General features: G+C 50.6%; 1 protein-coding gene and 2 non-coding genes across 3 annotated transcripts; 1 reads left to right on the top strand and 2 right to left on the bottom strand.

Annotated features, from left to right (window-relative positions):
* The first annotated feature begins 25,114 nt into the window (after positions 1-25,114).
* Positions 25,115-25,186, top strand: TRNAG-GCC (transfer RNA glycine (anticodon GCC)). The gene has a single exon. It is a non-coding gene; the product is annotated as a tRNA-Gly (tRNA).
* A 5,250-nt stretch (positions 25,187-30,436) lies between these two features.
* ZC3HC1 (zinc finger C3HC-type containing 1) lies at positions 30,437-69,912 on the bottom strand. Its single transcript, XM_060246027.1, has 10 exons — positions 69,748-69,912; positions 65,200-65,311; positions 61,475-61,625; positions 59,002-59,085; positions 56,450-56,577; positions 51,310-51,467; positions 41,128-41,371; positions 37,020-37,238; positions 32,372-32,581; positions 30,437-31,455 (listed from the first exon to the last, which is right to left on the bottom strand). Exons 1-10 carry the CDS (start codon positions 69,897-69,899, stop codon positions 31,381-31,383), a joined length of 1,533 nt encoding a protein of 510 aa, XP_060102010.1. The 5' UTR covers positions 69,900-69,912; the 3' UTR covers positions 30,437-31,380.
* On the bottom strand, positions 37,863-37,935 carry TRNAM-CAU (transfer RNA methionine (anticodon CAU)). The gene has a single exon. It is a non-coding gene; the product is annotated as a tRNA-Met (tRNA).
* Positions 69,913-70,820: the final 908 nt, after the last annotated feature.

Below are 70,820 nucleotides of genomic sequence, written 5' to 3'. Positions count from 1 at the left end.
TTGGGGGGGGACGATGGCTCAGTGGTAGAGCATCTGCTTGGGAAGCAGAAGGTCCCAGGTTCAATCCCCGGCATCTCCACTAAAAAAGGGTCCAGGCAAATAGGTGTGAAAAACCTCAGCTTGAGACCCTGGAGAGCCATGAAGAGGGCTATAGCTCAGTGGTAGAGCCTCTGCTTGGTAAGCAGAAGGTCCCCAGTTCAATCCCCAGAATCTCCAACTCAAAAGGGTCCAGGCAAGTAGGTGTGAAAAACCTCAGCTTGAGACCCTGGAGAGCCGCTGCCAGTCTGAGTAGACAAGACTGACTTTGATGGACCGAGGGTCTGATTCAGTAGAAGGCAGCTTCGTATGTTCATATGTTCTTCTCTCCTTTTTGGTAGAAAAAGTCCAGCAGGAACTCATTTGCGTATTAGGCCACACCCCCTGACAGCACCATCGTTTCACCTAGGGCAGGGGTGGCCAATGGTAGCTCTCCAGATGTCTTTTTGCCTACAACTCCCATCAGCCCCAGCTAGCATGGCCAATGGCTGGGGCTGATGGGAGTTGTAGGCCAAAAAAAAAAAAACACCCATCTTTAGAGCTACCGTGGGCCACCCCTGACCTAGGGCTTTTTGGTAGAAAAAGCCCAGCAAGAATTCATTTGCATATTAGGCCACACACCCCTGATGCAAAGCCAGTCGCAACTGCGTTCCTGCGCATTCCTGCTCAAAAAAAGCCCTGCTTCTCCCTACTTTATCCTCACAACAGCCCTCTGTAGGCCACACCGAGAGATTATAGTGACCGGCTGCCCAAGGAAACCTTGCGAATTTCACTGCTGAGTCGAGATCTGAACTCAGGCCCGACCCACCAGGAGACTCTCCCGCTCCACCTTCCTGGAATGGGAGCTGCAGGAGGGAAGAAGCTGTTGTGGACCGAGGAGACCTTCCGCGTTGGTGTTCTACTTCTTGCCTTGACCTAGAAGCCTGGCCCTGCCATGACCGCTGTGGGCAACGCCCAGTTCTGCAGAGGCGTCTAATTACGGTGAGTTGCTCGACGTCTGCCGCCGCCGGTTGCGTCCTGTGTGAGGCAAGGAGGGCAGGGATGTCCTGTTGTGCCACTTCTTGGTTCGGGCTCGGTAAGGCTTTAGTGCGAAACGATGGCATCAAAGGGGCACCCCTCCTGTTAGGGTTGCCATCCTCCAGGTGGGGCCTGGAGATCCCCTGGAATGACAGCTCATGTCCAGACTACAGAGATCAGCTTCCCTGGAGGCAGGCCTCAGATTCAGCGGGAGCTCACAGGAGCACAGCTCCTGAACCTTTCTGAGGGTTCCCCCTCTTCCTCCTCTCCTACCTGGCCCATTGAATAGTACAGGGGTGGCCAAACTTGCTTAACATAAGAGCCAAATAGAATAAATGTCGGATGTTTGAGAGCTGCAAGACATGAACATCAGATGTTGGAAGGAAGGAAGGAAGGAAGGAAGGAAGGAAGGAAGGAAGGAAGGAAGGAAGGAAGGAAGGAGTCAACAGTGCGATGCGGTGGCTAAAAAGGCAAATGCAATTTTGGGCTGTATAAACAGAGGTATAGTGTCCAGATCACGTGCTATGATGGTATCGCTATACTCTACTCTGGTAAGACCTCACCTGGAGTATTGTGTTCAGTTTTGGGCACCACATTTTAAGAAGGATCTAGACAAGCTGGAACGGGTCCAGAGGAGGGCAACAAAGATGGTGAGGGGTCTTGAGACCAAGTCCTGTGAGAAAAGGTTGAAGGAGCTGGGGATGCTTAGCCTGGAGAGGAGGTGGCTGAGAGGTGATCTGATCACCATCTTCAAGTACTTGAAGGGCTGTCATATAGAAGATGGTGTGGAATTGTTTACTGTGGCCGCAGAAGGTAGGACCAGAACCAATGGGTTGAAATTAAATCAGAAGAGTTTCTTGCTCAACATTAGGAAGAACTTCCTGACTATTAGAGCGATTCCTCAGTGGAACAGGCTTCCTCGGGAGGTGGTGGGCTCTGCTTCCTTGGAGGTTTTTCAACAGAGGCTAGATGGCCATCTGACAGCAATGAGGATCCTGTGAATTTAGGGGGAGGTGTTTGTAGTTTCCTGCATTGTGCAGGGGGTTGGACTAGATGACCCTGGAGGTCCCTTCCAACTCTATGACTCAGGAAGGAAGGAAGGAAGGAAGGAAGGAAGGAAGGAAGGAAGGAAGGAAGGAAGGAAGGAAGGAAGGAATATAGATGTGGAGGAAGGAGTGAAAGGTGGAAAGAAAGCAACTTTAAGTTTAAACACATTCTCCAAGCCAACAGCTAGCTTGGCTTGGAGAAGGGATTTAAAGAGAGAAATGCCTTCTCCAAGTCAGCTGACAGGGCAGTGGGGGCTTTGAGAGCCACACATGTGTGAAAGAGCCACATGTGGCTCCTGAGGCACAGTTTGGCCACCCCTGGAATAGCAGGTGCAGCTACATAACAATCCCTGGATTAAGAGAGTGGGCAGCCAGCCAGCGGGAGCTTTGCCACGCCTCCAGCAGCCCTCATTAACCCCTGAAGGAGCCCACACCACCCTTTTCCCACTTTTTATGTGATTTTGAGTGGCGGGTGGCTTGCTGGCCTTTTGACTGGGGGGGGGAGGGTAGCCCAGGAGAGCCCCAGGCGAGCGAGGCCCACTTGGACTGGCTGGACCTTGAGGCAGCCCAAGCAAGCCTCACTCACCCGGGCTCTCCTTTCTTGCATCGGGTTGCTTTTGGCTGGGGGTGGGGCAGCATATGCTAATGAATTATGCTAATGAGCTCTGCCACTTGTTTTTCTGCAAAATGAGCCCTGCCTGGAGGAAACAACTGCTTTGGATAGTGGTTTCAGCCTGTGGCATTATACTCCACTGAGGTCCCTGTCCTCCCCAAACCGTGCCCCCCCCCAGACTCCTCCCTAGCGTTGTAAGGATGCCAGCATCCAGGTGGGATAGGGTTGCCAGGTCCAATTCAAGAAATATCTGGGGACTTTGGCGATGGAGCCAGGAGACTTTGGGGGGTGGAGCCAGGAGGCATTGGGGTGGAGCCAGGAGGCATTGGGGTGGAGCCAGGAGACTTTGGGGTGGAGCCAGAAGACTTTGGGGGTGGAGCCAGGAGGCATTTGGGGTGGAACTAGGAGACTTTGGGGGGGTGGAGCCAGGCGACATTGGGAGTGGAGCCAGGAGACTTTGGGGGTGGAGCCAGGAGACTTTGGGAGTAAAACCAGGAGGCATCGGGGGTGGAGCCAGGAGACTTTGGGAGTGGTACCAGGAGGCATTGGGGTTGGAGCCCTGAGACTTTGGGGTGGAGCCAGGAGACTTTGGGGGTGGAGCCAGGCAACATTGGGAATGGAACAAGGAGGCATTGGGAGTGGAGCCAGGAGACATTGGGGGGTGAAGCCAGGAGACTTTGGGGGTGAAGCCAGGAGGCATTGGGGTGGAGCCAGGAGCAAGGGTGTGACAAGCATAATTGAACTCCAAGGGAGTTCTGGCCATCACATTTTAAAGGGACTGCACACCTTTTAAATGCCTTCCCTCCATTGGAAATAATGAAGGATAGGGGTACCTTCTTTGAATTGGACCTCCTACTCTATGGTGCCAATGTGGGCCGGTGGGTTGGGACTCTGCAGGGTGGGAGAACACCCCCCCCCCCGCAAACTGGGGGCTTGGCAGCCCTATCCCAGCAGACATTTCCCTCCCCCCCTCCCCACTTTCTGATGACCCTGAAGCAGGAGGAGGGCCTCCAAACCGGGGGATCCCCTGCCTCCACCGAGGGATTGGCAACTCTACACGCCCTGCTCAAATGTAGGTTTTTTTGAAAATATAAGGGATCATTATACAGTATTACGCCTTTACTTAACTAACTGTGTCTGTATAAAATCCAGAAACCCTGGCTCAGAGAGCCAGTTTGGTGTGGTGGTTAAGTTCACGGAGTCTAATCTGCGAGAACCGGGTTTGATTCCCCACTCTTCCACATACAGCTGCTGGTGTGATCTTGGGTCAGCCACAAGTTCTTAGTACAGCCGTTCTCTCAAGAGCAGTTCTGGAAAGAGCTCTCTTAGCCCTACCTACCCCACAGGGTGTCTGTTGCGGGGAGGGGAAGGGGAAGGAGATTGTAAACTGTGTTTATACGAAGGGCAGGGTATAAATCCAGTCTCCTCCTTCTCGGGTCAGTCATAGCTCTCAGAGCTGTTATGCTCAAGAGCAGTTAACCGCATTATTATTGGCAACAGTGAGATTAGTGTTAGCTGCATGTTGGAAAAGGAGTATGCTACATTCTATACAAGCCTGGAGATCAAGACTATGGGATTATTTCCTTTTGGGTAAGCTTTATGCATTTCGTTCTAATACGCAGTCAAGAGAAGTTTATTGCCCTTTGGTTTGCAATAATTTCTTATCTGACTAAAAGCGATGTTCTCCCTCAAGACAATTTTTTCAAATCATGATCTTAGTTACTTTTGACTTGCCTGATGTATAGAAGCACAGAGTAGTTATGTCTTTCGCAGTTCAAAACAATGTAAGCTGGTTTGAAATACTGACTGTACATATCTGCTTTACAACCACCACACTGTATTTCCAATTTATCTTGCATTTGCTTCTCTGCTTCTGGAGAGATCTTGCTGTCCCCTATACGGAAATACTGCTGTCTCTCTGTGGTTTGATTTGGTAATAACAACAATAATAGCAATAATAATAACATCTTTTTTAAAAAAAGAGCAGTTCTTGGAGGGCTCTCTCAGCCCCACCTGCCTCTCAAACAGTTCTTTAGCTTCTGGCACACACATTTTTCTCTTAGCTCAGGAAAGCTGGCCCCAGAGCAAACTAATTTATGCAGTAGCTCTAAGGCTGCCCACCCCCCCGGTCGTTCCCAACCCACCAGGCCAATGTGGGAACCTCCCCATATGTCATCGGCACGATGACGTCACCCGGAAGTGACGTCATCGCACTGGCGACATCGTGTGCTGGCCCCTCTAGGCATTTCTTGGGAAACTCTATGGTTTCCCCAGATGCTCTAGTCATTTGGGAAAGAAACCTCTATGGCACAATAGGTACCATAGAGTTTTTCCATCCCAAATGGCCAGAGCGTCCGGGAAAACCATAGAGTTTTCCGAGAAACACCTAGAGTGCTCACACAAGGCGTCGCCGGCGCGATGATGTCACACCGGAGGAGGCAGGGGACTTGGCAGCCTTAAGCAGCTCACAACTTTAATGCCAGTAGCTCAAAAAGTAGATTGTATCATAGAGTTTTACCTCCCAAATGGCTAGAGCGTCTGGGAAAACCAGAGTTTTCCCAGAAATGCCTAGAGCGGCCCGTGTGTGTGCCACCATTTTGATTACTTCACTTCCGGGTGACGTCATTTCGTTGCGCCCGCAAATCTCCCCCGCTGGGACTTGAAGAGGGCTTGGTGACCCTACTAGAGATCCAGCCAGCCCAAGCAGGTCTCGCTCACCTGGGTCTCTCCTGAGCTGCACCCCCCCCCCCCATACACACAGTCAAAAGGCCAGCAAGCCACCCGCTCCCCAAACTCACATCAGAAGTGAAGAAAGGGTGGTTTGGGCCTCTCCAGGGTTTAATGAGGGCTGCTGGGGGTGTGGCAAAGCCCCTGGTGTCTGGCTGGCTGCCCGCTCTCCTAATCCAGGGATTGTTATGCAGCTGCACCTCCTATTCAATGGACAAGGTAGGTGGGGAGGAAGAGGGGGAACTCTCAGAAAGGTTCAGGAGCTGGGCTCTGGTGAGCTCTGCTGAATTGGAGGCTTGCTGAGACTCTTCCACTCCCCCCTCCCCAAAGTCTGCAGAAATTTTCCAACACGTTCTGTAGTTGACAACCCTGCTTTCCAGGCTGCAGTCCAAAATCTCCATGAATTTTGCAGCCCAGAGCTGGCAGCCCTAGCTAATCCATATTTTTTTGAGGGGGGGGGGGCAGTTGAAGCAGTTGGCTTTCAGTTTCTTTGATTTACCGTCAGAAAACATGGCATTCCACCTGGCCAGAAAAACACTTTATGACAGAAACACATGATTGGTGTCTTCATAAATTTATTACCGGCCTCACCCAATCAAAAGGCTTTTTCAAAAGTGTACAGCAGCGACGGATCCTCAAAAACGCATCTCTGCTAAGGAACAACGGCAAAAAAGCACAAGAGAAAAGCACATCTCCCTTGGGACCCGCCCCAAGCTTAGAGAGACTTCTATGTACAGGTGAAACAGGTGTGCGACCTTGGCTGACTTGAAAGAGTTGCATGCTGGGAAAGGAAACTCCTGCCGTCCCCAGCTCTGCTTTCAAAGAAGCCGTCATGTACAGAACACGTAGCTGCCCCCATCAGCTTGGAAACAACTTGGACGTGTTTTCCTTTCCTTTTTTTTTTAAAAAACTCACCCAACCCTCAAAGGCTGGTGGTGGTTACCTGCATTTAGAAACGAGACTTTCAAGTGTGTGTACAACAAAACACAACTGCGTATATAAATGGCTTGCATTTTTCGAGCCTGTGTGTGCATTCCTGGCTGCAGCTACAACGCCTCTTCCCCCATCCGAGGCTGATTCATTGTCAATTAGCAAAGGGGCCGTGGAACGTTCACAGGCCGGGATTCCGTCCAGCCCAGCGGTGGCTTTAATTGTTCTGGCCTGCAGGTCTATCCTTTATGGTGGCATAAAATGAACACCTCAGGTTCTGACGATGACATGTCAAAACATGCATGTCACACCTCGTGCAAACAATCATAACACAAGAACATAAGAGAAGCCATGTTGGATCAGGCCAATGGCCCCTCCAGTCCAACACTCTGTGCCACATAACAACAAGAGAGAAGCCATGTTGGATCAGGCCAATGGCCCCTCCAGTCCAACACTCTGTGCCACATAACAACAAGAGAGAAGCCATGTTGGATCAGGCCAATGGCCCCTCCAGTCCAACACTCTGTGTCACAGAAGAACATAAGAGAAGCCATGTTGGATCAGGCCAATGGCCCATCCAGTCCAGCACTCTGTGCCACATAACAACAAGAGAGAAGCCATGTTGGATCAGGCCAATGGCCCCTCCAGTCCAACACTCTATGCCACATAACAACAAGAGAGAAGCCATGTTGGATCAGGCCAATGGCCCCTCCAGTCCAACACTCTGTGTCACAGAAGAACATAAGAGAAGCCATGTTGGATCAGGCCAATGGCCCATCCAGTCCAGCACTCTGTGTCACATAAGAACATAAGAGAAGCCATGCTGGATCAGGCCAATGGCCCATCCAGTCCAACACTCTGTGTCACGTAAGAACATAAGAGAAGCCATGTTGGATGAGGCCAATGGCCTCTCCAGTCCAACACTCTGAGTCACATAAGAACATAAGAGAAGCCATGTTGGATCAGGCCAATGGCCCCTCCAGTCCAACACTCTGTGTCACATAAGAACATAAGAGAAGCCATGCTGGATCAGGCCAATGGCCCATCCAGTCCAAGACTCTGTGTCACATAAGAACATAAGAGAAGCCATGTTGGATGAGGCCAATGGCCTCTCCAGTCCAACACTCTGAGTCACATAAGAACATAAGAGAAGCCATGTTGGATCAGGCCAAGACTCTGTGTCACATAAGAACATAAGAGAAGCCATGTTGGATCAGACCCATGGCCCATCCAGTCCAACACTCTGTGTCACATAACAACATAAGAGAAGCCATGTTGGATCAGGCCAATGGCCCCTCCAGTCTAACACTCTGTGTCACATAAGAACATAAGAGAAGCCAGATCAGGCCAATGGCCCCTTCAGTCCAACACTCTGAGTCACGTAAGAGAAGCCATGTTGGATCAGGCCAATGGCCTCTCCAGTCCAACACTCTGTGTCACATAAGAGAAGCCATGTTGGATCAGGCCAATGGCCTCTCCAGTCTAACACTCTGAGTCACATAAGAACATAAGAGAAGCCATGTTGGATCAGACCAATGGCCCCTCCAGTCCAACACTCTGTGTCGCATAAGAACATAAGAGAAGCCAGGTTTGGATCAGGCCAATGGCCTCTCCAGTCCAACACTCTGTGTCACATAAGAACATAAGAGAAGCCATGTTGGATCAGACCAATGGCCTCTCCAGTCCAACACTCTGTGTCGCATAAGAACATAAGAGAAGCCAGATTTGGATCAGGCCAATGGCCTCTCCAGTCCAACACTCTGTGTCGCATAAGAACATAAGAGAAGCCAGGTTTGGATCAGACCAATGGCCCCTCCAGTCCAACACTCTGTGTCGCATAAGAACATAAGAGAAGCCATGTTGGATCAGGCCAATGGCCTCTCCAGTCCAACACTCTGTGTCACATAAGAGAAGCCATGTTGGATCAGGCCAATGGCCTCTCCAGTCTAACACTCTGTGTCGCATAAGAACATAAGAGAAGCCAGGTTTGGATCAGGCCAGTGGCCCCTCCAGTCCAACACTCTGTGTCGCATAAGAACATAAGAGAAGCCAGGTTTGGATCAGGCCAATGGCCCCTCCAGTCCAACATTCTGTGTCACACAGTGGCCAAAAAAACAGGCGCCATCAGGAGGTCCATCAGGGGGGCCAGGACACTAAAAGCCCTTCCACTGTTGCCCCCACAAGCACCAAGAATACAGAGCATCCCTGCCCCAGACAGAGTTCCAACAATACGCTGTGGCTAACAGCCACCGATGGACCTCTGCTCCATATGCTTATCCAGTCCCCTCTTGAAGCTGTCTACGCTTGTATCTTCTTCAAGCAGAACTACAAAAGGCTTCATCAAAGTGACAGAAAACTTCTGTAACTTTGAAGACTTCTGTAATTTTGACTTAGATGCATTGCTGCGACGACAATGAGGCCTCCCTCCATCATTCAGCCTTTGCCAAAAGGGACTGTGGCAGCTCGATCTCTGCATGAACCTGCTGATTCTGCCTCACAAGCAGAGAGTGGTCTTTGCTTGCAGAGGGTCAAAGGTCCTCCACAGAGTTGCCAACCCCCAGGTGGGGGCAGGGGATCCTCCGACTTGGAGGCATTCCCTTGCTTCAGGGTCATCAGAAAGTGAGGGGGGGGGAAATGTCTGCTGAGCACTCCATTCTTCCCTATAGAGACTGATTCCCATAGGGTATAATGGAGAACTGATATGTGGCTATCTGGGACTCTTGAGGGGCTGTTTTTTGAGATAGAGGCACGAAATTTGCAGCGTAGCATCCGGTGCCTCTCCTCAAAACGCCCTCCAAGTTTCAACACGTTTGGACCAGGAGGTCCAATTTTATGAGGCCCCAAAGAAGGTGCCCCTACCCTTCATTATTTCCAAAGGAAGGAAGGCATCTAAAAGGTGTGCGGTCCCTTTCACTGTGATGGCCAGGACTCCCTTTGGAATGACACTTGTCAGAACCTTCCTCCTGGCTCCACCCCCAATGTCTCCTGGCTCCACCTCCAAAATCTTCTGGCTCCACCCCCAAAGTCCTCAGATATTTCTTGAATTGGACCGGGCAACCCTAATTGGGGACCTCTGCTCTAATACTATCAGGCGGAGATGAGGATACGAGGGGGGGGGGATCCTTCCATCCTCTCGACCAGGCCTTGAATTCAGCAGGAACTCAGAGGAGCCCAGCTCCTGAACCGTTCTGATGGCCCGCCTCCTCCGCATCTCCCTTGTCCACTGAATAGTAGGTGCAGCTGCATAACAATCCCTGGATTAGAAGAGTGGGCAGCCAGCCAGCCCTCAGGGGCTTTGCCACGCCCCCAGCAGCCCTCATTAACCCCTGGAGAAGCCCACGCCACCCTTTCTCCACTTCTTATGTGATTTTGGGTGGCGGGAGGCTTGCTGGCCTTTTGACTGGGAAAGGAGGCGGCCAAGGAGAGCCCCAAGCGAGCGAGACCTGCTTGGGCTGGCAGGATTTCTAGCCAACCCAAGCAGGCCTCGCTCGCCCGGGGCTCTCCTTTCTTGCATCGGGTTGTTTTTGGCTGGTGGGGGGTGGGTGGGGGGGTGGCATATGCTAACAAGTTACGCTAATGAGCCCCACCACGCATTTTTCTACAAAACGACACCCCTGTTCTCAACTATACTGTCTACTTCTTAAGAGCCGAATGCCGGGGGCAGGGCCAGATTAAACCCTGTGGAGGCCCCTAGGCAATCAAAATTTGTGGGGGTGGGGGGCGTCGCAACTTATCTCAGAGTCAGAGCGCCCGCCCCACTGCCTGTGGCCCCCCGCTGCAGCCTGCGGCTCCTTCTCAAAAGACCCTTTGGCAATGCTGTGGGGGAGAGGCGGAGAGAGGCAAACTTAATGTCGACTTGCCAGCAGCGGCTGCACCAGGCAAGTCGGGCAAAGAGCGGCTCAGTTGCTGGCTGCGTGCGCAGACTGGGAGGGCTGCAAGCAGGGGGAAAACCGGAAGGGGGGGTAGACAAGCCTGGGGGCCCCTAAAGGCATGGGGACCCATAGGCCAGTGCCTACATGGCCTAATTGCTAATCCGGCCGTGGCCAGGGGCTGATGTGCAGGGATGTTGTTGTTGTTCCATTGCACAGTCGAATCTAGGGTTGCCAATCCCCAGGTGGGGGCAGGGGATCCCCTGGTTTGGAGGCCCTCCCCCCGCTTCAGGGTCATCAGAAAGCGGGGGGAGGGGAGGGAAATGTCTGCTGGGAACTCTGTTATTCCCTGTGGAGATTTATTCCTACAGAAAATCATGGAGAATCGATCCGCGGGTATCTGGGACTCTGGGGGGGCTGTTTTTTGGGATAGAGGCACCAAATTTTCAGTATAGCATCTAGTGCCTCTCCCCAAAATACCCCCCAAGTTTCAAAAAGATTGGACCACGGAGTCCAACTCTATGAGCCCCAAAAGAAGGTGCCCCTATCCTTCATTATTTCCTATGGAAGGAAGGCATTGAAAAGGTGTGCCGTCCCTTTAAATGCGATGGCCAGAACTCCCTTTGGAGTTCAGTGATGCTTGTCACAGCCTTGATCTTGGCTCCACCCCTAATGTCTCCTGGCTCCACCCCCAAAGTCCCCAGATATTTCTTGAATTGGACTTGGCAACCCTAGTCGAGTCCGACTCTTTGCGATCCCCTGAACAAAATCACATCAGGCCCTCCTGTCTTCTACCATCCTCCAAAATCTGCTCAAATTTGTTTTAGTTCCATCAGTAACGCTGTCCAGCCATCTCAACTTTTGCCGTCCCCTTCTTCTTTGGCCTTCTGTCTTTCCCAGCATCAGGGTCTTCTGACTCTTCAGGGAACAGTCTGGGTTGATTTCCCTTAGGACTGACTGACTGGATCTTCTTGCAGTCCAAGGGACTCTCAAGAGTCTTCTCCAGGGAGTGCTCCCTTCTCATTTGGTGGCCAAAGTATTTGAGCTTCAGCTTCAGCATCTGACCTCCCAGGGAACAGTCAGGGTTGATTTCCCTTTGGACTGACTGATTGGATCTTCTTGCAGTCCAAGGGACTCTCCAGAGTCTTCTCCAGGGAGTGCTCCCTTCTCATTTGGTGGCCAAAGTATTTGAGCTTCAGCTTCAGCATCTGACCTTCCAGGGAACAGTCAGGGTTGATTTCCCTTAGGACTGACTGATTGGATCTTCTTGCAGTCCAAGGGACTCTCCAGAGTCTTCTCCAGGGAGTGCTCCCTTCTCATTTGGTGCCCAAGGTATTTGAGCTTAAGCTTCCGCATCTGACCTGCCAGTTAACAGTCTGGGTTGATTTCCCTTAGGACTGACTGATTGGATCTTCTTGCAGTCCAAGGGACTCTCAAGAGTCTTCTCCAGGGAGTGCTCCCTTCTCCTTTGGTGCCCAAGGTATTTGAGCTTAAGCTTCCGCATCTGACCTGCCAGTGAACAGTCTGGTTGATTTCCCTTAGGACTGACTGACTGGATCTTCTTGCAGTCCTAGGGACTCTCAAGAGTCTTCTCCAGAGAGTGCTCCCTTCTCATTTGGTGGCCAAAGTATTTGAGCTTCAGCTTCAGCATCTGACCTTCCAGGGAACAGTCAGGGTTGATTTCCCTTAGGACTGACCGATTGGATCTTCTTGCAGTCCAAGGGGCTCTCAAGAGCAGACCCATCGCGCCCTATGGGGCCCTGAAGACCCAGCCTCCTTGTGGATTTTACGGGCCCCCTCCCCAAGCCTTGGCTGCCCCCTCCCCCTTGGTACCCCTCCCCGCCATCGCCTCAGCACATGAAGCAGGTAGCGGCACCAGCAAGCTCTCCCCTTAAGCGCTCTGAGCAGAGCTGGGTGGGTGGGAAGATGGGCTGATTCTGAAAGTTGGGTGGTTAGGTGGACAGCCAGCCCCACCCCCTGCTCCCAGCAGCCCTTCGTCCGGCCGTGAAGAGCTGGGGGCTCATTGTGCTGCCTTGTTTTTCACCGCCATGAGCCTGAACGGTCAGCTCTTGGGTGGGTGGGAGGAGCGGCCCCTCGATTGCACAGGCTGCAAGGGCAGCTGGAGTCCTTTCGGCGTGGGGAGGGCGGGAGGAGGGTGGCCAGGACACGGGGTAGGCATTTGCGAGTTCCCTGCATTGAGTAGGGGGTTGGACTAGATGACCCTGGAGGTCCCTTCCAACTCTAGGATTCTGTCTCCCCCAGCCAGCGTGTACAAGCCGGGCGCGTTCCCTGCGGCTCCCGGTTGGGGAAGAGCACAGGGAAGTGGGAAGGGAGTGCAGAGATACAAATCAGCTTTCTTTTGAACTTCAGAATTGGAAGTCGAGGTCGAAGGGGAATCGGAGCCTCCATGCAATTTAAATCACACTGGAGGGGGGAGGGAGAGGGGTGGCCTTCATAGGGTTGCCAATCCCCAGGTGGGGGCAGGGGATCCCTCGGTTTGGAGGGCCCCCCCCCCCGCTTCAGGGTCATCAGAAAGCGGGGGAGGGGAGGGAAATGCGTGCTGGGAACTCTGTTATTCCCTATGGAGACTTATTCCTATAGGAAATAATGGAGAATTGATCCGTGGGTATCTGGGGCTCTAGGTGAGGGGGGGGGGGCTGTGTTTTGAGGTAGAGGCACCAGAATTTCAGCATAGCCTCCAACGCCTCTCCCCAAAATACCCCCCAAGTTTCAGAAAGATTGGATTAGGGAGTCCAATTCTAGGAGCTCCCAAAGAAGGTGCCCCTGTCCTTCATTCTTTCCAAGGGAGGGAAGGCGTTTAAAAGGTGTGCGGTCCCTTTAAATGTGATGGCCAGAACTCCCTTTAGAGTTCAATTGTGCTTGTCCCAACCTTGCTCCTGGCTCCACCCCAATGCCTCCTGGCTCCACCTCCCAATGTCTCCTGGCTCCACTCCCAATGCCTCCTTGTTTCATTCCCAATGTCGCCTGGCTCCACCCCCCAAAGTCTCCTAGTTCCACCCCAAATGCCTCCTGGCTCCACCCCAAAGTCTCCTGGCTCCACCCCCAAAGTCTCCTGGCTCCACCCCAAAGTCTCCTGGCTCCACCCCAATGCCTCCTGGTTCCACTCCCAAAGTCTCCTGGCTCCACCCCCAAAGTCTCCTGGCTCCACCCCCAAAGTCCCCAGATATTTCTTGGACTGGACTTGGCAACCCTAGCCCTTCAGCCTCCCCAGCTTCTTGCCCTCACCCCCACGGCCCCCCTCCTACGCCCCCCCCCCACGTGACTCTTAGCTACGGAGCTGCTCAAGAGTCTTCTCCAGCACCACATCTCGAAAGCATCGATTGTGCTGCGCTCGGCCTTCCTTACGGTCCGGCTCTCACAGCCATGTGCAGGGACGGGGTGGGGGGTGGGCATAGAAACAGCTCTGCGACATGGAAGAGAAAATGAAGGCTCCATATCAGGATGGGGAGAGAAGGCAGCCAGAAAAACAAGTCAGCTGCTCGGAGAGAGAGGAGGAATTGTTGCCCAGGCTCATCTGTATAAACAGGGGCTAATGAATCCCTCCGCCTAATTAAGAACATTGGCGCAGCCTAGGGAGAGGGAATCGCACGGAGCCCCCCCCCCCCACTGTTCTTTTTGTCTCGTGTTGGTCGAAAGCACTAAGCGTCCCCCACTTCTTGCCACAAAGGCTTTGGGAACACAGGCTGACCCTCAGCAGGCCCCAGGGGCCGGGGGTGCATCTCCATGTGTTTCACATCTATCTATGGGTGAACTAGACCCAGCCCATCCCTGACCTCCTCTCAAAGGAACACAGGCTCCTCTTCCTCCTCTTGCTCCCCCCACCCCCCAAAGACCCCATCTCAGGAGCTTTGCAAAAGTTCAGCCAATTAAGCTTGGTCAGGTTTTTTCTGATCTCTGCACGATTAACCCTCAGACTGCGGGAGAAACGCACAAACGCTCTGCCGTCCTTTCTCTCTCTCTCTCTGTTTATTTATTTGATTTATATCCCGCCCTCCCCGCTGAAGCAGGCTCAGGGCGGCTCACAGCATAAAACTACAATAGAACATTGAAAACAGTAAATATTAAAAATTACACATTCAACAACTAAAACAGAATATTAACTTTAGTGCTATTTCAGTGTCGACGGCATTTCTTCAGATTCCCTGAGATACAGGCGCCGGGTCACTTAAACGCCAGCCGGAAGAGAACGGTCTTGCAGGCCCTACGGAACAAGCAGCAGCCCTTTCAAGGACAACTCTGCGGGAGCTACGGCTAACCCAAGGCCATTCCAGCAGCTGCAAGTGGAGGAGGCGGGAATCAAACCCGGTTCTCCCAAATAAGAGAGCTCCGGCTGACCCAAGGCCATTCCAGCAGCTGCAAGTGGAGGAGGCGGGAATCAAACCCGGTTCTCCCAGATAAGAGAGCTCTGGCTGACCTAAGGCCATTCCAGCAGCTGCAAGTGGAGGAGTGGGGAATCAAACCCAGTTCACCGAGATAAGAGAGCTCTGGCTGACCCAAGGCCATTCCAGCAGCTGCAAGTGGAGGAGTGGGGAATCAAACCCGGTTCTCCCAGATAAGAGAGCTCTGGCTGACCCAAGGCCGTTCCAGCAGCTGCAAGTGGAGGAGTGGGGAATCAAATCTGGTTCTCCCAGATAAGAGAGCGATGGCTGACCCAAGGCCATCCCAGCAGGTGCAACTGGAGGAGTGGGAATCAAACCCGGTTCTCCCAGATAAGAGAGCTCTGGCTGACCCAAGGCCATTCCAGCAGCTGCAAGTGCTGAGCCACTTGTTGGGAAGGGCGGGATATAAATAATAAAATAAATAAAAATAAATAAATAAAGTGGAGGACTGGGGAATCAAACCTGGTTCTCCCAGATAAGAGAGCTCTGGCTGACCCAAGGCCATGCCAGCAGCTGCAAGCGGAGGAGTGGGGAATCAAACCCAGTTCTCCCAGATAAGAGACCTCTGGCTGACTCAAGGCCATTCCAGCAGCTGCGAGTGGAGGAGTGGGGAATCAAACCCGGTTCTCCCAGATAAGAGAGCTCTGGCTGACCCAAGGCCATTCCAGCAGGTGCAAGTGGAGGAGTGGGGAATCAAACCCGGTTCTCTCAGATAAGAGAGCTCTGGCTGACCCAAGGCCATTCCAGCAGGTGCAAGTGGAGGAGTGGGGAATCAAACCCGGTTCTCCCAGATAAGAGAGCTCTGGCTGACCCAAGGCCGTTCCAGCAGCTGCAAGTGGAGGAGTGGGGAATCCAACCCAGTTCTCCCAGATAAGAGAGCTCTGGCTGACTCAAGGCCATTCCAGCAGGTGCAAGTGGAGGAGTGGGGAATCAAACCCGGTTCTCCCAGATAAGAGTCCGCACACTTAACCACTACACCAAACTGGCTCTTAAGGTGCTCTCAAGCTCAAAAAAGGTAGGGGACCCCTCCTCTAATGCCTCTACCACCCTGGATTCCTTCCAGCTGCATCCCTACCCCTCCAGCACCCCCTGTCTGTGGTCACACACCGCCTGTTCATCAGCTGCACGTGAGGAGACCGGCGTTTCCTCCATGCTCAGGATGACCCGCCCAACCATAGCCAGGGCCCAGGCCGGGATGGGCAAACCCGGCTGCAAAACGCCCTCCGCGAGCCCTGAGTGCAACCAGCCCTTTGGCATTTCCACCTGTCGGAATCCATGACACAAACGCCGATCTCCTCTCCCACGTGCTCAATGACCTGGAATCTGGTTGAGTCACTCCCCCCCCCCCCAAGGTGTGGCAACCGTAGATGACAGCAAAAAAGCCCTCTGGCGAAACAGCAGCAGCTTGTTTTCGTGGCTTTTCCGGTCTAGCGTGTGTCTCCAGCTCCGTCCCTCTCTGCGCGTCACCCTCTTCAAAAGAGGTCTGCGTTCCTTTCTTTCCTCATGTGATTGACATGACTAGTGAGCGACAGTCCCTAATACAGGAAGCTAGTCCTAATGACATCCTTTTCCTGGGCAGGATGAGTTTCCTCAGCCGGCCTCGCAAAAGTTCGCTCGAGTAACTAGTCCACACCATTTTATTTCTTCTGCTGACACCCTTGACTGCAGTTCCTCCTGTGCGTCATTTGTGGCCTCAAAGGACTGAAAGAGAACGACTCGCCTAAGGCGCACCAGCTGCGTTGAGGGCTGAAGTGAGAGTTGCACTTAACGACCTGAACAGACATGGCCTGCTCAAATTGTGAATGAATATCTATCTCTATCACACTTAACAGTGTGAGGACTTCTAGTGTCCTGGCCCCACTGATGGACTTCCTGATGGCACCTGGTTTATTTGGCCACTGTGTGACACAGAGTGTTGGACTGGAGGGGCCACTGGCCTGATCCAACATGGCTTCTCTTATGTTCTTATGTGACACAGAGTGTTGGACTGGATGGGCCACTGGTCTGATCCAACATGGCTTCTCTTATGTTCTTATGTGACACAGAGTGTTGGACTGGATGGGCCATTGGCCTGATCCAACATGGCTTCTCTTATGTTCTTATGTGACGCAGAATGTTGGACTGGATGGGCCATTGGCCTGATCCAACATGGCTTCTCTTATGTTCTTACGTGACACAGAGTGCTGGACTGGATGGGCCACTGGCCTGATCCAACATGGCTTCTCATGTTCTTATATGACACAGAGTGTTGGACTGGATGGGCCATTGGCCTGATCCAACGTGGCTTCTCTTATGTTCTTACGTGACACAGAGTGCTAGACTGGATGGGCCCTTGGCCTCATCAAACATGGCTTCTCTTATGTTCTTACGTGACACGGAGTGTTGGACTGGATGGGCCATTGGCCTGATCCAACATGGTTTCTCTTATGTTCTTACGTGACCCAAGATGTTGGACTGGACGGGCCCTTGGCCTGATCCAACATGGCTTCTCCAGAGTGTTGGACTGGATGGACCCTTGGCCTGATCCAACATGGCTTCTCTTATGTGACACAGAGTGCTGGACTGGATGGGCCTGATCCAACATGGCTTCTCTTATGTTCTTATGTGACACAGAGTGTTGGACTGGATGGGCCATTGGCTCAATCCAACATGGCTTCTCTTATGTTCTTACGTGACACAAGGTGTTGGATTGGCCTGATCCAACATGGCTTCTCTTATGTTCTTATGCGACACAGAGTGCTGGACTGGATGGGCCCTTGGCCTGATCCAACATGGCTTCTCTTCTGTTCTTATGTAACACAGAGTGTTGGACTGAATGGGCCACTTGCCTGATCCAACATGACTTCTCTTATGTTCTTATGTGACACAGAGTGTTGGACTGGATGGGCCCTTGGCCTGATCCAACATGGCTTCTCTTATGTTCTTATGTTCTATTGTGTTCAGTTTTGGACAACACAATTTAAGAAGGATACAGACAAGCTGGAACGTATCTAGAAAAGGGCAACGAAGATGGTGAGGGTTCTTGAGATCAAGTCCTGTAGGGAAAGGTTGAAGGAGATGGGTATGTTTAGCCTGGAGAGGAGACGATTGAGAGGTGATATGATTACCATCTTCAAGTACGTGAAGGGCTGTCATCTTCTAAAGGATGGTGCAGAGTTGTTTTCTGTTGTCCCAGAAACAATGGGTTGAAATTAAATCAGAAGAGTTTATGGCTCAACGTTAGGAAGAATGTCCTGGCAGTTAGAGCACTTCCTCAGTGGAACAGGCTTCCCTGGGAGATGGTGGGCTCTCCTTCCTTGGAGGTTTTCAAACAGAGACTAGATGGCCACCTGACAGCGATGCTGATTCTGTGAACTTAGGCAGATCATGAGAGGGAGGGCAGAAAGGGTTGCATCAGTGCTTAGTTCTCATGGTCCTTTCTTACCCGCCCCGGGAAATGCCGATTGACACTTTGGGGCCAAGGGCCCATCCAGTCCAGCAATTTTTCTCCAGCCCAGTTTGGCCAGGGATCCTGGAGGTTTTCCCCACCTTCTGGGCAAGAAGCAGGGATCACTGGGGATGTACATGCATGCAGGGGGGGGGGTGTATTTGTGAAGTTCCTGCATTGTGTAGGGGGTTGGACTAGATGACCCCTGGAGATCCCTTCCAACTGTGTGATTCTCCATCTCCAGCCTTCCCTCCATGATAGAACTTAAGGGTATGTATTAGCAGTGCCACCAACCTGCAGGTAGGGTTGCCTGGAGATCATCTGCTATTACAATTGACATCTGGACAACCCAGATCACCTCTTTGGAGGGTGGACTCTATGGCCTTGTACTCCCGTCCCTCACCAAACCCCACCCTCCAACCCAAAGCGGGCAGCCCTCCCATGTATGTTGGTTTCCCAGAATGTTTCCCCCATCCAGGCAAGAGCCAGCCCAGGAATTGCTTTGCTTCCACAAGGTGAGCGAGGGAAGCAGGGGTCGTTTTGTAGAAAAATAGGTGGTTGAGCTCATTCGCATAATTCATTCATCTGTGCCACGCCTCCCCACCAGCCACAAGCAACGTGATGCAACAAAGGAGGGAAAGGAAAGGTCCCCTGTGCAAGCACCAGTCTTTTCCGACTCTGGCGTGACATTGCTTTCATGACATTTTCACGGCAGACTTTCTACAGGGTGGTTTGCCCTTGCCTTCCCCAGTCTTTTACACTCCCCCCCCCCGCCAGCAAGCTGGGGACTCCTTTGACCGACCTTGGAAGGATGGAAGGCTGAATCAACCTTGGCTGGCTGCATCCTGCAACCTGCATCCAGCTTCTGCCGAAATCAAACTCAGGTCGTGAGCAGAGAGTTCAGACCACTGTACTGCAGTACTGCTGCTTTACCACTCTAAGAACATAAGAGAAGCCATATTGGATCAGGCCAACGGTCCATCCAGTCCAACACTCTGTGTCACATAAGAACATAAGAGAAGCGATGTTGGATCAGGCCAGTGGCCCATCCAGTCCAACACTCTGTGTCACATAAGAACATAAGAGAAGACATGTTGGATCAGGCCAGCAGCCCATCCAGTCCAACACTCTGTGTCACATAAGAACATAAGAGAAGCCATGTTGGATCAGGCCAACGGTCCATCCAGTCCAACACTCTGTGTCACATAAGAACATAAGAGAAGCCATGTTGGATCAGGCTGATGGCCCATCCAGTCCAACACTCTGTCACATAAGATCATAAGAGAAGCCATGTTGCATCAGGCCATGTTGGATCAGGCTGATGGCCCATCCAGTCCAACACTCTGTGTCACATAAGAACATAAGAGAAGCCATGTTGGATCAGACCAGTGCCCCATCCAGTCCAACACTCTGTGTCACATAAGAACATAAGAGAAGCCATGTTGGATCAGGCTGATGGCCCATCCAGTCCAACACTCTGTGTCACAGAAGAACAGAAGAGAAGCCATGTCGGATCAGGCAAATGGCCCATCCAGTCCAACACTCTGTGTCACAGAAGAACAGAAGAGAAGCCATGTTGGATCAGGCTGATGGCCCATCCAGTCCAACACTCTGTGTCACATAAGAACATAAGAGAAGCCATGTTGGATCAGGCTGATGGCCCATCCAGTCCAACACTCTGTGTCACATAAGAACATAAGAGAAGCCATGTTGGATCAGGCTGATGGCCCATCCAGTCCAACACTCTGTGTCACAGAAGAACAGAAGAGAAGCCATGTCGGATCAGGCAAATGGCCCATCCAGCCCAACACTCTGTCACAGAAGTACATAAGAGAAGCCATGTTGGATCAGACCATTGGCCTCCCCAGTCCAACACTCTGTGTCACATAAGAACATAAGAGAAGCCATGTTAGATCAGGCCAGTGTCCCATCCAGTCCAACACTCTGTCACATAAGATCATAAGAGAAGCCATGTTGGATCAGGCCAATGGCCCATCCAGCTCAACACTCTGTGTCACATAGGGGCCAAAAAAACCAGGTGCCATCAGGAGGTCCATCAGTGGGGCCAGAACTCCAGAAGCCCTCCCACTGTTGCCCCCCGCCCCATGCACCAAGAATACAGAGCATCACTGCCCCAGAAAGAGAGTTCCAACAATACACTGTGCCTAATAGCCACTGATGGACCTCTAGCTGTTCCCTCTAAGCTGCAGAGTCTCGTGAGCAAAAATTCTATTTTGTGAGCTACTGATATTAAAGTCGTGAGCTCCTGCATAAATGAGTGTGCTCTGGGATCATCCTTTCTGAGCGAAGACAAAAATGTGTGAGCCGGAGGCTAAAAACCTGTGAGGTAGCTCACGCTAACTCAGCTTAGAGGGAACATTGGGTCTGATTCAATGCCTGACCCACAGGTTGGGGCAGAAGTAGGGTTGCCAATCCCCAGGTGGGGGCAGGGGAACCCCCAGTTTGGAGGCCCTCCGACTGCTTCAGGATCATCAGAAAGAGGCAGGGGAAGGGGAATTTCTACTGGGCATGCCATTATTCCCTTTGGATTCCCATAGAGTGTAATGGAAAATTGGTCTGCGGTCATCCGGGAATCTTGTGTGTGTGTGTGGGGGGGGAGTCTGAAATAGAGGCACCAAATTTTCAGCATAGCATCTGATGCCTCTCCTCAAAACACCCGACAAGTTTCAAAAGGATTGGACCAATGGGGTCCAATTCTATAAGACCCAAAAGAAAGCTCCCCAATCCTTCATCATCACTATATAATGGTTTTAAAAATTGTAATATGTTTTTAAAAACTGAAAAATGTAAATGATGGTTTTATATGTTTTATTCGTTTAACCGTGTGGATATGATGTTGTGAGCCGCCCGGAGTCCGCTTGCGAAGAGGGCGGGATATAAGTCGAACGTAATAATTAAATAAATAAATTCCAAATGGAGAGAAGGCATGTAAAAGTTGTGCAGTCCCTTTAAATGTGATGCTCAGATGGGGTGTGAACTGGCAGAGACTGACCAAGAGAGAGATCTTGGGGTCGTGGTAGATAACTCACTGAAAATGTCAAGACAGTGTGCGTTTGCAATAAAAAAGGCCAACGCCATGCTAAGAATTATTAGGAAGGGAATTGAAAACTAATCAGCCAGTATCATAATGCCCCTGTATAAATCGATGGTGCGGTCTCATTTGGAATACTGTGTGCAATTCTGGTCACCGCACCTTAAAAAGAATATTATAGCATTGGAAAAAGTCCAGAAAAGGGCAACTAGAATGATTAAAGGTTTGGAACACTTTCCCTATGAAGAAAGGTTAGAACGCTTGGAGCTCTTTAGCTTGGAGAAACGTCGACTGAGGGGTGACATGATAGAGGTTTACAAGATAATGCATGGGATGGAGAAAGAAGTACTTTTCTCCCTTTCTCACAATACAGGAACTCATGGGCATTCGATTAAATTGCTGAGCAGAGAGGTTAAAACGGATAAAAGGAAGTCCTTCTTCACCCAAAGGGTGATTAACATGTGGAATTCACTGCCACAGGAGGTGGTGGCAGCTACAAGCATAGCCAGCTTCAAGAGGGGATTGGATAAAAATATGGAGCAGAGGTCCATCAGTGGCTTTTAGCCACAGTATATATGTGTGTGTGTGTGTGTGTATCACATATATTGGCCACTGTGTGACACAGAGTGTTGGACTGGATGGGCCATTGGCCTGATCCAACATGGCTTCTCTTATGTTCTCCCTTTGGAGTTCAATGATGCTTGCCACACCCGTGCTCCTGGCTCCACCCTCAAAATGTCCTGCGCCACCCCCAAAGTCCCCAGATATTTGACTTGGCAACCCTGGCTTGGGGAAGGCATTTCTCTCTTTAATTCACTCCTCCAAGCCAAGCCAGCCGGTGGCTTGGAGAATGCATTTAAAGTTGCTTTCTTTCCAACTCTCCCTCCTCCATCTTCCTCCCTTGCGGCTCTCAAACATGCTTGGCACAAGAAGAAGAGAGGGGCAGTCCCCTCCTGCCCCTTATCCAGCTGCCTGGATCCAACACCGGGGCCACCTCACCAAAGCCGGTTATCTTTGCAGGGAGTCCCACAGCTGGGCTCCCTGCGTTCTGCTTGATAAATACGGGGAGGAGGCCGGGGCACGCTGTTGTCAAGCAGAACAGCTGTTTGGCGTCAAAAACCTCCTAAGACGCTGCTGCCCTTGCAAGAGGCTTTATCTGCCGAGCCGGGGTCAAGGAAGGGTCCCTTCACTGGAGGCATGAGATATTCTGGTCTCAGAGTGCCACCCAAGCGGCAAGGGAGAAGCAGCCAGCCAGCCATGCCCTTGGCCCAGAGAGAGCCAGTTTGGTGTCGTGGTGAAGCGTGCGGACTCTTACCTGGGAGAACCCGGTTTGATTCCCCACTCCTCCACTCGCATCTGCTGGAACGGCCTTGGGTCAGCCATAGCTCTCGCAGAGCTGTCCTTGAAAGGGCAGCTGCTGTGAGTGCTCTCTCAGCCCCACACACCTCACAGGGTGTCTGTTGTGGAGGGGGGGGGAGTAAAGGAGATTGGCAGCAGCTCTGAAACTCTGAGATTCAGAGTATAGGGTGGGATATAAATCCAATATCATCTTCTTGTTCCTCATACACTGAAACCCAGGGAGTCAGCCCATCATGGAAGCGCTGGTATTGATGGGACCTGGGGATCCCCTGGAATTTCATTTCATTTCCAGACTACATAAATTTACTCTTTGAGAGGAAATAGATGCTTTGGAGGGTGGACTCTATGGAACTGTACCCCATTAAGGTCTCTGTCCTCCCCAGTTTCTGTCCCCACACCTCTAGCACAGGGGTGGCCAAACTGTGGCTTGGGAGGCGCACGAGGCTCTTTCGCACATATTGTGTGGCTCTTGAAGCCCCCACTGCCCTCATCGTCTGGCTTGAAGGCATTTCTCTCTTTCATTCACTCCCCCAAGCCAAGCCAGCTGGTGGTTGGAGAATGCATTTAAAGTTGATTTCTTTCCACCTCTCTCTCCCCATCTATTTTCCTTCCTTCCTTCCAAACATAAGAGGAGCCACGTTGGATCAGGCCAATGGCCCATCCAGTCCAACACTCTGTGTCACATAAGAACATAAGAGAAGCCCTGTTGGATCAGGCCAATGGCCCATCCAGTCCAACACTGTGTGTCACATAAGAACATAAGAGAAGCAATGTTGGATCAGGCCAGTGGCCCCTCCAGTCCAACACTCTGTGTCACATAAGAACATAAGAGAAGCCATGTTGGATCAGGCCAATGGCCCATCCAGTCCAACACTCTGCGTCACTTAAGAACATAAGAGAAGCCCTGTTGGATCAGGCCAGTGGCCCCTCCAGTCCAACACTCTGTGTCACATAAGAACATAAGAGAAGCCATGTTGGATCAGGCCAATGGCCCATCCAGTCCAACACTCTGCGTCACTTAAGAACATAAGAGAAGCCCTGTTGGATCAGGCCAATGGCCCATCCAGACCAACACTGTGTGTCACATAAGAACATAAGAGAAGCAATGTTGGATCAGGCCAGTGGCTCATCCAGTCCAACACTCTGTGTCACATAAGAACAGAAGAGAAGCCATGTTGGATCAGGCCAATGGCCCATCCAGTCCAACACTCTGGGTCACATAAGAAAAGCCATGTTGGATCAGGCCAGTGGCCCATCCAGTCCAACACTCGGTGTCACACAGTGGCCAAAACCCCCAAGTGACATCAAGAGGTCCACCGGTTGGGCTAGAAGCCCTTCCACTGTGGGCCCCCCAAGCACCAATAATACAGAGCATCACTTGCCCCAGACAGAGAGTTCCAATAATAGGCTGTGGCTAAGAGCCACGGATGGACCTCTGCTCCATATGCTTCTCCATTCTGCTCTTGAAGCTGTCTATACTTCTAGCAACCACCACCTCCTGTGGCAGTGAATTTCATATGTTAATCACCCTTTGGGTGAAGGACTTCCTTCCTTCCTTCCTTCCTTCCTTCCTTCCTTCCTTCCTTCCTTCCTTCCTTCCTTCCTTCCTTCCTTCCTTCCTCTCCCTTGAGGCTCTCAAACATCCGACATTTATTCGACGTGGCTCCTACATGAAGCAAGTTTGGCCACCCCAGCTCTAGCAGTTTCCTAGGCTGGATCTGGCAACGCTGCCTAGGGTTGCCAAGTCCCCTGCAGCCTCCAGCGGGGGGACTGTTTTTGCACGCACAGAGGTACCATAGAGTTTTCCCTCCCAAATGCCTAGAGCGTCTGGGAAAACCCCAGTTTCCCCTGGAAGCTCCTAGAGTGGTGCAGTGTTGCAGCGACGCCATTGCACCAGCGACATTGGCCCGGGAACTTGGCTGCTCTAACACTGCCCCATTCCCTGCTGGTTCCCAGGGGATACCTGGCAACCGTAGACAGCAAAAGGAGCAGGCCTGCTGGATGAGGCCAAAGGGCCATGTAGCAAATCTTCCAGCTCTCACAGAGGCTGCCCAGTCGCCTCCCGGAAGGCCACCAACAGGAAGTGAAGGCCACACACAGTGCTTTCCTTGCTTACCTCTCTGTAATTCTACGACGCACTGCCTCTGAGCCTGGAGGCTCCATTTATCTACGATGACTAAAAGCCATTGAATGATGAATTCTCCTGCTCATCTGTCTGGAGGGAGAGGCTGTGGCTAAGCGGCAGAACCTCTGCTCTATGAACGGAAGGTCCTAGGTTCAATTCCCGACGTCGCCAGTTAAAAGGACCAGGTAGGAGGCGATGGGAAAGACCTCAGCCTGAGACCCTGGAGAGCCATGAAGTGGGGCTGTGGCTCAGTGGTAGAGCCTCTGCTTGGCATGCAGAAGGTTCCAGGTTCAATTCCCGGCATCTCCAGTTAAAAGGGCCAGGTAGGAGACGATGGGAAAGACCTCAGCCTGAGACCCTGGAGAGCCATGAAGTGGGGCTGTGGCTCAGTGGTAGAGCCTCTGCTTGGCATGCAGAAGGTTCCAGGTTCAATTCCCGGCATCTCCAGTTGAAAGGATCAGACAGGAGGGGATGGGAAAGACCTCCACCTGAGACCCTGGAGAGCAATGAAGTGGGGCTGTGGCTCAGTGGTAGAGCATCTGCTTGCCATGCAGAAGGTCCCAGGTTCTATCCCCGGCATCTCCAGTTAAGAAGGACCAGGCAGGAGGTGATGGGAAAGACCTCAGGTTCTCAGGTCGGTGGTGGAAAACACCTGGAGACTTTGAAGGTAGAACTGGGAGAGGGCGGGGCTTAGGGAGGGGAGGGGCCTCAGCATGGTCCAGGGCCCTAGAGCCTGCCCTTCCAAGCAGCCATATTCTCCAAGAGGAGCTGATCTCTGCCAGCTGGAGATCAGTTGTAAAAGCAGGAGATCTCCAGGCCCCACATGGAGGTTACACAATAACAGCAGAACAACACTGTGTGTCAGTAATTACGCAAAGAACTACATTACCAATACTGTAAAGAGAAAGGTAGTCCCCTGTGCAAGCACCAGTCGTTTCTGACTCTGGGGTGACGTTGCTTTCACAACGTTTTCATGGCAGACTTTTTACGGGGTGGTTTGCCCTTGCCTTCCCCAGTCATCGACGCTTTCCCCCCGGCAAGCTTGGGACTCATTTGACCGACCTCGGAAGGATGGAAGGCTGAGTCAACCTGGAGCTGGCGACCTAAACCAGCTTCCGCTGGGACTGAACTCAGGTCGTGAGCAGAAGGCTCCGACTAAAGTACTGCAGCGTTTACCACTTTACTTCAACATTAATCTAAATGTGGTGAGCACTTTAAAGACTATGGAAGGCAAAGGTAGTCCCCTGTGCAAGCACCAGTCGTTTCCGACGCTGGGGTGACATCACATCACGACGTTTTCACAGCAGACTTTTTACAGGGTGGTTTGACATTGCTTTCCCCAGTCATCTACACTTTCCCCCCAGCAAGCTGCGTACTCATTTGACTGAACTAGAAAGGAGGGAAGAAGAAGAAGATGAATATATAGGATTTATATCCCGCCCTCCACACCAAAGAGTCTCAGAGAGGCTCACAATCTCCTTTACCTTCCCCCCTCCCCACAACAGGCACCCTGTGAGGTAGATGAAGATATTGGATTTATATCCCGCTCTCCACTCCGAAGAGTCTCAGAGTGGCTCACAGTCTCCTTTACCTTCCTCCCCCACAACAGACACCCTGTGAGGTGGATGGGGCTGAGAGGACTCTAACAGCAGCTGCCCTTTCAAGGACCACCTCTGCCAGAGCTCTGGCTGACCCAAGGCCATTCCAGCAGGTGCAAGTGGCGGAGTGGGGAATCAAACCCGGTTCTCCCAATTAAGAGTCCACACACTTAACCACTACACCAAACTGGCTCTCCACTGGGAAGGCTGAGTCAACCTCGAGCCGGCTACCTGAAAACCCAGCTTCCACCGGGGATCGAACTCAGGTCGCGACCAAAGCTTAGGACTGCAGTACTGCAGCTTTAACACTGCGTCATTCAATAAAGTCTCTGTAACTCCCTCTTCCAGCCCAACAAACTCAGTCATAAAAATCCCAACAATTCAACGTCTCTTAGGGAGTCAGATCTATAGTGAATCCAAATGAGGAATGAAGATATAATGTCGATGCTTACAAACATGGCAACGCGAAGGTGTGGCGACTTGTTCCCCAGTTTCATTCTTAGCATGTTTCGAGAGAAACTTCTTCCAGGCCACCATTCTTGGGTTGGAACCACCTAACATATGAACATATGAAGCTGCCTTCTACTGAATCAGACCCTCGGTCCATCAAAGTCAGTCTTGTCTACTCAGACTGGCAGCGGCTCTCCAGGGTGTCAAGCTGAGGTTTTTCACGCCTACTTGCCTGGACCCTTTTTTTTGTAGATGCCGGGGATTGAACCTGGGACCTTCTGCTTACCAAGCAGATGCTCTACCACTGAGCCACCGTCCCTCCCCAACTAGAACACATGAAGATATGAAGCTGCCTTCTACTGAATCAGACCCTGGGTCCATCAAAGTCAGTATTGTCTTCTCAGACTGGCAGCGACTCTCCAGGGTCTCAAGCTGAGGTTTTTCACACCTATTTGCCTGGACCCTTTTCAGTTGGAGATGCCAGGGATTGAACCTGGGACCTTCTGCTTACCAAGCAGTTGCTCTACCACTGCGCCACCGTCCCTCCCACTTCTCAACTATTCCGCATGCATGAGTCTCCTCAGCTGAGTCTTCTATTTCACATGCATGAGCAGTGTTCTCGCTAAGCTAAGTTAGCGTGAGCTAGCTCACAGATTCTTAGCCTCCAGCTCACACATTCCGGCCTTAGCTCAGGAGGGATGACCCAAGAACAAACTAATTTATGGAGTAGCTCGCAACTTTAATGCCAGTAGCTCACAAAGTAGAATTTTTGCTCACAAGACTCCATACCTTAGAGCAAGGGTGTCGAACTCATTTGTTAGGCGGACCGGATCTGACATAAATGAGATCTTGCCAGGCCACATGTGTACCTATTTAAGATGAGGTAACAGAGATGTAAACTTTATGAAGGACAAAGACATAAAGTAGTTCACAAAGTAGAATTTTTGCTCACAAGACTCTGCAGCTTAGAGGGAACATTGCGCGTGAAGCATGTGCATGAAACTGGTTGGCCCCTGTGTGAGACAGCAGGATGGACTAGATGGACCCTCCCTGGTCTGATCCAGCAGGGCTCTTCCGATGTTCTTATGAAGGTCTCGGCCTCTCTGCCCTGTTGTTGGCCCTCCAGAGGAAGTGGTTGGCCACTGTGTGAGAGAGTAGGCTGGACTAGAGGGACCCTCAGTAGTCTGATCCAGCAGGGCTCTTCTGATGTTCTTATGAAGGCCTCGGCCACTCTGCCCTGTTGTTGGCCCTCCAGAGGAACTGGTTGGCCCCTGTGTGAGACAGGAGGATGAACTAGATGGACCCTCACTGGTCTGATCCAGCAGGGCTCTTCTGATGTTCTTATACAAGCCTTGGCCTCTGTTCCCTGTTGTTGGCCCTCCAGAGGAACTGGCTGGCTACTGTGTGAGACAGGAGGCTGGACTAGATGGACACTCCCTGGTCTGATCCAGCAGGGCTCTTCTGATGTTCTTATGAAGGCCTCAGCCTCTCTGCCCTGTTGTTGGCCTTCCAGAGGAATTGGTTGGCCACTATGTGAGACAGAAAGCTCACTAGATGGACACTGGTCTGATCCAGCAGGGCTTTTCTGAGGTTAACATAAGAACATAAGAGAAGCCATGTTGGATCAGGCCAACGGCCCATCAAGTCCAACCCTCTGTGTCACACAGTGGCAAAGAAATGTTATATACACACATACACTGTGGCTAATAGCCACTGATGGACCTGTGCTCCATATTTTTATTTAAACCCCTCTTGAAGGTGGCTATACTTGTGGCCGCCACCACCTCCTGTGGCAGTGAATTCCACATGTTAATCACCCTTTGGGTGAAGAAGTACTTCCTTTTATCCGTTTTAACCTGTCTTCTCCAGGTTCTTCTCAGGGGAAGGCCTTGGCCTCTCTGCCCTGTTGTTGGCCCTTCAGATGAACTGGTTGGCCACTGTGAGAGACAGGAAGCTCACAAGATGGACCCTTACTGGTCTGATCCAGCAGGGCTTTTCTGAGGTTCTTCTCAGGGGAAGGCCTCGGCCTCTCTGCCCTCTTGTTGGCCCTCCAGAGGAACTGGCTGGCCACTGTGTGAGACTCAAAGGACCACTGGTCTGTTCCAGCAGGGCTCTTCTGAGGTTCTTCTCAGGGGAAGGCCTCGGCCTCTCTGCCCTGTTGTTGGCCCTTCAGAGGAACTGGTTGGCCACTGTGTGAGACAGAAAGCTCACTAGATAAATCCTCCCTGGTCTGACTCAGCAGGGCTCTTCTGAGGTTCTTCTCAGGAGGAGGCCTCGGCCTCTCTGCCCTGTTGTTCGCCCTTCAGAGGAACTGGTTGGCCACTGTGTGAGACAGGAAGCTCGCTAGATAAATCCTCCCTGGTCTGACTCAGCAGGGCTCTTCTGAGGTTCTTATCAGGGGAAGGCCTTGGCCTCTCTGCCCTGTTGTTAGCCCTCCAGAGGAACTGGCTGGCCACTGTGTGAGACTCAAAGGACCACTGGTCTGGGCCAGCAGGGCTCTTCTTAGGTTCTTAACCCTCAGCACAATGCAAGAAATCCACAGCTCCCTCGCCGCCCCTGCTGAATGCCCAGCGTATGTTAAGTGCCACCAAGTTGCTTTTGACTTATGGCGACCTTATGCATTAATATCCTCCAAAACGCCCCAACAGCAGCAGCCTTGCTCAGGTCTTGCGAACAGAGGGCCATGGGTTTCCTTGATGGAGACGATCCAACTCCTGTGGGGGTCTTCCTTTTTTCCTGCTTTCAACTTTTCCTAAGATGACTGTCTTTCCCAGAGAAAGCCAAAAAACATCCAGGATCCCTTGGCCAACACCTCAGAGAAGAAGACTGCAGATTTATACCCCACCCTTCTATCTGAATCAGAGTGGCTTACAATCTCCTATAGCTTTTTCCCCCACAACAGACACCCTGTGAGGTGGGTGGGGGTGAGAGAGCTCTGGCAGAAACTGCCCTTTCAAGGACAACTCCTGTGATAACTATGGCTGACCCAAGGCCATTCCAGCAGGTGCAAGTGGAGGAGTGGAGAATCAAACCCAGTTCTCCCAGATAAGAGACTACACACTTCACCAATACACCAAACTGGCTCTCAAGTAGAGGACCATAGATTTATACCCCACCCTTCTCTCTGAATTAGTCTCAGAGCAACTTACAATCTGCTTTATCTTCTTTCCCCACAACAGACACCCTGCGAGGTGGGTGGGGCTGAGAGAGCTCTGACAGAAGCTGCCCTTTCAAGGACAGCTCTGCGAGAACGATGGCTAACCCAAGGCCATTCCAGCAGCTGCAAGTGGAGGAGTGGGGAATAAAACCCAGTTCTCCCAGATAAGAGTCCACACACTTAACCACTACACCAAACTGGCTCTCTAAAGAAGAAAAAGATATTGAATTTATATCCCGCCCTCCACTCTGAATCTCACAGTGGAGTCTCTGAATCTCACTCTGAGTCTCAGAGCAGCTCACAATCTCCTTTATCTTCCTCCCTGCACAACAGGCACCCTGTGAGGTGGATGGGGCTGAGAGGACACTCACAGCAGCTGCCTTTTCAAGAACTATGGCTGATCCAAGGCCATTCCAGCAGCTGCAAGCGGAGGAGTGGGGAATCAAACCCGGTTCTCTGAGATAAGAGTCTGTACATGTAACCACTTCACCCAACTGGCTCTGGCAGCCAGCTGAAATTCTATTTTCTGTGGGACCTTCAACCTGCAGACTTCATAAGATCGGAGAAGTGAAAGTTTCCCAGAAGAGAATTCCCACCAATTCCGGGCCCAAGAACAACACCGAGAGGTTATAAAAATAAAAAGGCAGTGAAATGTTTTATTGACAGTTAATATCCAACGAGCAGTTAACACAGAAGTGGCGTAAGAGGGGGGGGGGGAGCTCGGTTTAGGCCAAACCATGAGCTATGCCAGTTGAAGTTTGCCAACTGGAACACCAGATGTGTCCTTTGGATCTTCAAAATGTCACTTGGGTTCAGGGGGGTAACCTTCACCTTCCATCCTGTTTACCTTCTCCTCTTTCCCCTGTCACATCCCTGGTGTATATTGTGCCTTCCCCCATCCCCACCAGCTACTTTTAAAGGGCCAAATTATACAAGCTCCAGCTCAAGAATTTCAGCATCGTACAGCTTAGCCCTTAATCGGAAAAGCAGATGTGTCAACTTAAGAGGAGGGCTGCGTTCAGAGGACCAAGGGATTTTAAATCCCGTAAGACTATCCCCCCCCCACAGAATTCTGGGAACCATAGTTCAGTGGAGGTGCTGAGAACAATCTGTCAGATATTCCCAAGGTCGAGATCAGTGTCTTCCCAGGATCCCTTGCAACCGGGCTGAGACAGAAAGAGGAATCGATGGTGCAGAAATGCCCCGACGCACAATACAAGAAGCCGCCCGTCTTCGTTTCTTCCTGCACAAATGGATCGATGCGCGGCTTGGACAAGAGCGTCCCGTGGAATTCTCCCACGCACGAGGCGCAGAACTGCCTGAGCGATGGCTGCCAGCCGCAAAGACTTCCGGAAACCCTCGTGGGAAACCAATGGAGGAAGAAAAATGGCAGCTGACGATTGAGGATTACACGTGATCCTTCTTCAACTGTCAGCACGGCCCTCAAAAATTGCCCTGGTCTGCAAGGCTTGTTCTTCCCCAGACAGCCGAAGCTCCAACGCCGAGCATAGCCTTTTCTATTAAGAACGAAACAAACAGAAGTCCCACCCAGCATGCGCATTTCCTTGACGCCATCAAAGGCTGGAGGAAGAGGCCGCTTCCCACTGCCGGAAGATCCGGAACACCTTACTGGATTTCACTGAGAGGCTCTATAGTGCGATGGAGAAAGAGAAGAACATCAGAGACTTCTGCACCCGTGTGCTGAAAGTGGCTACTTGGGATTTGGGTGTATTCCGGAGCTACTAGCGATAGTGACTAAAAAGGAACCTCCATGTTCAGGGACAGTCAGCCTGCTGGTGCCTTTCCTGGCACCTGCCAAAGTTTTGGGGCCAGGTAGGGTTTTTTTCCAACAAGGCTTCCAATTTGACTATTGGAGGTTTGATTGGCTGTGCAGGTTTTTTAAAAAAATGCTGCTTTGGCAGCAGCTGCCCCCACAGCACAAGGGTCTCCCCTGAGACCGAAGACGAGCTGGGACAGTCATTTCGTTGTTGGCTCTGCCTCCCGTGGCAGCCGTTTTGTGACTGACTCCACCTCCCACGGCAGCCCTTTTGTGCCTGGCTCCACCTCCCGCAGCAGGCCTTGTTGTGTCAGTTTGGGGACCAGGAATGGTTTTTTTCCAACAAGGCTTCCAATTTGACTATTGGAGGTTTGATTGGCTGTGTGGATTTTTAAAAAAAATGTTGCTTTGGCAGCAGCTATCCCCACAGCACAAGGGTCTTCCCTGAGACTGAAGGCGAGCTGGGACAGCCATTTCGTTGCTGGCTCCACCTCCTGCAACAGCCCTTTTATGGCTGGCTCCACCTCTCACGGCAGCCCTTTTGGGGCTGGCTCCACCTCCCACGGCAGCCCTTTTGGGGCTGGCTCCACCTCCCACGGCAGCCATTTTGTGCCTGGCTCCACCTCCCGTGGCATCCCTTTTGTGGCTAGCCCTGCCTCCCATGGCAGCCATTTGATGGCTGCGCCCACTGGGCCGTATCAGAATTCCAAATTGCACCTGGAGGCTCAGAGACCCCTGCTGTACAGTACCCATCATGCCCTGGGCCCTGGAAGAGGAGGAGTTCACACCTCAGATTCCATCTCCGCCAGCCTATCGGTCTGCTTGGAAGAGAGAAGGACCTTCAGGACCGCTTGCCAGCCAAGATCCACCTTCCTGGGCATCCCGTCTCCTTGGTCTTCGCTATTCCCAGAGGCTTCCATCTCCTTCGCCGGGTTGACCCAAGGACACCAGTCCCGGTGCTGGGAGACAGGGCTGAAGAAGCTCCGGGCACATGAATCCTGAGGAACGCAGTGTGGCATAGTGGTTAAGAGAAGTTTCCCCTCTAAGCTGAGTCAGCGGGAGCTAGCTCACAGATTTTTAGCCTCCAGCTCACACATTTTTGTCTTAGCACAGGAAAAATGGCCACAAAGCACAATAAGAAGAAGAGGCTCAGAGAGGCCTACAATCGCCTTCCCCTTCCTCCCCCACAACAAACACCCTGTGAGGTAGGTGGGGCTGAGAGGGCTCTAACAGCAGCTGCCCTTTCAAGCACAGACTCTCAGAGCGGCCTACAATCTCCTTTCCCTTCCTTCCCCACAACAGACACCCTGTGAGGCAGGTGGGGCTGAGAGGGCTCTCACAGCAGCTGCCCTTTCAAGGACAGACTCTCAGAGCGGCCTACAATCTCCTTTCCCTTCCTCGCCCACAACAGACACCCTGTGAGCCGGGTGGGGCTGAGAGGGCTCTCACAGCAGCTGCCCTTTCAAGGACAGTCTTAGACCAGCCTACAACCTCCTTTATCTTCCTCCCCCACAACAAACACCCTGTGAGATTGGTGGAACTGAGAGGGCTCTCACAGCAGCTGCCCTTTCAAGGACAGAGTCTCAGAGTGGCCTACAATCTCCTTTTCCTTCCTCCCCCACAACAAACACCCTGTGAGGTGGGTGGGGCTGAGAGGGCTCTCACAGCAGCTGCCCTTTCAAGGACAGAGTCTCAGAGCGGCCTACAATCTCCTTTCCCTTCCTCACCTACAACAGACACCCTGTGAGGTGGGTGGGGCTGAGAGGGCTCTCACAGCAGCTGCCCTTTCAAGGACAGAGTCTCAGGGCGGCCTACAATCTCCTTTTCCTTCCTCCCCCACAACAGACACCCTGTGAGGTGGGTGGGGCTGGAGAGGGCTCTCACAGCAGCTGCCCTTTCAAGGACAACCTCTGCCAGAGCTATAGCTGACCCAAGACCATTCCAGCAGCTGCAAGTGGAGGAGTGGGGAATCAAACCCGGTTCTCTCAGATAAGAGAACTCTGGCTGACCCAAGGCCATTCCAGCAGCTGGAAGTGGAGGAATGGGGAATCCAACCCGGTTCTCCCAGATAAGAGAGCTCTGGCTGACCCAAGGCCATTCCAGCATCTGCAAGTGGAGGAGTGGGGAATCAAACCCGGTTCTCCCAGAGAAGAGTCTGCACACTTAACCACTACACCAAACTGGCTCTCCTAATAACTGCAGTAGCCCACAACGTTAATGCTAGTAGCTCACAAAGTAGAATTTTTGCTCACAAGATTCTGCAGCTTAGAGGGAATATTGATCAAGAGTGCTGGACTAGTACTTGAGAGACCTGGGTTCAAATTTCCACTCGTGCCACAGAAGCCTGCTGGGTGAGCTCGGGCTGGGCATACTTACTCAACCTCAACTTACCTCTTGCTCGCCTGATCTCATCAGATCTTGGAAGCTAAGCAGAACCGGCCCTGGCTAGTGTTTGGAAAGGCAACCTCCCAGGAATACCAGGGCCGGGACGCAGGGGCAGGCAGTGGCAAACCACCTCTGAAACGTCTCTTGCCTTAAAAAAAAAACACTCATGTCTAGCTCACCACCTGCTGGTGAGTAATTTGAAAAGAGCAAGAATGTCTGGCTGCCGGACAATCTGAGGATCTCCTGGCTGCACGGCACACACGGCCATACGACAATAGTAATAACCTACCTCACAGGGTTGTTGTGGGGATAAAATGGAGGAGAGAAGCATAGAGTAAGCTGCTTTGGGTCTCTATTGCAGAGAAAAACAGCAAGTAAATAAATAAAGGAAGGAGGAGTGGTTTCTTGTCTATTTTTTTGCATTTTTTTTGGTATTCCTATGTCGTGTGTGTGTGTGCATGTATGCGCAGCTGGGAGTCATGGCAACCTCTGGTGACTGACCCCTTTTGAGGATGTTCAGAGAGATGGCTGAATAGAGCCTGCCCATGTCCCCCGGCACTGGTATTCCAGGTAATTGCCAGAGTCAGCCCTGCTTAACTTCTGAGACTGGGCTTGCCTGAGCTATCCAGATCAGAGCAAGAAGGAGCTGTTTCAAAGGGAGGAAGGACAGTCCCCCTCCACTTCATAATTCTTTGAGGACCACCCAACATGGGGAAAGGCTGTGGTTGAGGGGCAGAAGGACCAAGGCTTAAAGCGTGTCCCAGCTCAACAGTTACTGTGTGAGGGGCTTCCCATACTCAGAGCTAGGGAGAGAAGAAAAATAAAGTTCTGGCCTCACCGATGGACCTCCTGATGGCACCTGGATTTTTTGCCACTGTGTGACACAGAGTGTTGCACTGGAGGGGCCATTTGCCTGATCCAACATGGCTTCTCTTATGTTCTTCTGTGACACAGAGTGTTGCACTGGAGGGGCCATTTGCCTGATCCAACAGGGCTTCTCTTATGTTCTTATGTGACAAAGAGTGTTGGACTGGAGGGGCCACTGGCCTGATCCAACATGGCTTCTCTTATGTTCTTATGTGACACAGAGTGTTGGACTGGAGGGGCCATTGGCCTGATCCAACATGGCTTCTCTTACATTCTTATGTGACACAGAGTGTTGGACTGGAGGGGCCATTGGCCTGATCCAAAATGGCATCTCTTATGTTCTTATGTGACACAGAGTGTTGGACTGGGTGGGTCATTGGCCTGATCCAACATGGCTTCTCTTATGTTCTTATGTGACAGTGTTGGACTGGATGGGCCATTGGCCTCATCCAACATGGCTTCTCTTACATTCTTGTGTGACACAGAGTGTTGGACTGGAGGGGCCACTGGCCTGATCCAAAATGGCATCTCTTATGTTCTTATGTGACACAGAGTGTTGGACTGGATGGGCCATTGGCCTGATCCTACATGGCTTCTCTTACATTCTTATGTGACACAGAGTGTTTGACTGGAGGGGCCATTGGCTTGATTCAACATGCCTTCTCTTATGTTCTTCTGTGACACAGAGTGTTGGACTGGAGGGGCCATTGGCCTGATCGAACATGGCTTCTCTTATGTTCTCATGTGACACAGAGTGCTGGATGGAGGGGCCACTGGCCTTATCCAACATGGCTTCTCTTATGTTCTTATGTGACACAGAGTGTTGGACTGGATGGGCCATTGGCCTGATCCTACATGGCTTCTCTTACATTCTTATGTGACACAGAGTGTTTGACTGGAGGGGCCATTGGCTTGATTCAACATGCCTTCTCTTATGTTCTTCTGTGACACAGAGTGTTGGACTGGAGGGGCCATTGGCCTGATCGAACATGGCTTCTCTTATGTTCTCATGTGACACAGAGTGCTGGATGGAGGGGCCACTGGCCTTATCCAACATGGCTTCTCTTATGTTCTTATGTGACACAGAGTGTTGGACTGGAGGGGCCATTGGCCTGATCGAACATGGCTTCTCTTATGTTCTCATGTGACACAGAGTGCTGGATGGAGGGGCCACTGGCCTTATCCAACATGGCTTCTCTTATGTTCTTATGTGACACAGAGTTTTGGACTGGATGGGCCATTGGCCTGATCCAGCATGGCTTCTCTTCTGTTCTTATGTGACACAGAGTGTTAGACTGGATAGGCCATTGGCCTGACCCAACATGGCTTCTCTTCTGTTCTTATGTGACACAGAGTGTTGCACTGGACGGGCCATTGGCCTGATCCAACAGGGCTTCTCTTATGTTCTTATGTGACGCAGAGTGTTGAACTGGAGGGGCCTCTGGCCTGATCCAACATGGCTCCTCTTATGTTCTTAATCCTTTGTATTTGTGCTGAGTTGTGGAAAGTCTGTGTCCCCGTGTCATGGGAAGGGAGTCTGAAGAACCGAGTCAAATCGAGGTGACCGGAGACGGAATTCTAGACCTGCCGGAGCTAAGTCTCCAGTTCCTGATGGCTCACACCCAAGAGCTCTTAGGAAACTCAAAGGTAATAATGTTGAGCTACTATCCGAAGGGAGTTGTGTATAGTCACTGCCAAGCCGCAGCTGCCTTATGGTGACCTCAGAGGGTTTTCAGGGCCGATGTTCCGAGGTGGTTTGCCATTGGCTGCTTCTGCATCATGACCCGGGACTTCCTTGGTGGTCTCCCATCCAGATACTGACCAGGGCTGACCCTGCTTAGTTTCTGAGATCTGGCAAGATCGGACATCAATACACCTTCTCAGTGGCCAGTCCTAATCCATTTCCCTCTAGTACGGTAACAGCTACCCCTTCCTCTTTTCCCCTCTCCGCTTCCAACGAACACTTAGGAGAGTGGCATGCGTCGAAAAGCTCAGGCAGTGGCCAAAAAAATATTTTGCACTCCGGGTCACACAATAATGGGGCAAGGGGGATTCTCAGATGGGAACATAACATGACCTTTAACAGGCAAACCTGCATCCCTGCTGAGCCACCGTCCCTCTCGCTATATGCGTGCACGCACACGGCAGGTACCTCCTGGCCCGTCTGCTCTACCCCACACTCACCGAACTGCTGGAAGAGCACAGGCGTGCCCTCTTGGCCTTCCGATGGGGGCTGGACGGCACCTCCATCCCCAGGCCGCTCAAGTCACCTTGCCCCATGCTGCGGGTCACGGGCCGGCTCCGGGTGGTGGGGCTGGCCGCTTCTCCTTCGAGGCGTTCGCCGGAGCTCGAGCTGTCCCAGCTCCGCATGCGGCTGATCACCGGCGAAGGGCTCTTCTCACGCTGGGAGAGGTGCGGAAAGGAGGCACAAGACAGTGCGAGTGAGCCGGCTGCGCCGTACCCTTGTGGAAATTCAAGCCGACGCCACCCCGATAGACACAGGGATCCCATGAGAGAGGAACCAAGTTTTCACTTATGGAAATCCAAATCCATTCCTTTTTTGCAACGGCGGTGCTTAAAGATTTGGGATTTAGCTGTTGAACATATGAAGCTGTCTTCTACTGAATCAGACCCTGGGTCCATCAAAGTCAGTATTGTCTACTCAGACTGGCAGCGGCTCTCCAGGGTCTCAAGCTGAGTTTTTTAACACCTACTTGCCTGGACCCTTTTTAGTTGGAGATGCCGGGGATTGAACCTGGGGCCTTCTGCTTACCAAGCAGATGCTCTACCACAGAGCCACCGTCCCTCCCCTGACCAGCAGTGGCTCACCAGGGTCTCAAGCGGAGGTTTTTCACGCCTACTTGCCTGGACCCTTTTGAGTTGGAGATGCTGGGGATTGAACCTGGGACTATCTCCTTACCAAGCAGATGCTCTACCACTGAGCCACCGTCCCTCTCCTGACCGGCAGTGGCTCTCCAGGGTCTCAAGTGGAGGTTTTTCACGCCTCTTTGCCTGGACCCTTTTTAGTGGGAGATGCCGGGGATTGAACCTGGGACCTTCTGCTTATGAAGCAGATGCTCTACCACTGAGCCACCGTCCCTCTCCTGACCGGCAGTGGCTCTCCAGGGTCTCAAGCGGAGGTTTTTTACACCTACTTGCCTGGACCCTTTTTAGTTGGAGATGCCGGGGATTGAACCTGGGACCTTCTGCTTATCAAGCAGATGCTCTACCACTGAGCCACCATCCCTGTTAGGAACAAAACTGCGTCTGATTTGCTACAAATTGAATCATCAAGTAATAACAACTTTCTGGAGAAATGGTATTGTTATTTCGATTTTGTTCAATCAAAACCAATGACTTTGCTCACATCACCGCAAAAGTACACGAACTTTCGTCTTTTATTGAACATTATATTACTAGTGGAGAATTGTACCACTTTTATTTAATAACGGTGTCGGATTATATTTAAATTGTTAACACGTTTGTTTTCTATATTATCGTGTATACATCAATTTTGTATCCGCCTTTTTTCACCTTCGGCAGGTGCGGCAGTTGGCCCTTTTCCTGGAGCACGACGACTTAGCAACGGTGATCCATGCTACGGTCACTTCAAGAATAGATCGCTGTAATGCTCTCTACATGGGGCTACCCTTGACGCTGACTCGGAAACTACAGCTAGCGCAGAACGCTACGGCACGGCTGTTAATGGGGCTTCCTCAATGGAAGCACATTCGGCCAGTGCTGAAAGAGCTGCACTGGCTACCTATTGTGTTCCGAGTCCATTTCAAGGTGTTGGTATTGACCTTTAAAGCCCTCTATGGTCAGGGGCCTGTCTATCTGCAGGACCGCCTTTCTCCACATATTCCCGCAGAGAGCACGGCATTCAGGGACAAAAAATCTATTGTCCATCCCTGGACCAAGGGAGGCTAGGTTGCGTTCGACGCGAGCTAGGGCCTTCTCAGTGGCAGCACCAGAATTGTGGAATGCTCTCCCGGAGGCCATAAGGGCCTTGCGGAATCTCTCTACTTTCCGCAGGGCCTGTAAGACCGAATTGTTTCGACAGGCCTTTGATATCTAACTGGGAGAGAGCTGCCACCCGACATTATATAGAATACTAGGTGGTCACCGTCTGAAAAGAAGAACTCGCCTACATTGTATATTGTGGCGATACAGCACCATGAAATGGTTTTTTAGAAAATTTTAAAATTGTAATGATATTTTATTGGTTTTCAACTTGCGAAAACGAATGTCGTTAGCCGCCCTGAGTCCGCTTGCGGAGAGGGCGGGATAGAAATTTAATGTAACAAATAAATAAATAAATTTATAATTTATAACGTATCACCTTGAATGTGTCCGTATCTTCACTTTATCGTTAACTAAGGCGTGGCTCAATGAAGTTGTTGGGGTTTTTTTTTAATTAAAAAGCATTGTGCTTAATGATTGTAGCGGGTCTGCGTTTTATTTCTCGTCTGATTCCTTTCAACAGGCCTGCCCGTCGTAGAGCGGTATTAGATCGTTCTAATTGTAGACATTTTAAGACAACCAGGAACGAGCCGAGCTGATCTGCTTTTCCGCCCTGCCTATAAATCTGAATGGTCTTCTTCCGTTGCATTTGATCTGAAGCAGTCTGCTGGCACACAGAAGCTCGTACCTTGAATCAAACTGTGTGGACCTTAATCAAACTGCTGCTTCAGGCCAACGTGTCTGCCCATCTGCATCTAGGGCAATTCCTTACATTTCCTTTTTCTAAAACATCAGGAGAGAGTTATGCCCAGTCAGGGCTTTTTTTGGTAGCAGGAACTCCTTTGCATACTAGGCCACACCCCTCTTATGTAGCCAATCCTCCAAGAGCTTACAGGGCTCTTCTTACAGAGCCTCCTGTAAACTCCGAGAGGATTGGCTGCATCAAGGGTGTGTGGCCCGGGGGTAGAATTCTAGCAGGAGCTCCTTTACATATTAGGCCACACACCCCTGATGTAGCCAATCCTCCAAAAACATACAGGGCTCTTCTTACAGGGCCTACTGTAAGTTCCAGGAGGATTGACTGCATCGGGGGTGTGTGTGTGGCCCAGGGGTGGAATTCTAGCAGGAGCTCCTTTGCATATTAGGCCACACCCCTCTTATGTAGCCAATCCTCCCAGAGCTTACAGGGCTCTTCTTACAGGGCCTACTGTAAGTTCCAGGAGGATTGACTGCATTGGGGGTGTGTGGCCCAGGGGTGGGATTCTAGCAGGAGCTCCTTTGCATATTAGGCCATACACCCCTGATGTAGCTCTTGGAGCTTACAGTAGGCCCTGTAAGAAGAACCCTGTAAGCTCTTGCGACGATTGGCTACATAAGAGGGGTGTGGCCTAATATGCAAAAGAGTTTCTGCTACAAAAGAAGCCCTGCACCAAGTTATCATCACCTTTTCCTTTGCACTTAGAATCATAGAATCGTAGAGTTGGAAGGGACCTCCAGGGTCATGCAGTCCAACCCCCTGCCCAATGCAGGAATCTCACAAACCCCTCCCCCTAAAGTCACAGGATCTTCATTGCTGTCAGATGGCCATCTAGCCTCTGTTTTAAAACCTCCAAAGAAGGAGAGCCCACCACCTCCCAAGGAGGAAGCCTGTTTCACTCAGGAACCTCTCTAATGGTCAGGAAGTTCTTCCTAATGTTGAGCCGGAAACTCTTCTGATTTAATTTCAACCCACTGCTTCTGGTCCTACCTTCCGGGGCCACAGAAAACAATTCCACACCATCCTCTACATGACAGCCCTTCAAGGACTTGAAGATGGTGATCATATCACCTCTCAGCTGCCTCCTCTCCAGGCTAAACATCCCCAGCTCCTTCAACCTTTCCTCATAGGACTTGGTCTCGACCCCTCACCATCTTTGTCGCCTTCCTCTGGACCCGTTCCAGCTTGTCTATATCCTTCTTAAAATGTGGTGCCCAAAACTGAACACAATACTCCAGGTGAGGTCTTCCCAGAGCAGAGTAAAGCGATACCATCACATCCCGTGATCTGGACACTAGACTTCTGTTGATACAGCCCAAAATTGCATTTGCCTTTTTAGCCACCGCATCACGCTGCTGACTCATGTTCAGCATATGGTCCACTAAGATCCTTTTCACGCATACTACTGCTAAGACAAGTCTCCCCCATCCGATAACCATGCATGGGATTTTCCCTACCTAAATGCAGAACTTTACATTTATCCCTGTTAAAATTCATTTTATTAATTTTAGCCCACTTCCTTCGGCTTTCGCTGAATCTAGTCAGCAGACGGATGAAGCGGCCAAGGCCTACCTGTTCATGGCCCGGAGGAAAGGTTGTGTCTTGGCTTCGGGTGATCATCCGACGCGGAGAGGTGGGGACAGCAGGTGCTTTGTCTGATCGGCCGTCAGTAGGATTGGGGTGTGTGGCCATCAGGCCAGTGGGCGGATCCGTCTCGGGTGCAGCGGATTCCACCTGGTGGAAACCCCAAAGCCCCACCTTCCTCATGCAGCGGCAGCAGGTGATCAAAGGGAGGGGGATGGATCCGGATGAAGGGCTGGGGAGGTGGAAACCGAAAGTCAAGGACCAAAGCAAAAGCATCTGAAGCACACAAATGTGTAATTTTAACGCAATATGCAAACCCACACACATTCAAGATATCTGAACCTATGAAGCTGCCTTCTACTGAATCAGACCCTCAGTCCATCAAAGTCAGTATTGTCTTCTCAGACTGGCAGCGGCTCTCCAGGGTCTCAAGCTGAGGTTTTTCACACCTACTTGCCTGGACCCTTTTGAGTTGCAGATGCTGGGGATTGAACTTGGGGCCTTCTGATTACCAAGCAGATGCTCTGCCATTGAGCTATCGTCCCTCCCTCCAGTATTGTCTACTCAGACTGGCAGCCGCTCTCCAGGGTCTCAAACTGAAGTTTTTCATACCTACGTGCCTGGACCCTTTTTAGTTGGAGATGCCGGGGATGGAACCTGGGACCTTCTGATTACCAAGCAGATGCTCTGCCATTGAGCTACCGTCCCTCCCTCCAGTATTGTCTACTCAGACTGCCAGCCGCTCTCCAGGGTCTCAAACTGAAGTTTTTCATACCTACTTGCCTGGACCCTTTTTAGTTGGAGATGCCGGGGATGGAACCTGGGACCTTCTGCTTACCAAGCAGATGCTCTGCCATTGAGCCACCGTCCCTCCCTCCAGTATTGTCTACTCAGACTGGCAGCCGCTCTCCAGGTTCTGAAGCGGAGGTTTTTCATGCCTACTTGCCTGGACCCTTTTTAGTTGATGCCGGGGATTGAACCTGGGACCTTCTGCTTACCAAGCAGATGCTCTGCCATTGAGCCACCGTCCCTCCCTCCAGTATTGTCTACTCAGACTGGCAGCCGCTCTCCAGGTTCTCAAGCGGAGGTTTTTCACGCCTACTTGCCTGGACCCTTTTTAGTTGGAGATGCCGGGGATTGAACCTGTGGCCTTCTGATTACCAAGCAGATGCTCTAACACTGAGCCACCCTCCCTCCCCTGAAAACTCAGCCAGCAAAAATGTTAAATGGGTGGAGGGAGGAAGACTCATCGCTAGCTAGGAGAGGATGCAGTGATGGCCAAAGGCATAGATAGAGGACTAACAGTAATAGGGGACTAGACAGATCCATGGAAGAAAGATAGATCAGTGAGAGCTAGCGATGGGGATGAAAGGGAACCTTCATATTCAGAGGCAGTCAACATCTGAATCCCAGTGCCAGGAGGCAACATCACGGGAAGGCCTCTATGCCTGGTTGTTGGCCCTCCAGAGGAACTGGCTGGCCACTGTGTGAGACAGGAGGCTGGACTAGAGGGACCCTCCCTGGTCTGACCCAGCAGGGCTCTTCTGAGGTTCTTATGAAGGCCTCGGCCTCTCTGCCCTGTTGTTGGCCCTCCAGAGGAACTGGTTGGCCCCTGTGTGAGACAGGAGACTGGACTAGATGGACCCTCACTGGTCTGATCCAGCAGGGCTCTTCTGAGGTTCTTATGAAGGCCTCGGCCTCTCTGCCCTGTTGTTGGCCCTCCAGAGGAACTGGATGGCCACTGTGTGAGACAGGAGGCTGGACTAGATGAACCCTCCCTGGTCTGACCCAGCAGGGCTCTTCTGAGGTTCTTATGAAGGCCTCAGCCTCTCTGCCCTGTTGTTGGCCCTCCAGAGGAACTGGTTGGCCCCTGTGTGAGACAGGAGGCTGGACTAGATGAACCCTCCCTGGTCTGACCCAGCAGGGCTCTTCTGAGGTTCTTATGAAGGCCTCAGCCTCTCTGCCCTGTTGTTGGCCCTCCAGAGGAACTGGTTGGCCCCTGTGTGAGACAGGAGGCTGGACTAGATGGACCCTCCCTGGTCTGATCCAGCAGGGCTCTTCTGATGTTCTTAGGAAGGACTCAGTCTCTCTGCCCTGTTGTTGGTCCTCCAGAGGAACTGGTTGGCCTCTGTGTGAGACAGGAGAACATAAGAACATAATAGAAGCCACGTTAGATCAGGCCAATCGCCCATCCAGTCCAACACTCTGTGTCACACAGTGGGCAAATGAAAATTATATATACACACACACACACACACTGTGGCTAATAGCCACTGATGGACCTCTGCTCCATATTTTTATCTAAACCCCTCTTGAAGGTGGCTATGTTTGTGGCCGCCACCATCTCCTGTGGCAGTGAATTCCACATGTTAATCACCCTTTGGGTGAAGAAGTACTTCCTTTTATCCATTTTAACCTGTCTGCTCAGCAATTTCATCGAATGCCCACCAAGTCTTGTATTGTGAGAAAGGAAGAAAAGTACTTCTTTCTCTACCTTCTCCATCCCATGCATAATCTTGTAAACCTCTATCATGTCACCCCGCAGTCGACGTTTCTCCAAGCTAAAGAGCCCCAAGCATTTCAACCTTTCTTCATAGGGAAAGTGCTCCGGCCCTTTAATCATTCTAGTTGCCCTTTTCTGGACTTTCTCCAATGCTATAATATCCTTTTTGAGGTGCGGCGACCAGAACTGCACACAGTACTCCAAATGAGACCTCACCATCGATTTATACAGGGGCATTATGATACTGGCTGATTTGTTTTCAATTCCCTTCCTAATAATTCCCAGCATGGCGTTGGCCTTTTTTATTGCAAACACACACTGTCTTGACATTTTCAGTGAGTTATCTACCACGACCCCAAGCTCTCTCTCTTGGTCAGTCTCTGCCAGTTCACACTCCATCAACTTGTATTCGTAGCTGGGATTCTTGGCCCCAATGTGCATTACTTTGCACTTGGCCACACTGTACCGCATCTGCCACGTTGACGCCCACTCAGCCAGCCTCAACAGATCCCTTTGGAGTTCCTCCCAATCCTCTCTGGTTCTCACCACCAATTTAGTGTCATCCACAAACTTGGCCACTTCACTGCTCTCTCCCAACTCTAAATCATTTATGAACAAGTTAAAGTTAGGAGTTAAGTTATGAGGCTGGACTAGATGGCTGACCAGCACATGAAGTAGCTTAAGTACAAAAGCTCACAATGCCCAGCCAGTTCATGTTTTCCCTGGGTCGTCGTCGTCTTCATCACTAGGGATGGGCACGAACCACTCTTTTTTTTTTGGTTCGGTTCGTATCTGAACCACAAACCAATATGTTCACAAACGGTTTGTATCGGTTTGTGATCCCTGCTTTCTGCTCCCTGCTGCTTTTCAGGAGGAGGAGGAGGAGGAGGGGGAAGAGGAGAAGCAGCAGAAGCAGCCATTTAACACCACCACCACCACCCCCGATTCCTGCTCGCTGCCAAAAGAGGCAGCGAGCAAAAAGCAGGGGATGAAGCCATCACTTTCCGGATTTTACGGTAACAGAAATCATAATCGGCGTGTACGTATTATCTCTGCACGTGGTTTGGGAGCTGCACGGAAGCAGAGAGAAGGGTGCTCCAAAGAGTGACGAGAAGAGCACAAAAGATTTGTGGATGTTCTCTCCCCTCATTGGTGGATCTGTATAATATGGCATGTAAAAGGAAGATACAAATGATCCTAAGGGACCATACACATCTGGGCCATTTGCTTTTTGAGATCTTACCGTCAGGTAGACGATATAGAGTGTTGAAGGCTAGGACAAACAGATTTAAGGACAGTTTCTATCCAAGTGCTGTGGTTAGGTTAAATGCAGGGTTATGAAGGATTATCTGTTTTAGATGTATTTAATGGTTTAAATGGTGGGGTGGTGGGGGGTGGGCTCCCTCTGGGAATCCTACCCCCCCCAGGGAAAGTGCATGCGCAATACATAGCCTCTCCTCTCCCGGTGTAGTGAACGCCGCGTGGTCACTGTCTGGCTATGCCTGGCAGATGGTCACTGCAATGGCCTCTCCTGCATTACTGCATCCGTAGCAACACCTTCTCGCTGGTCCCCCCCGTTTTCACAGAGTTTGCTACGTCATGGTGCGACCGAATTGTCCGGCGGTATAACCGGATGGGCAGGCTGGGCCCACCAACTTCGTCAGCCTCAGAGAAGGAAAACTCTAACATCAAACCCGGGCAGATAGAGCTCGTTAATGTAACACCTACCACCTGGAGGACTCACTGCCGGCGTCCCGGCTTACTGGGCCATGGCAGATGACCCCCAGGTGAAAGGGTGGAGCCAGTACCGCGCACACTGCGCTTCACCTAAAAAATTCCTCTGCGCAGGCCTGAAGGGCATATCCACACACACAACCCACAATGCATCAAGTCCTGCAGCGATAGGCAAGGGGCGAAACGGCAGGTGGAAGGTGCCACTGGAAGCCGCAGTCCCGATCCTGCATGTAGGCGGTTCAGGATATTGGTCGCCTGATGCTAACCCGGAGACGAAAGCATCTTTCGGCAGCACCCTGAACGACCAAGCAGCCTTATCTAGGGACAGCACTGCTTGCTCCACACGGAGAGGGGCCTAGAAAAGGTGGCCTAAACAAAGCTCGTCTCCCCCACCCCAGTTGGCTAGCCGCGGTCAACGGGCATCCTTACTTGCGGTCGAAAAATAACAACAAAGAAAAGGCATGCACCTGCCTCACAAAGTGTGCAAAGACTAAACCTTGCGTGTTGGAACATCAGAACCATGCTTGACACAGTAGGCAGTGGTCGCCCTGAACGACGCTCTGCTCTAGTTGCCCACGAACTTCTCAGGTTGAATATCGACATAGCAGCTCTCAGTGAGGTCCGTTTCCCTGAGGAAGGTAGTCTTCAAGAACACGGTGCTGGCTATACCCTCTACTGGTCGGGTAAGTCAAAGGCTGAGAGCCGCCTTTCTGGCGTTGGCTTCATGGTCAGGAACTCCATTGCCTCCAAACTCGAAAACCTTCCAACAGGTCACTCAGATCGCATCATGTCCATGCGCCTCCCACTTCAAAACAAGCAGCATGCAACACTCTTCAGTGTGTATGCCCCAACCCTTCAAGCAGATCCTGCAGAAAAGAACAAGTTCTATGCTGATCTACGCAACCTTGTACGGAAGACCCCTACAGAGGACAAGGTGATCATCCTTGGCGACTTCAATGCCAGAGTAGGTAAAGACTCGGAAGCCTGGAAAGGAGTACTTGGCAAACACGGCATTGGCAACTGCAATGACAACGGGCGCCTCCTGCTAGAATTCTGCATGGAGCACCAGCTCACCATCACCAACACTATCTTCCAGCAGAAGAACAGTCTGAAGACAACCTGGATGCACCCACGGTCCAAGCATTGGCACCTTATCGACTACATTCTGGTGCGCCAGAGAGACCTTCGAGATGTCTTACACACCCGAGTAATGCCCAGCGCAGAATGTCATACGGATCATCGTCTTGTACGCTGCAATCTCCGTCTTCACTTTAAACCCACACCCAGGAGAGGAGGTATCCCTCGGAGGAAGTTTCAGGTTGGCAGCCTCCAGTCAGCCGAAGTTAAAGCTGCCTTCCAGGCAAAACTCCAGTCAAGAATTGAGGACCTCAGTTGCCCCACAGACCCTTCTCCAGAAGCACTCTGGGAACACCTAAAAACTACCGTCCTGCAGATCTCTGAAGAAGTCCTCGGGTTCTCCACAAGGAAGAACAAGGACTGGTTTGATGAGAACAATCAAGAGATCCAAGAATTACTGGCAAAAAAGAGATCTGCCTACCAAGCACATCTTGCTCAGCCCTCCTGTCCTGGGAAAAAAGCAACCTTTCGCGCTGCATGTAGCAACCTCCAGCGCAAGCTTCGAGACATTCAGAACGAGTGGTGGACCAAGCTTGCAGAGAGAACCCAGCTGTGTGCAGACACTGGTGATTTAAGAGGGTTCTACGAAGCCCTGAAGGCAGTATATGGTCCATCATATCAGGCTCAGAGTCCCTTGCGTAGTGCAGACGGCCAAGTGCTCCTCACAGACAAGGCATCCATACTGAACCGGTGGTCGGAGTATTTTCAGGTTCTCTTCAGTGCCAACCGCGTAGTTCAAGATTCAGCAATCCACCTCACCCCACTTCAACCGGTGAAAACAGAGTTGGATGAGATCCCCACCCTAGAAGAGACTGTTAAAGCCATCAAGCAACTGAAAAGTGGCAAGGCAGCAGGAGTTGATGGAATTCCACCAGAGATCTGGAAGCATGGGGGCACAGTACTACATAGCTCACTTCACAAAGTACTTGTCACCTGCTGGGAACAAGGCAAATTACCACAGGACTTTCGCGATGCAATCATCATCACCCTATACAAGAACAAAGGGGAAAAGTCAGACTGCTCCAACTACCGGGGGATAACCCTGCTCTCCATCGCAGGCAAAATCCTTGCCAGAATACTCCTGAACAGACTGGTGCCCACCATTGCAGAAGAACTCCTCCCAGAGAGCCAGTGCGGCTTCAGAGCTAACAGGAGCACCACCGACATGGTATTTGTTCTCAGGCAGCTCCAAGAGAAATGCAGGGAACAGAACAAGGGTCTGTATGTGACTTTTGTCGACCTTACCAAAGCTTTCGATACCGTTAGCAGGAAAGGCCTGTGGCAAATCTTGGAACGTTTAGGATGTCCCCCAAGGTTCCTCAGCATGATCATCCAGCTACACGAAGACCAGCGAGGCCAAGTCAGACACTGCAACGACCTCTCGGAGCCCTTCCCAATAGGCACAGGTGTAAAGCAAGGCTGCGTTCTCGCGCCAACTCTCTTTACGATCTTCTTTAGCATGATGCTTCAAAGAGCCGCAGTAGATCTAGATGAGGACGATGGTGTCTACATCCGCTATCGCACCGATGGCAGCCTGTTCAACCTGAGGCGACTAAAGGCACACTCCAAGACAATGGAAAAACTCATCCGAGAGCTACTGTTTGCTGATGATGCTGCACTCGTCTCCCACTCGGTATCAGCTCTGCAGCATATGACGTCCTGCTTTGCAGAGGCTGCCAAGCTATTCGGCCTAGAAGTTAGTCTGAAGAAGACAGAAGTTCTCCACCAGCCTGCACCCCAGGAAGATTATCACCCTCCCTGCATCACTGTGGGTGAATCAGCTCTGAAGACAGTCCAGCAGTTCAGCTACCTGGGGTGCATCATCTCCTCAGATGCCAAGATCGACAAGGAGATTGACAACAGGCTGGCAAAGGCAAACCGTGCATTTGGCCGACTGCACAAAAGAGTGTGGAGCAACAAGCATCTGAAAAAAGGCACAAAGATCAATGTTTACAAAGCGGTTGTGATGACAACCCTCATCTATGGCTCCGAATCGTGGGTTTTATACCGTCATCACCTGCGACTCCTTGAGCGCTTTCATCAGCGCTGCCTTCGCACCATCCTCAACATCCACTGGAGTGACTTTGTGACCAACACTGAAGTCCTCAAGCGGGCAGAGGTTACCAGCATCGAGGCACTGCTGTTGAAGACGCAGCTGCGCTGGGCAGGGCATATTTCTAGGATGGAAAACCACCGCCTTCCCAAGATTGCCCTGTATGGCGAACTCTCCACCGGCCATCGAAATAGAGGGGCACCAAAGAAGAGGTACAAGGACTCCTTGAAGAAATCCCTTAGCACCTGTCACATCAACCATCACCAGTGGTCTGACCTCGCCTCAGATCGCAAAGCATGGAGGCACACCATCCACCAGGCTGTCTCTTCCTTTGAGAACATACGCATAGCTGGTCTTGAGGACAAAAGGAGATTGAGGAAGAATCGCACTGCTACAGGACCAACCCTAAATCAGACTTTTCCCTGCAGCCGCTGTGGCCGGACCTGCCTGTCCCACATTGGTCTTGTCAGCCACCAGCGAGCCTGCAGCAAACGTGGACTATTGCACCCTTCTTAAATCTTCGTTCGCGAAGCCAAGCCGAGAGAGCGAGAATGGTTTAAATGGTTTTAATGGTTTTATGAATGTTTAATGGTTTTATGAATGTTTATTTAATGGTTTAAATGGTTTAAATGGTTTTATGAATGTTTATCCGTTTTAGATGTATTTAAATGGTTTTAATGGTTTAAATGGTTTAATGGTTTTAGATGTATTTAAATGGTTTATGAATATGTGTGTTTGATGTGTTGGTATGTTTGTGGAAGAGCACCTCATTTCGTTGCTCTCTTTTTGTTGAGAACAATGACAATAAATTCATCTATCTATCTATCTATCTATCTATCTATCTATCTATCTATCTATCTATCTATCTATCTATCTATCTATCTATCTCGCTGTAATCCTTCCAACCGCCCTGCCAGGCGGGCCGACATCGCCACAACTGCCCTGCGAGGGAGGTGAGCGGGGGCCGAGGGCGTGGCTTGCTGGAAGCCATTGGTCCGTTTGCGACTGACGTGAAATTTGAACGCGGGACTTTCCGGACTGAGCTCCGGTTCTCGGCCATTGAGGGAAGGGGGCTTCTCAGACAGTCCGGGCAGGCTCCAATTTCAATTCAATTCAATAACCTTTCTTGGCATCATATCGAACATTACAGGGCCCCGATCCATCCATCAATTGGCAATTTGCAAATACATTAATCGCCCCGTGGATGCTAGATATAAAAAATTTGCAACAGTTTCAATCGCCAATCGGATCCGAGTTGACAACAGGAAGACAATTTTATATTTGTCGGGCTCTGCTGTTTGTTCACTCAAACAGGGGTCAATGAGTGTGGAGCACAGGTCAGAGGAAAAAGTACAGTTTAGGAGCTCATGTTCTAAAGTTTCTATCTCTGGACATGCACAAGTGCACAGTCTGTTAGCATAGCGTGTTTTATGGAATCTTTCAAGAAGTATGGCAGATGGTAGCACATTGAACCTAGCTAGCGAATACGCTCTGCGTTGCCAAAGGGGTCATTAGGCAGGTGAGAAATTCAGCCCTAGAGGTAGTCAGTAGTCAGTTCCCTGTGCAAGCACCAGTCGTTTCCGACTCCGGGGTGACGTTGCTTTCACAACGTTTTCACGGCAGACTTTTTACGGGGTGGTTTGCCCTTGCCTTCCCCAGTCATCTACACTTTCCCCCCAGCAAGCTGGGTACTCCTTTGACCGACCTCGGAAGAATGGAAGGCTGAGTCAACCTTGAGCCGGCTACCTGAACCCAGCTTCCTCTGGGGATCAAACTCAGATTGTGAGCAGAGCTTAGGACTGCAGTACTGCAGCTTTAACACTCTGCACCACGGGGCTCTTTAAAGAAAAGGTCCCCTGTGCAAGCACCAGTCGTTTCCGACTCTGGGGTGACGTTGCTTTCACAATGTTTTCACGGCAGACTTTTTATGGGGTGGAATGGCCTTGGGTCAGCCATACATCTTTTATCTGGGAGAACCGGGTGTGATTCCCCACTCCTCCACTTGCAGCTGCTGGAATGGCCTTGGGTAAGCAATAGCTCTCGTATCTGGGAGAACCGGGTGTGATTCCCCACTCCTCCACTTGCAGCTGCTGGAATGGCCTTGGGTCAGCCATAGATCTCGTATCTGGGAGAACCGGGTGTGATTCCCCACTCCTCCACTTGCACCTTGCCTTCCCCAGTCATCTACACTTTCCCCCCAGCAATCTGGGTCATAATTTGACCCACCTCGGAAGGAGGGAAGGCTGAGTCAACCTCGAGCCGGCGACCTGAAAACCCAGCTTCTGCCGGGGATCGAACTCAGGTCGTGAGCAGAGCTTAGGACTGCAGTACTGCAGCTTTAACACTCTGCACCATGGGGCTCTATTCAGCCCTATACCCAGGAGGTAAAAACCCCAAACTCAAGGGTAAACATCTGCCCTTAGCAAGGCTTTCGAGAACCTGCAATTCAAGATCGACCAATCTTTGTCTAATCAATAAGAAAGCTGATTTTTCTATACGTAGAAATACATCTCCGATATTAATTCTGATTGAGCGTCACAAGCGCCCCCTGCAGGACCGGATCTACATGTTTTTTGAGGGGGAGCAAAATTAAAAAATGGCGCTCCCTTATGGGCCCACGGAATACAATGGACTCCATACCAAATTTAGCGCCCTCACCCCCCTCTGGTGGCGCCCGGGGAAGCACCCCCTCTGCCCCCCCAGATCTGAGCGTGCCACCCTGGGACTCCAGTCACTCGCGTACCTGCTAGCCCAGCCGCATAGAGCCAAGACGCAGGCAGGGACGTGGACTTGCAGGAGGTCCGGCGGGCGCTTGGTGGCAGGCTTCTCATCCTCCGCTTTGCAGTCCAGCTCCTCCTCAATCAGGTGCAGCAGGAGGCTGATCTTCTCTTCGGACACAGACTGAGGAAAGGGAAACGACAGAGGGTGAGTTGACGCACGCGGCGAGGGTGCCTGCTGCCGCCTGCTCAGCTTCCAGAAGAAGAAGAAGAAGATACTGGATTTATATCCCGCCCTCCACTCCGAAGAGTCTCAGAGCGGCTCACAATCTTCTTTACCTTCCTCCCCCACAACAGACACCCTGTGAGGTAGATGAAGATATTGGATTTATATCCCGCCCTCCACTCCGAAGAGTCTCAGAGCGGCTCACAATCTCCTTTCCCTCCCTCCCCCCACAACAGACACCCTGTGAGGTAGATTAAGATATTGGATTTATATCCCGCCCTCCACTCCGAAGAGTCTCAGAGTCTCCTTTCCCTTCCTCCCCCACAACACACACCCTGTGAGGTAGATGAAGATATTGGATTTATATCCCGCCCTCCACTCCGAGGAGTCTCAGAGCGGCTCACAATCTCCTTTCCCTTCCTCCCCCACAACAGAAACCCTGTGAGGTAGATGAAGATATTGGATTTATATCCCGCCCTCCACTCCGAGGAGTCTCAGAGCGGCTCACAATCTCCTTTCCCTTCCTCCCCCACAACAGACACCCTGTGAGGTAGATGAAGATATTGGATTTATATCCCGCCCTCCACTCCGAAGAGTCTCAGAGCGGCTCACAATCTCCTTTCCCTTCCTCCCCCACAACAGACACCCTGTGAGGTAGATGAAGATACTGGATGTATATCCCGCCCTCCACTCCAAAGAGTCTCAGAGCGGCTCACAATCTCCTTTACCTCCCCCCCCCACAACAGACACCCTGTGAGGTAGATGAAGATATTGGATTTATATCCTGCCCTCCACTCTGAAGAGTCTCAGAGCGGCTCACAATCTCCTTTCCCTTCCTCCCCCACAACAGAAACCCTGTGAGGTAGATGAAGATACTGGATTTATACCCCGCCCTCCACTCCGAAGAGTCTCAGAGCGGCTCAGTCTCCTTTCCCTTCCTCCCCCACAACAGACACCCTGTGAGGTAGATGAAGATATTGGATTTATATCCTGTCCTCCACTCCAAAGAGTCTCAGAGCGGCTCACAGTCTCCTTTCCCTTCCTCCCCCACAACAGACACCCTGTGAGGTAGATGAAGATATTGGATTTATACCCCACCCTCCACTCCGAAGAGTCCCAGAGCGGCTCACAATCTCCTTTACCTCCCCCCCCACAACAGACACCCTGTGAGGTAGATGAAGATATTGGATTTATATCCTGCCCTTCACTCTGAAGAGTCTCAGAGCGGCTCACAATCTCCTTTACCTCCCGCCCCCCACAACAGACACCCTGTCAGGTAGATGAAGATATTGGATTTATATCCCGCCCTCCACTCCGAAGAGTCTCAGAGCAGCTCACAGTCTCCTTTACCTCCCCCCACCACAACAGATACCCTGTGAGGTAGATGAAGATACTGGATGTATATCCCGCCCTCCACTCCAAAGAGTCTCAGAGCGGCTCACAATCTCCTTTACCTCCCCCCCCCACAACAGACACCCTGTGAGGTAGATGAAGATATTGGATTTATATCCCGCCCTCCACTCCAAAGAGTCTCAGAGCGGCTCACCCTCTCCTTTACCTTCCCCCCCCCCACAACAGACACCCTGTGAGGTAGATGAAGATATTGGATTTATATCCCGCCCTCCACTCCGAAGAGTCTCAGAGCGGCTCACAATCTCCTTTACCTTCCTGCCCCAGAACAGACACCCTGTGAGGTGGGTGGGGCTGGAGAGGGCTCTCACAGCAGCTGCCCTTTCAAGGACAACCTCTGCCAGAGCTCTGGCTGACCCAAGGCCATGCCAGCAGGTGCAAGTGGAGGAGTGGGGAATCAAACCCGTTTCTCCCAGATAAGAGTCTGCAGACTTAACCGCTACACCAAACTGGCTCTCACAGAAGCTGCCCTTTCAAGGACAACCTCTGCCAGAGCTCTGGCTGACCCAAGGCCTCCAGCAGCTGCAAGTGGAGGAGTGGGGAACCAAACCTGGTTCTCCCAGATAAGAGTCCGCACACTTAACCACTACATCAAACTGGCTCTCCAGAGGGGTTACTAGACTTCTGCTCATGGACAGAAAGGCCAAGTAAAGAGAGAATCACGGAAAACAAACACTAGAATAATAAAGAATTCGTGAAAAATAGCTAACAGACATAATGGTCAATTTCAATCAAAATTCTTATGAAAATTCAAACAGGTCTACAAGACCACACAATATTCCTTATATATCTTCACATTTCTGATGACACTGTGCTGGATACTTTGTAAAAAAAACAGTATGGAAATTGTGTTGGTGGGCGATCCAACATCCCTCCTTGATGAAGATGTGGTTCCACTGAAACGTGAAGATTACCGTCGGCTATCCATGAAGAGCGGGGGTGGCCAACGGTAGCTCTCCAGATGTTTTTTGCCTACAACTCCCATCAGCCCCAGCCAGCATGGCCAATGGCTGGGGCTGATGGGAGTTGTAGGCAAAAAACATCTGGAGAGCTACCGTTGGCCACCCCTGACGTAGAGTGTTTCTTCAGGATGTCTGCAAATGATTTGGAATATCAAGGACTTTCTCTTAAGTACTGCACCAGCTCTTTGTCTTGGTTACACTTACCTACTACGCTTGTGCGCACTGTGAAGATATATAAGGAACATTCTGTGGTCTTCCAGACCTGTCGTTATGAATTTTTGAATTTTCAGATGAATTTTTGAGATTACAAATGGAAAAATTTCTAAAAGAAGATAGAACTCTAATTTGGTACTTGCTCTCAGCTGCTAGGACATTGTATGCACAGTTGTGGAAGCAAGAAAAAATACCAGAGAAATGGGATTGGATCGTGAAAGTTTTATCATGGAGAGAGATGGACAAACTAGCAAGAACTTTAAGAGACTATGATCTGGAAGTGTTTAAAAGGGAGTGGAAGAAATTTAGAGGATATATAGAGAAAGAGTGGAATGTAAAAGGACATGGGACAATTTTTTAATAATGAGTATGAGAAAAGGGAAAAATTGAACTTTGATTGGTTAAGGGTACCTTTATAAGTGAACTTAAGTATATAACTTCGGCGGGAGTCTAGTAACAGAGGGAGGGGGGATTGGAAAATATCATATGGGTTAAGGATAGTAATGATATAAACAGACATTGTTACCATATGTTATTAATAAAATTGTTTAAAACTGAATTTTCAGATGAATTTTGATTGCAATTGACCGTTAAGTGTATTCGTTATTTTCCGTGGACAGAAAGGGGCTGAAAACTGCCACGTTCCCCCCCACACACACTGATTGCTGGCCAGCAGCACAGAGCCTGGCTGCTGTGACAGGGCAGCGGGAGGTGACTGAGTGGGATGCCCCCTTGTGGACTGCAAAGGTAGGACACAGTTTGAGTTCGGGGGCACTTTTAAGGCCAACACAGTTTATCTAACGCCAGGGGGTCAAACATACGGCCCGTGGGCAGGAACTGGCCTCTACTGGCTTTTATCCGGCCCAGAAGCAGCTGGTTGTTACCTTTATAGCCAGGTGGCAGAAGCCGTGCAATATGCCCCCGTGTACTGTCCCCGTGCTAATGAGGAATGCGCGGTGGAAGTCGAAGGGTGGGCCTCAGAAAGGTACTTTTACTGTAAATGGCCAAGGACCTGCCTACCTTAGGGACCGCCTCTCTCCATATGTTTCCCAGAGAGCACTGAGATCTAGTTCCCAAAATCTTTTAAAAATCCCTGGACCAAGGGAGGCTAGATTGAAAACAACGAGGGAGCAAGCCTTCTCTACAATGGCCCCCCAATGGTGGAATCAACTCCCAGAAGAGGTGCAAGCCCTGCGGGACCTGAATCAGTTCCGCAGGGCTTGCAAAACCGCCCTCTTTCAGCTCGCTTTTAAGATGGAACCCGGCTAACTGACATCTAGCCATCCTATACATGTTTCTGAATTGTAGCACCTTAATTAAAAATTCATAATGGCTAACCGATTTATCTAAGCTTTAACTTAATTTATAAACGTAATTCAACTGTATTTCAATCTGTTTTATAGCAATGACTGTATCTTATTGAAATCATGGTTATACCATGTCCTGTGAGCCGCCCTGAGCCTGCCTTTGGCAGGGGAGGGCGGGATATAAAAATAAATTATTTATTATTATTATTATTATTAAAAAGCTTAATGTTTTTGCACGTTTGCATTTTGAGTTTTTTAAAAAAGCGGATCATTGGGTTTGCCTGTGTCCTGTATAAAGTTTCTCTCACTGGTACCTGGCATTATGTTTTGTGGCACGCGTGACCCAACCCAACGGCGTGATATTTATGTCAGATCCAGCCCTCGCAACAGATGAGTTTGACACGGGTGTTCCCTCTAAGCTGAGTTGGCGTGAGCCAGCTCACAGGTTTTTAGCCTCCAGCTCCCACATTTTTGTCTTAGCTCAGGAAGGATGACCCCGGAGCACACCAATTGATGCAGGAGCTCACAACGTTAATGCCAGGAGCTCACAAAGCAGAATTTTTGCTCACAAGACTCTGCAGCTTAGAGGAAACATTGCTTGTAACCGGTGCTCCCTCTAAGCTGAGTTGGCGTGAGCTAGCTCACAGGTTTTTAGCCTCCAACTCACACCTTTTTGTCTTAGCTCAGGAAGGATGACCCTAGAACACACTAATTTATGCCGTAGCTCACAACTTTAATGCCAGCAGCTCACAAAAAGTAGAATTTTGGCTCACAAGGCTCTGCAGCTTAGAGGGAACATTTTTTTGACACCTCCGCCCAGTACTGACTCTTTGCCCGGCATCCAGGGCTAAGACTGGTCAAATCAGGCCGTCTCTGGAGGTTGCAGGTTCAAATAGCTTCAGGATATGCTCCGCTCCTTTGAAGCTTTACCTTTTCCCAAGTTAGATTCAGCTGAGGTCCTCTTTTAAAAACAACCACAACAAAACTCCCCCCGCCCCCCATCAGTTCAGCATCCCCAACCAGCAGCACCGGCAGGGTGAGTCCTCACCATGTTTTTCAGATCTTCCGGTTTCAGGGCGGGCAGCTGAAGCTCCAACTGGCACAGGCTCTGAAAGCGCTCCAGGAAGTCCCCGAGGAGAGCCAGGGGCTCGTCGACCCTCAAGACGGCAAAGCGATCTTAAAAAGAAAAGAAAAGAAAAGAAAAGAAAAGAAAAGAAAAGAAAAGAAAAGAAAAGAAAAGAAAAGAAAAGAAAAGAAAAGAAAAGAAAAGAAAAGGTAAAGCTAGTCCCCTGTGCAAGCACCAGTCATAAGAACATAAGAGAAGCCATGTTGGATCAGGCCAGTGGCCCATCCAGACCAACACTCTGTGTCACACAGTGGCAAAAAATTTTATATACACACATACACTGTGGCTAATAGCCACTGATGGACCTCTGCTCCATATTTTTATCTAAACCCCTCTTGAAGGTGGCTATACTTGTGGCCGCCACCACCTCCTGTGGCAGTGAATTCCACATGTTAATCACCCTTTGGGTGAAGAAGTACTTCCTTTTATCTGTTTTAACCTGTCGTTTCCAACTCGGGGGTGACGTCGCACCATGACGTTTTCACGGCAGACTTTTTACGGGGTGGTTTGCCCTTGCTTCCCCAGTCGTCTATGCTTTCCCCCCAGCAAGCTGCGGACTCATATTACCAACTTTGGAAGGACGGAAGGCTGAGTCAACCTCGAGCTGTTATCTGAAGCCAGCTTTTGCCAGGATCGAACTCAGGTCGTGAGCAGAGGGCTCCGACTGCAGTACTGCAGCTTTACCACTCTGCGCCACAGGGCACATGATATACTAATGTATATATATTAATGTCTCAAAAGTTTCAATTGTACCTTTTTCCCACTGACGTCTTTTTTGAACATTTTATTTCTTACAAACATGAAAAGGATCGCCTTATAGTTGTGGGTGGACCTCCTAGGTCTCCTGGCAAGCAATATTTTGAGACCCAGTCCGCCACTGCTCCGGTCTCCTTATCGTGCCAGCAATAGGCCCCCCCCAAATGGGAAATTTTAAAAGCAACAACCCAGAATGACGGCAGGCTTTTTACGGTTTTCAAAAGTTTTATTGGTTTCAGAAAAAAATAGGGATAGGGGATAGGAAAGATAAAAAGCACAAGACATTCTGGTGTTATTTTGCATAAAATACTTTCGAAGAATACAAGCTTAATTCTACAATATTTTCTTTACATAAATTGTCCCAAATTATTTTGTCGGAACTGTAGATAATCCATTTTAAAATTTTATTGTATAAATCTTTGGTTTGAATTATCTAGTAATTTTGACAATTCCAGTAAAAGGTAAATTTTATAATTATAAAATACAGGGGAAAAAGAAAGAAGAAATACGTTCACACCAGTGAATCTTAAGAGTCTTGAGTATCTAGCCAGGCATAAAATTTCATCCAATATTTTTTTGCTTCTTCTTTAGATTTCTCAGCCAACAGCTGGGATAGAAAGTCCAGCTCTGCTGTTTCCAGAACTTTTCCCACCAAGTCCATAAGAACATAAGAGAAGCCCATGTAGGATCAGGCCAATGGCCCATCCAGTCCAACACTCTGTGTCACATAAGAACATAAGAGAAGCCCTGTTGGATCAGGCCACTGGCCCCTCCAGTCCAACACTCTGTGTCACAGAAGAACAGAAGAGAAGCCATGTTGGATCAGGCTGATGGCCCCTCCAGTCCAACACTCTGTGTCACATAAAAACATAAGAGAAGTCATGTTGGGCCAGGCCAATGGCCCATCCAGTCCAACACTTTGTATCACAGAAGAACATAAGAGAAGCCATGTTGGATCAGACCATTAGCCCATCCAGTCCAATACTCTGTGTGTCACATAGGAACATAAGAGAAGCCATGTTGGATCAGGCCGATGGCCACTCCAGTCCAACACTCTATGTTGCATAAGAACATAAGAGAAGCCATGTTGGAACAGGCTGATGGCCCATCCAGTCCAACACTCTGTGTCACAGAAGAACATAAGAGAAGCCATGTTGGATCAGGCCAATGGCCCATCCAGTCCAATACTCTGTGTCACATAAGAACATAAGAGAAGCCATGTTGGATCCGGCCAATGGCCCATCCAGTCCAACACTCTGTGTCACAGAAGAACATAAGAGAAGCCATGTTGGATCAGGCCGATGGCCCCTCCAGTCCAACACTCTATGTCACATAAGAACATAAGAGAAGCCATGTTGGATCAGGCCAATAGCCCATCCAGTCCAACACTGTGTCACAGAAGAACATCAGAGAAGCCATGTTGGATCAGGCCAGTGGCCCATCCAGTCCAACATTCTATGTCACATAAGAACATAAGAGAAGTCATGTTGGGCCAGGTCAATGGCCCCTCCAGTCCAACACTCTGTGTCACATAAGAGAAGCCATGTTGGATCAGGCCAATGGCCCCTCCAGTCCAACCCTCTGGGTCACACAGTGGTCAAAAAAACCAGGTGCCATCAGGAGGTCTGTCAGTGGGGCCAGGGCACTAGAAGTCCTTGTACTGTTGCCCCTCCTATGTCTTTGTTCTGTCACTTCCCTTAAGGCACCTGGTTGCTTACCTGGGCAGGGACTGTCTGGCCAGAAGCAGAACTTCTCGTGTGCAGTCGACAAAGCTTTCTTCAGCTCTGAACACCTCTCCTTGTCTGGAAAGCAAAACACACCTCCTGAACACCAGGGAAAGCAGCACTCTCGAGACAGATCAGGCAAAAAATCCAGCACTACGTGCCTTTTTCATGAGCTCTGTACCGAGAATAGAGCTGCAGGAATTGCACAAATTTTGCCAGTTTTGCAATATGCAGTTTGTTTCTGCTACTCACCCTGAGGAATAACACCCCCTCCACACACACACACACACGTCTTGTCCAACATTCCTTTAAGCATCTGAGGTTTCACCAGGCGCTGCCAAGAGATGTTCAAATGCCCATGTTCTCAGCCATGAGGGTTAGCACCTTGCGGTTGTTGTTTTTTTTAAAAGACCACTGAAATTCATGGAACTTTAGCCTTTCTCCTACTCAAATCCTGTGCCAGCAGAAGCACAATTGTTTGCAGCAGCAGATTTCTTGTATTCCAATACAAGGTTAAACGCAATTTTTTTCAGAATGCGAGCTTTCGTCTGCACGAATATTGCTACGGTCACCTCGAGGTTGGACTACTGCAATGCCCTCTACATGGGGCTGCCCTTGTGCCGAACCCGGAAGCTGCAGCTAGTGCAGAATGCCGCTGCCCGGCTGCTATTGGGGCTCCCAAGATGGGAGCACATTCGGCCGGGACTCTGGGCTCTGCATTGGCTGCCAATAATATACCGAGCCTGGTACAAGGTGCTGGTCATTACCTTTAAAGCCCTATATGGCCTAGGACCTGCCTACCTGAGGGACCGTCTCTCCCCACATGTTCCCCAGAGAGTACTGAGATTGGGAACCCAAAATCTTCTCGTTGTCCCCAGGCCAAAGGAAGCTCACCTGAAATCTACCAGGGACAGGGCTTTCTCTGTAATGGCCCCTTCCTGGTGGAACCAGCTGCCGGAAGAGGTGAGGGCCCTGCGGGACCTTGCTCAGTTCCACAGGGCCTGTAAGACAACCCTCTTCTGGCTGGCTTATAACTAACCGGCATAGGAAACTGAGTGTAGTTCTATTAGATTTCTGCTATGTTTTAAAGTTTTTAACTGTGTAAAATGTTTAAACTTAATATTTTTATGTTAGATTTTATGTGCTGTGAGCCGCCCTGAGCCACCTTGGTGGGAAGGGCGGGATATAAATCATACATAAACTAACTAAACTAAACTAAAAGCTTCAGTTAAGGCATGGGGTATGGTAAGCAGAGCGATGTAGTGGGCAGTGGTTTAGAATGCAAAATGGTATGAAGTTAAAATCCAATGGCAAAATAGCGCGATTAACAAACTGAAAGAACATTTGGTCTGGATAGCATCTGCACCATTTTGCATACTTAACCACTGCCCACCAGCTATATGTAGCCATCCACACTGTACCTCACTGGTCCACCAGTGGGGCCAGGACACTTCCTCGTTTGAAGAAATGTGCTTAGAGCACATGAAAGCTGACATTCCGAATAAGACTTCGCTGGGACTCCGACTTTGTTCTATTGATTCAGACCAACACGGCTGCCTGCCTGGATCTCTCTACAAGGTTAAGGAAAAGGAAAGGTCCCCTGTGCAAGCGCCAGTCGTTTCCGACTCTGGGGTGACGTTGCTTTCACGACGTTTTCACGGCAGACTTTTGACGGGGTGGGTTGCCCTTGTCTTCCCCAGTCATCTACACTTTTACTCCAGCAAGCTGGGGACTCCTTTGACCGACTGCGGAAGGATGGAAGGCTGAGTCAACCTCGAGGCGGCTACCTGAAAACCCAGCTTCCGCCGGGGATCGAACTCAGGTCATGAGCAGAGCTTAGGACTGCAGCTTTAGCACTCTGTGCCATGGGGCTCTTTGAGAAAGAATAAGTAACCAGAAAACAACAGATATCTCCCTTGTTCAATGAAAGGAAAGGTCCTCTGTGCAAGCCCCAGTCGTTTCCGACTCTGGGGTGACGTTGCTTTCACAACGTTTTCACGGCAGACTTTTAATGGGGTGGTTTGCCCTTGCCTTCCCCAGTCATCTACGCTGTCCCCCCCAGCAAGCTGGGGACTCATTTGACCGACCTCGGAAGGATGGAAGGCTGAGTCAACCTCGAGCCGGCGACCTGAAAACCCAGCTTCCGCCGGGGATCAAACTCAGGTTGTGAGCAGAGCTTAGGACTGCAGTACTGCAGCTTTCACACTCTGCGCCACGGGGCTCTTGATACAAGGTTAAACACAGTATCATAAAAAGTGGTCAAACAGAAATTTAAAAATGGTCAGATAAAAATACAAAACAGCGGGCTAAGTAGGTCATAAATCAACGATTGGAACCTTAAGTACATGGCTAAAATACTCAAGTAAAAGCCGTTAGGTTTAAGCCGCTAAAATACTAAAGCACCAACATGCTAAGGTAACAGCTAAACTGTTAAGTTAAAAAAGCTGCTGGATCCTGCGATACGTACATTTGCGGAAGTCGAAAGCCAGCTGCAGGCTGGCGCAGAGGTAGGCCTGGCAGCTGGCGCATTTCAACATGTCGCACTCGATGTTGGTCCATCCGTACCTGGCGCAGATGAGGGGAGAGAGCTCGTGGGGCTTGCCAGCCCATTTGAGAGAGTGCTTGCGTTAAGGACGCCGGAGGAAAAAGAAACCTTCTCTCGTTTGGATTCCAGTTTGGTCTCCCAAGCGCCTTCCCCGTTGCCTGGCGCCAAATTCAGAACTTGCCCAATATTCTCCTGCTGGTATCTCTCACGCCCGGGGTGGAATTCTAGCAGGAGCTCCTTTCCATATTAGGCCACACAACCCTGATGTAGCCAGCCCTCCAAGAGCTTACAAAAAAGAGCCTTGTAAATTTCAGGAGGATTGGCTACATCACGGGTGTGTGGCCTAATATGCAAAGGAGCTCCTGCTAGAATAGGAGGATTGGCTACATCAGGGAGGTGTGGTCTAATATGCAAAGGAGCTCATGCTACAATTCCACCCTTGCCGTTTTCCCACTGTTTCTCAGTGCTTCTGCCCGCTATCTGTTTTTGCTTCCTCTTTGGCAGTGCCTAGGGCAGGGATGTCGAACTCATTTGTTATGAGGGCCGGATCTGACATAAATGAGACGTTGTTGGGCCGAGCTATGTCGGGTTGGGCCGGGGCATGTGTGTACCTATTTAAGATTAGATAGCAGAGATATAAATTTTATAAAGAACACAAACACAAATATATATTTTTTAAAAACTTAAAATGTTAGCACTCATTGGTCTTAAAGATGCTTCCTCTGTATTACTCCCATGGGATCCAGGGAACTGGGCAAAGGAAGCTCTAATTTTTCCTTCCTTCCCCAGGGGACCAGTAGGGGGAGGAACCTCAGCCAATAGAAGGAAGAGAGGCTTGGCTCAGTAGCTCAGTAGCTCTGCTGTGAGATTGAGAGAGCCTGGTAAAGCAAGCTATTCCTCCTCTTGTGGATCAAAAACTGGCTGAGTAATAGGAAGCAGAGAGTGAGTATAAATGGGCAGTCTACGCAGTGGAGGACGGTAAGCAGTGGGGTGCCGCAGGGCTCGGTACTGGGTCCCATGCTCTTTAACTTGTTCATAAATGATTTAGAGTTGGGAGTGAGCAGTGAAGTGGCCAAGTTTGCAGATGACACTAAATTGTTCAGGGTGGTGAGAACCAGAGAGGATTGTGAGGAACTCCAAAGGGATCTGTTGAGGCTGGGTGAGTGGGCGTCAACGTGGCAGATGCGGTTCAATGTGGCCAAGTGCAAAGTAATGCACATTGGGGCCAAGAATCCCAGCTACAAATACAAGTTGATGGGGTGTGAACTGGCAGAGACTGACCAAGAGAGAGATCTTGGGGTCATGATAGATAACTCACTGAAAGTGTCAAGACAGTTTGCGTTTGCAATAAAAAAGGCCAACGCCATGCTGGGAATTATTAGGAAGGGAATTGAAAACAAATCAGCCAGTATCATAATGCCCCTGTATAAATCGATGGTGCGGTCTCATTTGGAGTACTGTGTGCAGTTCTGGTCGCTGCACCTCAAAAAGGATATTATAGCATTGGAGAAAGTCCAGAGAAGGGCAACTAGAATGATTAAAGGGCTGGAGCACTTTCCCTATGAAGAAAGGTTGAAACGCTTGGGACTCTTTAGCTTGGAGAAACGTCGACTGCGGGGTGACATGATAGAGGTTTACAAGATAATGCATGGAATGGAGAAAGTAGAGAAAGAAGTACTTTTCTCCCTTTCTCACAATACAAGAACTCGTGGGCATTCGATGAAATTGCTGAGCAGACAGGTTAAAACGGATAAAAGGAAGTACTTCTTCACCCAAAGGGTGATTAACATGTGGAATTCACTGCCACAGGAGGTGGTGGCGGCCACAAGTATAGCCACCTTCAAGAGGGGTTTAGATAAAAATATGGAGCACAGGTCCATCAGTGGCTATTAGCCACAGTGTATGTGTGTATATAACATTTTTTGCCACTGTGTGACACAGAGGGTTGGACTTGATGGGCCGTTGGCCTGATGCAACATGGCTTCTCTTTTGTTCTTATGTTCTCCCCACTTCCTCCCCAAGGGAGAAAACAGAGGTTTTGCTCTGTATCTCCTGTGCAATTGAGCAAACCTGGCAGAAGGAAGCAAAAGAGAGGGAGAAGGAAGCAGATGACAGCCAGTTGCTCGGAGGCCTGATAGGAGCCCTCCAGGGGACTGATTTGGCCCCTGGGTCATATGTTTGACACACCGGCCTAGGTATTCCTCCAAGCAACAGAGAGGAGCAAGGAAATCACCACAGAAACACGAGTCCTTGCAGATCCCCCACTTACTCCCTCTAATAGCAAACTCAGGTGCTGTGAGGAGAGCAGAAAAACGAAACCACCTACTGAGACAGCACGGATTTCTGCATCATCGGGGGGTTCTTCAGGCATGACACAACTGCTCCCCAACGGCTTGACAAGGACTGAGCACGCTCACTGCTCCTGGAATGTTGACGCAGCGGCAAAAGGTGGAGTGTTAAGAGACAGGCACATTGGTCAGCTCAAGCTCTGATTGGCTACATCGGGGGGGGGGTGGCCTAATATGCAAAGGAGCTCCTGTTAGAATTCCACCCCTGCTCATGCCTCAACCGTCTCCTAGCTTGGCCTTAAGAACAGAAGAGAAGCCGTGTTGGATCAGGCCGATGGCCCATCCAGTCCAACACTCTGTGTCACATAAGAACATAAGAGAAGCCATGTTGCATCAGGCCAGTGGCCCATCCAGTCCAACACTCTGTGTCACATAAGAGAAGCCATGTTGGATCAGGCCAGTGGCCCATCCAGTCCAACACTCTGTGTCACATAAGAACATAAGAGAAGCCATGTTGCATCAGGCCAGTGGCCCATCCAGTCCAACACTCTGTGTTACATAAGAGAAGCCATGTTGGATCAGGCCAGTGGCCCATCCAGTCCAACACTCTGCATCACAGAAGAACAGAAGATAAGCCATGTTGGATTGGGCCGATGGCCCATCCAGTCCAACACTCTGCGTCACAGAAGAACATAAGAGAAGCCATGTTGGATCAGGCCAATGGCCCATCCAGTCCAACACTCTGCGTCACATAAGAACATAAGAGAAGCCATGTTGGATCAGGCCAGTGGCCCATCCAGTCCAACACTCTGTGTCACAGAAAAGAAGCCATGTTGGTTGGGGCAATGGCCCATCCAGTCCAACACTCTGTGTCACATAAGAACATAAGAGAAGCCATGCTGGATCGGGCCAATGGCCCATCCAGTCTAACACTCTGTGTCACAGAAGAACATAAGAGAAGCCATGTTGGATCAGGCCAATGGCCCATCCAGTCCAACACTCTGTACACACAGTGGCCAACAAACCCAGATGCCATCAGGAGGTCCATCAGTGGAGCCAGGACACTAGAAGTCCTCCCACTGTTGCCCCTCCCAAGCACCAAGAATACAGAGCATCCCTGCCCCAGACAGAGTTCCATCAATACCCTGTGGCTAGTAGCCACCGATGGACCTCTGCTCCAGATGCTGATCCAATCCCCTCTAGAAGCTGTCTGCGCTTGCAGCCGCCACCCTCTCTTGGGGCAGTGAATTCCCATAAGGGATTCCCACCCCCGCCCCACGTGGACCTCACTCCTGATTTCTGGGGATTCCTTGGTTCCGGTTCCTCATCACCAACGCAGTCGCTTCAGTAAAAGGATATGGTGAACGTTTCCACGCGGCTGAAGAAGGCTTCTCTGCTGGTGGTTTCACAAGGCAGGTCGTCAGTCTGGGAGGGCCCGTTGGCAGCGTCAGAGAAGGCAGAGGTGTCCTTTCTGAAACAAACACCGTAACGTTTTAAGACTTTTCCATTCGCGCTGGCAACAGGTTTCCACTCACGTCTACCAATCCCTCTGACCCCCAAGAGCAGGAGTGGCCAAATCAGCTTAACGTAAGAGCGACAGAGAAGAAACTTCTACTGTTTGAGAGCCCCAAGACAGGAGCATCAGATGTTTTGAGGGAGGGCGGAAGATGGAGGAGGGAGAGGTGGAAAGAAAGCAACTTTAATTTTAAATGCTTTCTGCCAGCCGGCTTGGCGAAATGACTGAAAGAGAGAAAGGACTTCTCCAAGCCGGCTGACGGGGCGGTGGGGGCTTCAAGAGCCGAACAATATGCGTGAAAAAGCCACTTGTGGCTTCTGCGCCACAGCTTGGCGACCCTTGCCCAAGAGGCTGACTCACTCAAGACAAATGGCTGCGGCTGTTCAAGACCAGGGATCTCACCCTTGGAGTTCCAAAAGGAAGAAAGACGGCTCGTAAATATTTTAAATGAAGAAAACAAATAAACATCTTCTGAACAGCAATGTCAAGCACTGGGTGAAGCACACCAAAACCTTCGCCCCTCTGCTGCAAGATCTACAATGGTTGCCCCTCTGTTTCTAGAACAATTCAGAGTGCTCCTTCTTACTTTTAAGATCCTATAGGGCTTAGGATCAGGCTGCCCCAAGGGCCTTCTCCCACATAAGAGAAGCCATGTCGCATTAGGCCAGTGGCCCCTCCAGTCCAACACTCTGTGTCACATAAGAACATAAGAGAAGCCCTGTTGGATCAGGCCAGTGGCCCATCCAGTCCAACAATCTGTGTCACATAAGAACAGAAGAGAAGCCATGTTGGATCAGGCCAGTGGCCCCTCCAGTCCAACACTCTGTGTCACATAAGAACAGAAGAGAAGCCACGTTGGATCAGGCCAATGGCCCCTCCAGTCCAACTCTCTGTGTCACATAAGAACAGAAGAGAAGCCATGTTGGATCAGGCCAATGGCCCATCCAGTCCAACGCTCTGTGTCACACCATGGCCAAAAAACTAGGTGCCATCAGGAGGTCCATCAGTGGGGCTAGAAGCCCTCCCCACTGTGCCCCCTCAAGCACAAGAATACAGAGCATCATTGCCCCAGGCAGAGTTCCACTGATGGACCTGTGCTCCATATGCTTATCCACCCCTCTCTTGAAGCTGTCTATTCTTGTAGCCGCCACCACCTCCTGTGGCGGTGAATTCCACATGTTAATCACCCTTTGGGTGAAGGACTTCCTTTTATCCGTTCTAACTCAACTGCTCAGCAATTTCATTGAATGCCCACGAGTTCTCATATTGTGAGAAAGGGAGAAAAATACTTCTTTCTCTACTTTCTCCATCCCATGCATTATCTTGTAAACCTGTATCATGTCACCCCGCAGTCGAAACCTCTCCAAGCTAAAGAGCCCCAAGCGTTTTAACCTTTCTTCTTATGGAAAGTGTTCCAACCCTTTAATCATTCTAGTTGCCCTTTTCTTCACTTTTTCCAATGCTATAATATCTTTTTTGAGCTGCGGTGACCAGAATTGTACACAGTACTCCAAATGAGGCCGCACCATCGATTTATACAGGGGCATGATGATACTGGCTGATTTGTTTTCAGTTCCCTTCCTAATCATTCCCAGCATGGCGTTGGCCTTTCTTATCGCAACCGCATACTGTCTTGACATTTTCTACCACGACCCATTCTATCGTCCTCGCCACCCCATCCAGACTAGTACCTCCAGCCAATACTATCAAACTTGTTAACAATTCCAATATAATTTTTCAAGAGGGACTTTATCCAAAAATGCGTATTGCATTTTTTAAAAAACTGGGTCTTTAAGGTTCCAGAGGATAACGGATCGATTTTAGCACTTAGGACTATGAATAATGGAAAGGAAAATAATTTTAGTATCACAACATAGCGACGCTGTCACCAGACACAGACCTCACATTGTATCTGCAGGCTTTTAAGAGTGTCTAAGCTCCAGCTGCCGGTTTAGATGACTTGCATTTTTAGCACCATAACCGTTTCCTTTCCAGCGCACTGTAAAACACACTGCATGCCATGTCCGAAATTCATTCTGTCAGTGAGCCAAGCTGGGCTTGCCCCAATTCACCCATTCCCTCCCAGCCTGGCCCACAGAGACATCAGGGATAATATATGGTTGCTAATCTCCAAGTGGGCAAAATGGAAACAACCCACAGGGTTATAGTGACCGCAATTACTAATATTTCATGCAGTATAATTCCAAATTTATAGGTGAAATGCAATACACACATACATTAAATGATGGAACACTCTCAAAAATTAGGGAGGGATGGTGGCTCAGTGGTAGAGAGCCAGTTTGGTGTAGTGGTTAAGTGTGCGGACTCTTATCTGGGAGAACCGGGTTTGATTCCCCACTCCTCCACTTGCACCTGCTGGCATGGCCTTGGGTCAGCCATAGCTCTGGCAGAGGTTGTCCTTGAAAGGGCAGCTGCTGTGAGAGCCCTCTCCAGCCCCACCCACCTCACAGGGTGTTTGTTGTGGGGGAGGAAGGTAAAGGAGATTGTGAACCGCTCTGAGACTCTTTGGAGTGGAGGGCGGGATATAAATCCAATATCTTCTTCTTCTTCTTCTTCTTCTTGGTAGAGCATCTGCTTGGTAAGCAGAAGGTCCCAGGTTCAATCCCTGGCATCTCCAAAAAAGGGTCCAGGCAAATAGGTGTGAAAAACCTCAGCTTGAGACCCTGGAGAGCCGCTGCCGGTCTGAGAAGACAATACTGACTTTGATGGACCAAGGGTCTGATTCAGTATAAGGCAGCTTCATATGTTCATGTTCAATAACTGTGGTCACTATAACCCTGTGGGTTGTTTCCATTTTGCAATCTAGAGTGACTCTTTCTGTATCTTCAGTCTCCAAGTGGGGCCTTTAAGATCTCCAGGTATCATGACTGACATCCAAATGACAAAGATCGCTTGAAGAAAATGAACACTCTGGAAGATGGAATCCACAGCATTGTACGTTATAAAGTCCTTCTCCAAACCTCACCTTCCTTGCACTCAACCCCCAAATAATCCAGGTGTTTCCTAACCCATATGCAGCAACCCCACCTGCAGAAAATGGCAGCTTGAGGGGTAGGTTCTAGGTAGGGTGGCCAATTCCCAGGTGGGAGCAGGAGATCTCCTGGTTTGGAGGCCCTCCCCCCGCTTCAGGGTCATCAGAAAGCGGGGGGGGGGGGGAGAAAAAGAAGATGACGACATTGGATTTATATCCCGCCCTCCACTCAAGAGTCTCAGAGCGGCTCACAATCTCCTTTATCTCCCTCCCCCACAACAGACACCCTGTAAGGTGGATGGGGCTGAGAGGACTCTCAGAGCAGCTGCCCTTTCAAGGACAACCTCTGCCAGAGCTATGGCTGACCCAAGGCCATTCCAGCAGGTGCAAGTGGAGGAGTGGGGAATCAAACCAGGTTCTCCCAGATAAGAGTCTGCACACTTAACCACTACACCAAACTGGCTCTCTATGTCTCCTGGGCACTCCATGATTCCCCGTGGAGACCAATTCTAGGATATAATGGGGAACTGATCTGCGGGTTATCTGGGGTGGGGGTGGGGCTGTTTTCTGAGGTAGAGGTACCAAATTTGCAGCATAGCATCCAGCACCTCTCCCCATAATACCCTACAAGTTTCAAAATGATGGGACCAGGGGGTCCACTTCTGTGAGCCCTTAAAGAAGGTGTCCCTATCCTTCATTATTTCCAATGGAGGGAAGGTTTTTATAAGATATGTGGTCCCTCTCAATGTGATGGCCAGAATTCCCTTTGGAGTTCAATTATGCTTGTCCCAATCTTGCTCCTGGCTCCATCCCCCCTCCCCAAGTCCCCTGGCTTCACCCCCAAAGTCCCCAGATATTTCTTGAATTGGACTTGGCAACTGTAGTTCTATGGCAAGGGCGGCCAAACTGCGACACTTTCACACATACGGTGTGGCTCTTGAAGCCTCCCCCGCCCAATTGGCTGGCTTGGAGAAGGCATTTGTCTCTTTAAATCACTTCTCCAAGCTAAGCCGGCCAGCGGCTTAGAGAATGCATTTAAAGTTAAACGTTGCTTTCTCTCCACCTCCCTCCCCTCTCCCCAGTCTATTTTCCTTCGATCCATCTTGCAGCTCTCGAACGTCTGACGTTCATGCCTTGCGGCTCTCAAACATCTGAAATGGAATCTATGGGACTCTTACATTAACCAGGTTAGGCCACCCCTGTTCTATGGCATTTCACCCCCGGCTGTCCCTCCCCTACCTGGCTCCTTCCCCCAAATCTCCAGGAATTCCCCCGCCCAGAGCAGGAGCCCCATTTCTTGCAAGGGCGGGAGGTGGACAAAGACCCTTTTGCATGGTGTGGGTGGAGGCCCGTTGCTTGGCGGCGGCTGCCAGCTCCTCCTTCCCTCCCGCTCGCTCACCCTTCCAGGCCAGCCTCCTCCGGGGCGATGCCCTCATCGATCAGCTCCCGGATCTTCTGGGGGGTGATGGCCGGGGACTTGGCTTTGCCCCCCAAATCGCCCTCCTCGGTCTCGGGGACAAGCGCCGCGGCTTGGGAGCTGGGCGCCGCCATCTTGGTCCGTCGCTCTAAGATGCCCCCCTCCGCCCAGGGGCCAGGAGACTTCCGTTCCCGCGGACTTCCGTTCCGGTAGTAATCACTTAAAACCTGAATTTCGGGTCCAGCGGAGGCCGATGGTCAGCTGGCGAGCTGACTGGCAACACCCCATCCCCACCCTGCCAGGGCAGGAAATCGTGCTTGCCCAGGGGTGTCAAACATGTAGTTTGAGGGACGAATCAGGCCCTCGGAGGTCTCCTATCAGGTCCCCGAGCAACTGCCTGTCATCTGCTTCCTCTCTCTTGCGTCCTACTGCAAAACAGCATGCTTTGCCAGGCTTGCTCAATCGCACAGGAGCTACAGAGCAAAACCTCTCTTCCTTCTATTGGCTGAGGCTCCCCCCCTTCTGATCCCCTGGAAAAGGAAAGAAAGAACTAGAGCTTGGGGAGGAAGGGGGAGAGGGAGAGCTTGCTTTGCCAGGTTCTCTCAATTGCACAGCAGAGCTACTGAGCCAAGCCTCTCTTCCTTCTATTGGCTGAGGCTCCTCCCCCTTCCGGTCTCCTGGGAAAAGAAAGAAAGAACTAGAGCTTCCTTTACCTAGTTCTCTGGATCCCATGGGAGAAATACAAAGAAAGCACCTTTGAGACCAATGAGTGCTAATGTTTTAAGTTTTTTAAAAATATATATATTTGTGTTTGTCTGTATTCTTTCTAAAAATTATATCTTTGCTACCTAATCATAAATAGATACACACATGGTCTGGCCCCTCATTTATGTCAGATCCGACCCTCATAACAAATGTGTTCGACACCCCTGCTTTAGAATATCTATTTCAGGGGTGTCAAACATGTGGCCTGGGGGCTGAAGCAGGCCCCCGGAGGGCTCCTATCAAGCCCCGTAGCAACCTCCTCTGCTTCCTTCTCTCTCTCTCTTGCTTCC

The sequence above is a fragment of the Heteronotia binoei genome, chromosome 8 (assembly GCF_032191835.1).
Source record: "Heteronotia binoei isolate CCM8104 ecotype False Entrance Well chromosome 8, APGP_CSIRO_Hbin_v1, whole genome shotgun sequence".
NCBI lineage: Eukaryota > Metazoa > Chordata > Lepidosauria > Squamata > Gekkonidae > Heteronotia > Heteronotia binoei.
This window is presented reverse-complemented; position numbering and strand designations above follow the sequence as displayed.

What these genes read in the sequence shown, in the direction of transcription:
- ZC3HC1 (XM_060246027.1), bottom strand. Translation starts at nt 69,899, where the DNA reads ATGGCGGCGCCCAGCTCCCAAGCCGCGGCGCTTGTCCCCGAGACCGAG. An exon ending in GGCTTTCGACTTCCGCAAAT is followed by an intron (nt 59,086 to 61,474) that starts GTACGTATCGCA and finishes TTTGCTTTCCAG; the next exon opens with ACAAGGAGAGGTGTTCAGAG. An exon ending in CTATGCGGCTGGGCTAGCAG is followed by an intron (nt 41,372 to 51,309) that starts GTACGCGAGTGA and finishes CCACCTCCCCAG; the next exon opens with CCCTTCATCCGGATCCATCC.